At 39.5% G+C, this 72,089-nt stretch overlaps 2 protein-coding genes across 5 annotated transcripts in view; both read right to left on the reverse strand.

Moving 5' to 3' along the window:
- Positions 1-16,136: 16,136 nt before the first annotated feature.
- On the reverse strand, positions 16,137-43,665 carry Cyp2j4 (cytochrome P450, family 2, subfamily j, polypeptide 4). 2 transcript variants are annotated; one of them, NM_023025.2, is made up of 9 exons: positions 43,233-43,488; positions 34,362-34,524; positions 31,817-31,966; positions 31,255-31,415; positions 26,948-27,124; positions 24,709-24,847; positions 21,935-22,122; positions 19,767-19,905; positions 16,137-16,952 (listed from the first exon to the last, which is right to left on the reverse strand). In NM_023025.2, the coding sequence occupies exons 1-9, from the start codon at positions 43,440-43,442 to the stop codon at positions 16,774-16,776; spliced, it is 1,506 nt and encodes a 501-aa protein (NP_075414.2). In that variant the 5' UTR covers positions 43,443-43,488; the 3' UTR covers positions 16,137-16,773. The 2 variants fall into 2 exon arrangements, with proteins under 2 accessions (NP_075414.2, XP_038966661.1); XM_039110733.2 differs by lacking the exon at positions 19,767-19,905 and having other exon boundaries at positions 16,845-16,952; positions 43,233-43,665.
- Positions 43,666-56,200: 12,535 nt separating this feature from the next.
- The window catches only part of Cyp2j3 (cytochrome P450, family 2, subfamily j, polypeptide 3), a 24,923-nt gene continuing 9,034 nt past the window's right edge, over positions 56,201-72,089 (reverse strand). For 2 of the 3 annotated variants that reach the window (NM_175766.4, XM_039109901.2), the window contains 5 exons: positions 69,323-69,499; positions 67,143-67,284; positions 63,632-63,819; positions 61,921-62,059; positions 56,201-58,526 (listed from right to left, as the gene is read on the reverse strand). In NM_175766.4, coding sequence (NP_786942.1) covers positions 58,348-58,526; positions 61,921-62,059; positions 63,632-63,819; positions 67,143-67,284; positions 69,323-69,499 — 825 coding nt within the window. In that variant the 3' untranslated portion in view covers positions 56,201-58,347. The remainder of the gene's footprint in view (positions 58,527-61,920; positions 62,060-63,631; positions 63,820-67,142; positions 67,285-69,322; positions 69,500-72,089) is intronic. The other variant, XR_005504441.2, reaches the window with a different exon arrangement.

Below are 72,089 nucleotides of genomic sequence, written 5' to 3' on the forward strand. Positions count from 1 at the left end.
GACCGAACCCAGGGCCTTGCGCTTGCTAGGCAAGAGCTCTACCACTGAGCTAAATCCCCAACCCCTACATTTCTTATATTGAGACATCCATCAAAGTCAGGAGTTGGATTTAAAATATATTTATTTTTATTTATTTTGCATATTATTAATTATAATAACCAAATACAATCACATATTTAATTAGTTTATTAACACATCAATTATAATGGTATATAATCAATATTTATTAATAATACTTAAATATATATATATATAATTTTATCAATTTATTTTATTTTCATTGGTTACTTTTTATTTATATTTCTAATGTTATTCCCTTTCCTGGTTTCCCATCCATAAACCCCCTATCTCTACTTTCTTGGGTGTAGTTTCCCTTCTTGTGTTGGAGTTTTCCATTCTTTATCCTTTGTAGGGCTGGATTTGTATTCCTAATTCTTTTCCGGACGTTTTCTACAACATTTGCTGGCTTGTTTTCTGTTAGTCCATGTCTGCCCTGAGACAAGGCATAAACCCTTGGAGAGGTGCAATTCGGGGAGTTTGACTGTGGTTATCCCACACTGCTGGGCGGGTGCCTGGCTGTAGGAATGCACTGAAAGGCAGCTCTAGTCTTGGAAAGGGCAGTCTGAAATGTGGGAAAGTGGACCTAGTTTGGGGGTCCTGGGCCTTATGAAGAGGCTGAGGTGTGGGGTGCTCAGACTCTTGTACATTCAGGGGCTGCTGGGAGTTGCTGAAGCGATGAAAATGGAGTAAGGGGCCCAGGGGCTATGGACAGCACTAGGGTCAGGGGTTTAGGTTGTGAGGGATTGGAGGGTGGGGGAAGGGGTGCTATATCTTGTCCCAGCAGTAATTATCCTTAGCTTGGTTGGACAGACTAAATGATCCACAGAGTGTGCAGTGTATGATTTATCCTCTCAATACCACTCTTGCTACTCTCATGAAATCTGCTATCCAGGCTCTTCCTAGCCAAATCGAAGAAATGGGGTCATATAATTATGTCCTTTAGATACATGCTTGGCACACTGGACACCTTCAAGTTCCTGCTGACTATTTTACTATGTTATTAACAGAAAATTTCCCTGAATCCCATTGCAACTTAAAATCTACTGATAAATGACATCTTCCCTCGCCATAGTAACCCTGTCTGGTGATTTTATTTAGCTAATTGATCATGAGTTTTCATTTTTATGGAGTATATATATTATAAAATAAAAATTTCCCTGTATTATATTAACTATTAGTCCCTTATGCCTAGCACTGTATTTCTCTTACTAGATAACATACTCAATGATACACAGTTAATGGTTGCTTGTCTCAAGGAGTAATTAGGAAATGTTTGAAACTCTTGCTTTGGTAGGTTTATACACTTGAAGTTCTGCTTTCAATTTTGGAACATGTAACCTGATTTTATCAAGAAGTCATAACATTCTACTAGTCATCCTGTCTCAAGGCTGGATCCCTATGTGTCATTGCTTTAGTAATGGAGTGTAACAAGCCATAAACAAGGTGGATAACAGCAGAAGGAAACAGACTACATCCATTTTCCTAAGGTGTCTGTTTTAGGATGGTGTGGTTACTTCTCACCAACACATTTACAGTTAGTTTTTGCAAGACATGTCGTTTATTTCAGGGTCTATTAGGGATGGAATTGTTAAGTCCTCTGATGGGTGCTTTCATTCAAGAAATGTGTTTATGGGAATGTCGGAAAGTTAGAGACAAGCACCATTTATACATGATAAGCAATATAACACACACTTGATATTGCTCAATAAACTTAGATAAATTTACATTTTTATCAGATGTACATTCTTGATTAATGGTGCAGTTCAACACATTTTATTCTTTGTGGGTACGTCTTCTTTGCTTAAGAGCAGACCAGTTATGACCTCTGAAGTCAGGTCACCAAGATTCAGGCCAAAAATATTCCCATATTTCTTTGCAAACACAAAAATATACCAATAGTAATAGTTAAGTGTGTCTACATATGCAGGTATGGCAGGCATCTGTATAACTAACAGAATTCATGGTAAGAGGTTTACATGAGTGGGTTATGTGCTAGTGGGTATGTGTGGGTACCTTGGTCTATGAAAGTGTTTTGAAGTTGTTTTCTCTTCCACAGTGAAAGGAAAATTATACAAATTTAAGGTTTAAAAATATAAAACTGAAAGAGTAAGCCCCAAAAGCCACAGACTCAGGGCTAAGCCTGCTGCCAGGAATAACAGACCATAAAGATAAAGAAAAGGAATGCAAGAGAACTACTTTGCTTATCACCCGGTGTGAGTTAACTGTTCTTTGTTCTGCCCCTGTGATGTTTATTTAAGCCCCTACTTGTGCTTTCTAGCCATTGCGTCCTACAGAGAGCACCCCAGGAAACCAGCGGCCCAAGCCTAACCAGAGGTGTTTCAAATACAGATGCTTCATCAATTCTGACAAACTTTTAAAAATAATGAAGACCCAACCCTTCTCCTGATTTAGTAGCTCTGTTCCAGAAACCAGGGGGCCATAAAACCTTCTGGCGTCCCCTTATCTCCTGGAGCCATAAAACAATCCTGTAACTTGTGGTGCCTTCCCCTTTGACATCCCTCATCCCCTGGGCTCACAGCCTCTGCCTTTAAATACTCTTTCTCCCAGCCTCTCGGGGTTGACACCTCTGTCTCCTGAGTGGGATATGTGTAGGCCCGGAGATCTCTGTAATAGGTCTCCGTAATAAACCTCGCCTTTGCTTCTTACATCCAAAATGGTCTCTCTGTGTCTGGGGTCTGCGATTTCCCAAGACTTGAGTAAGGGTCTCTCTGCGTGGGATCTTTCAACAGCACAAACCTCAAATTCAAATCTTTAATTGAATTTACTCTATAAGTTCATTAATATATCAGGATGGATTGATGGTAAACCTACTGTGTCTGCTGAAGAAAGCATGAGGACATGTTTCAACACGGGAACAAAAATCTGATTTGAAGCTCCTAAAGTCTAATGAAAGGAGACCATGAGACATATTTGACCTGACAAAGGCTGATCAAGGTTTCAATGGTGTAGAGAGCCTATTGGATTTGTGCCTGGTCGCTCTGTGACTGTATGGCCACAGTTAAGATTCTTGAGATTGTTGGACGAAAACCCCTCCCATGAATTTATGGCACAAAAAGATAACAATCAACCCAAACAAGACCCTTCTGGGTCTCCTGCAGGGTTTGACCCCTGCTGAGCCCTGCTGATGCATGGGAAGCCTTTTGTTCCTTACTTGGAGCAGTCTGGCCTGGTACTTCTCACCTGAGTCAGAATTAGGCTGGCCTTCCTGGTTATTTCCCTAATTTATTCAGGTCTTGTAGTCCATCTTTTGTTACTGAAGTCTGGAGCCAGGGTTTCCCACTGTGCTTCGCATATACCTGCTAACCAGTGTACTTGGGGTATATAGTTTGGTAAATAAAGTTACAGGGGAGCCTTTTCTCTTCTGGCTTGACATGAATAACCTGTGTGTGTGTGTGTGTGTGTGTGTGTGTGTGTGTGTGTGTGTGTGTGTTGTGTGTGTGTGTGTGTGTTTCTTTAATCCCACAGGCTTTCGCCCGATTCTCAGTACGTGTCGGTGCAGGCGCCGACACAATAGACTTGATGTTGGTGCATATTGTACCAACTTCCTAATAGATTGAACGGTCTGCTTAATCAGGAGATAATACATTCTACTCATCAACATGTCCTAGACATGCTATGTATATGTATGACTAATGAAATGTGCATGTATGACTAACATTAAGGAAAGTCTGTGCATTTCTGTATGTAAGATACAACTTGGTTAAAGAGTTCTAGTAGGCCTGAACATGACAAACATAGCAGAAAGGTTTTTCCCTTTGACCTCTTTGCTCTGCTAAAGGTACTCATATAGAAAAGGGCTACTGATTATTTTTAGTTAAGTTTGAATCTAGTCACACTGTGGATGTGTGTATAAGCTGGAGGAGTTCTCAGTAGGATATTTGTGGTCAGTTATGTGTGCTATCATGTCATCTGCCAAAAGTGATAGTCTGATTTCTTCCTCTCCAATTTGTATCCCCTTGATCTTAAAATAATTTGAATGTTTAAAGACCTTGAAAAGATGGCGTACATTCAGATTTTATTATGGTAAGGAAGCAGAGAGATTGGGTCCCTATTTCTAGTGTTGTACCAAAGGGAAGGCAAAGTTTACATCCGAGGCAGGGAGGGCTTGAGAGGTAAGAGTGGTATGAAGCTGGTCCGCTCCACCAGGCTCCCTGGCATGGTGCCTAGAGTCCCCAGAGTGTGCCTGTACCACACACTGATTCATCTACCCCATTCTATACCGGACCCATCCTCTCAATCCTCTTGATTCTCTCACATCAACTACTGGTTCTCACTGCCACCTTAGTGCAGGCTGTCCTCATGCTCTCTGACACACATCTGCAGCACAACTGACAACGAACATGTTATGATTAGAGCTTAACCACTCCACACTCCCACGCCCCATCATTTCCATGATCCACTGTATAGAATGCTTTCATCAGTGTTAGTATGAGGAGGCGTTATTTTATATTTCAGGGCCAATTTCATCAATTGGCTGGGATATCATAAGCTATATTTTTATTTTTCCTATGTAAACGTCAGTTTTTCCTTAGTTCCAAACTTTTTTGTACATGGTTCTTGTTGTTGTGAACAGTCTTTCTCTGCCATGTTGTCTGACTAAAATCTACTACTCTAGTTGTTCTCAGACCGAGCATCTTTTTCTTTAGGATATCTCTGGCTCATTCCCAGACTCTGCTCCTCACTGTGGCCTATCTAACTCTAGACACAGAGCCAGGGTACTTTCTTCTGGTCATTCTCATGATTTATAATCTGGTAAGTACATGCTCATTTTGTTCAGGATCTTTTACAAGCAGAAAATTGGGAGGAGAGGCCCTTGGTCCTCTCAAGGGTCAATACCTCAGTGTAGGGGAAAGTCTGGGCATGGAGGGGGAGGGAGCAGGTGGGTGGGTGAGGGAGCACCCTCATAGAAGCAGGGGGTGGGATAGTGGGTTTCTGGAGGGGAAACCAGGAAATGGGATAACATTTAAAATGTAAATTTAAGATGCAATTTAAAAAAGAAGTAAAAATAAAAAGTCGGCTATAAACAAAACAAAAATGTAAAGAAAAATTAAGAGGTCAATATTTAGTGTTTGAGAGTCTGTGATATCCACAATCAGGGCATTAGAATTTTTATCTATAAGGATTATTGTTCTGTCTGTAGATGGTAACAACTTGTGTCATAGTGTCCAAAACAGAATGGTGTTCTTTTGGTTTCTGTTTTACAAAAAGGACATTTAAAACATATTGTTTTCCTATTCATGTGCACTTGTAAGTGTTCCAAAGTGAAAAAGTGAAGTTCCTAGGACAACTTGGAGTGACTCCTAGGAGTCACTTCTCTTCTGTGTCACCTGGTGTCTTGGGATTGAACGCAGGAGGCCAGGCTTGCGGCCAGCACCTTTACCATATGCCTTTTTGGTAACTCTTTAAAAACCACTACTGCCGGTCACAAAGCTTATGGTAGTTGAACATCAGAAACTGAGTTCACAGGGAGGTCACAAACTTTCAAACTACTGAATATCTGTAGATCCTAACTTCTTAAGGAAATTTATCAGAGTGGATGTTACATTACAAATTGTTAGGGAACATTGTTACTGCTGAAGCTACTTACATTCTTCCAGGCTCAGTTTCCTCATCTGACTGCTAAGAATAGGTAGGACTTATTTTAAGAATGTTTTTATAAGTACATGATCTGAAATAAACATAGCAAATATTTGAAGCTGCTGGATGCCTTCCCATAGTTCCCCTATTTTCCATCATAATAGAGTATCAACTGTTGTTCAGCTAAAAACAGATTCCTAGATTTCTTTTGAAGTCAATGAGAGCATTTGTGTTTTACCCAGTAAAATTCAAATAGACATGATGTTTTATCTGGCTACTTGATCTGGAAAGATGGCTATCTGTTTCCTCAGGAGCCACCTTACAAGTGTTAATTCTCAAAGCCAGTTCAACTCAAATTCAAAATTTAAAGGAGTTTGGAATAGTAGACAGGTTCTGGGTCTAGTTTAGCCTGACCTTTTGTGAGTGAAAAGAAAGTCTATCAGTGCCCTATAGTTTATAAATACCCACATGGGAATATGCATGCAACAAAAATTATAATAACCATGCTTTGTTTTTGAAGTAGTGTCTTCATTTGTAGCCAAATGACCCCACACTTGTGCTACTCTTGCCTTAGAATCTCAAGAATTATGATGAATTGTATTTTCCATGAATAGAAGATCATCATAGCAATGTTTAAGTGTGCAAATCAATAATTATTAAGTATGTTCATATTATACTGGATGTAATTGCCAAGGAATCTATGAGACACACTTAAGCTTACATCTTCATTCAATTTTTCCACCTTATTAAATTGGGTATTTCTTATTTACATTTCAAATGTTACTCCCTTTCCCAGTTTCCAGGCCAACATCCCCTTAACACTTACCCCTCCCCTTCTATATAGGTGTTCCCTCCCCATCCTCCCCCTACTACCGACCTCCCCCCAAGAATCTCGTTCACTGGGGGTCCAGCTGTGGCAGGACCAAAGGCTTCCCCTTCCACTGGTGCTCTTACTAGGCTATTCATTGCTACCTACGCAGTTGGAGCCCAGGGTCAGTCCATGTAGTCTTTGGGTAGTGGTGCTCTGGTTGCTTGGCATTGTTGTTCATATGGGGTCTCAAGCCCCTTCAGCTCGTTTAGTCCTTTCTCTGATTCCTTCAACGGGGGTCCCATTCTCAGTTCAGTGGTTTGCTGCTGACATTCTCCTACGTATTTGCTGTATTCTGGCTGTGTCTCTCAGGAGAGATCTACATCTGGTTCCTGTCAGCCTACACTTCTTGGCTTCATCCATCTTATCTAGTTTGGTGGCTGTATATGTATGGGCCACATGTGGAGCAGGCTCTGAATGGGTGTTCCTTCAGCCTCTGTTCTAAACTTTGCCTGCCTATCCCCTCCCAAGGGTATTCTTGTTCCCCTTATAAAGAAGGAGTGAAGCATCTGCAATTTTGTCATCCTTCTTGAGTTTCATCTGTTCTGTGCATCTAGGGTAATTCGAGCATTTGGGCTAATATCGACTTATCAATGAGTTCATATCATGTGTGTTTTTCTGTGATTGGGTTACCTCACTGAGGATGATATTTTCTGGTTCCACCCATTTGCCTATAAATTTCATAAAGTCATTATTTTTGATAGCTGAGTAGTATTCCATTGTGTAGATGGACCACATTTTCTGTATCCATTCCTCTGTTGAAGGGCATCTGGGTTCTTTCCAACTTCTGGCTGTTATAAATAAGGCTGCTATGAACATGTGCAGCATGTGTCTTTGTTGTATGTTGGGGCATCTTTTGGGTATATGCCCAAGAGAGGTATAGCTGGGTCATCAGGTAGTTCAATGTCCAATTTTCTGAGGAACCTTCAGACTGATTTCCAGAATGGTTGTACCAGTCTGCAATCCCGCCAACAATGGAGGAGTGTTCTCTTTCTCCACATCCTCGCCAGCATCTGCTCTCACTGGAGTTTTTGATTTTAGCCATTCTGAGAACCCCATTTTTATAGGGTTATGTGTCTCCTTGCAGTCTAACTTCGTGAGTTCTTTGTATGTTTTAGATAGAAGCCTTCTAACAGTTGTAGGATTGGTAAAGATCTTTTCCCAATCTGTTGGTTGCTGTTTTGTCCTAATGACAGTGTCCTTTGCCATATAGAAGCTTTATAGTTTCATGAAATCTCATTTATAGATTCTTGATCTTAGAGAATAAGTCATTGGTATTTTGTTCAGGAAATTTTCCCCAGTGCTCATGTGTTTGAGTTTCTTCCCCACTTTTTCTTCTATTACTTTGAGTGTATCTGGTTTGATGTGGAGGTCCTTAATCCACTTGGACTTAAGCTTTGTACAGGGTGATAAGCATGGATTGATCTTCAATCTTCTACATGCTGACCTCCAGTTGAGCCAGCACCATTTGCTGAAAATGCTATCTTTTTTCCATTTGATGGTTTTGGCTACTTTGTAAAAAATCAAGTGCCCATAGGTGTGTGGGTTCACTTCTGGATCTTCAGTTCTATTCCACTGGTCTATCTGTCTGTCTCTCTACCAAAACCATGCAGTTTTTATCAATATTGCTCTGTAATATTGCTTGAGTTCAGGGATAGTGACTCCTCCAGAAGTCCTTTTATTGTTGAGGATAGTTTTAGCTATCCTGGGTTTTTTGTTATTCCAGATGAATTTGCAAATTGTTCTGTCTAACTCTCTGAAGAATTGGATTGGTATTTTGATGGGGATTGCATTGAATCTGTAGATCGCTTTTGGTAAAATGGTCATTTTTACTATATTAATCCTGCCAATCCATGAGCATGGAAGATCTTTCCATCTTCTGAGATCTTCTTCAATTATTTTCTTTAGAGGCGTGAAGTTCTCATCATACAGATCTTTCACTTGCTTGGTTAAAGTCACACCGAGGTATTTTATATTATTTGGGACTATTATGAAGGGTGTCTTTTCCCTAATTTCACTCTCAGCTTGTTTCTCTTTTGTGTAGAGGAAGGCTACTGATCTATTTGAGTTAATTTTATACCCAGCCACTTTGCTGAAGGTGTTTATCAGGTTTAGTAGTTCTCTGGTGGAACTTTTGGGATCACTTAAATATATTATCATATCATCTGCAAATAGTGATATTCTGACTTTTTCCTTTCCAATCTATATCCCGTTGATCTCCTTTTGTTGTCTGATTGCTCTGACTAGGACTTCAAGAACTATATTGAATAAGTAGGGAGAGAGTGGGCAGCCTTGTCTATTCCCTGATTTTAGTGGGATTGCTTCAAGTTTCTCTCCATTTAGTTTAATGTTAGCTACTGGTTTGTGGTTTTTATCTTTCTGTTTCTTTATATAGTCGATTATGTTGATGGTTTTCCATATATTAAACCATCCATGAATACCTAGGATGAAGCCTATTTGATCATGATGAATGATTCTTTTGATGTGTTCTTGGATTTGGTTTGCAAGAATTTTATTGAGTATTTTTGCATTGATATTCGTAAGGGAAATTGGTCTGAAGTTCTCTTTCTTTGTTGGGGCTTTGCATGGTTTAGGTATAATTGTGGCTTCATAGAAGGAATTCGGTAGTGCTCCATCTCTTTCAATTTTGTGGAATAGTTTGGATAGTATTGGTATGAGGTCTTCTATGAAGGTCTGATAGAATTCTGGACTGAACACCTCTCGATATGTGCTCTTTTTGGTTGGGAGACCTTTAATGACTCCTTCTATTTCCTTAGGAGTTATGGGGTTGTTTAACTGGTTTATCTGTTCCTGATTTAACTTCGGTACCTGGTATCTGTCTAGGAAATTGTCCGTTTCCTCCAGATTTTCAAGTTTTCTTGAATATAGGCTTTTGTAGTAGGATCTGATGATTTTTTGAATTTCCTCTGATTCTGTTGTTATGCCTCCCTATTTATTTCTGATTTTTTTTTAATTTGCAACACTCTCTGTGTCCTCTGGTTAGTCTGGCTAAGGTTTTATCTATCTTGTTGATTTCCTCAAAGAACCAGCTTTTGGTTCTATTGATTCTTTGTATACTGTTTTTTTATTTCTACTTGGTTGATTTCAGCTCTGAGTTTGATTATTTCCTGCCTTCTACTCCTCCTGCGTGTATTTGCTTCTTTTTGTTCTAGAGCTTTTAGGTGTGCTGTCAAGCTACTGATATATGCTCTCTCCTGTTTCTTTCTGTAGGCACTCAGTGCTCTGAGTTTTCTTAGCATGGCTTTCATTGTGTCCCATACGTTTTGGGTATGTTGTACCTTCATTTTCATTAAATTCTAAGAAGTCTTTAATTTCTTTCTTTATTCTTCTTTGACCAGGTTATCATTGAGTAGAGCATTGTTCAACTTCCATGTATATGTGGGCATTCTTTATTTATTGTTATTGAATACCAGCTTTTTCCTGTGTTGGTCTGATAGGATACATAGGATTATTTCTATCTTTCTGTATCTGTTGAGGCCTGTTTTATGACCAATTATATGGTCAATTTTGGAGAAAGTACCATGAGGTGGTGAAAAGAAGGTATATCCTTTTGTTTTAGGATAGAATGTTCTATAAATATCTGTTAAGTCCATTTAGTTCATGACTTCTCTTAGTCTGTCTATGTCTCTGTTTAATTTCTGTTTCCATGATCTGTCCTTTGATGTGAGTGGGGTGTTGAAATCTCCTACTATTATTGTGTGAGTTGTAATGTGTTCTTTGAGCTTTAGTAAAGTTTCTTTTATGTATGTAGGTGCCCTTGTATTTGGAGCATAGTTATATAGGAATGAGAGTTCATCTTGGTGGATTTTTCCTTTGATGAATATGAAGTGTCCTTCCTTATCTTTTTTGATGAGTTTTGGTTGAAAATTGATTTTCTTCGATATTAGAGTGGCTACTCCAGCTTGCTTCTTCAGGCCAATTGCTTGGAAAGTTGTTTCCAGTCTTTTACTCTGAGGTAGTGTCTGTCTTTGTTTCTGAGGTGTGTTCCCTATAGGCAACCAAATGCTCGGCCTTCATTACATATCCAGTTTGTTAATCTGTGTCTTTTTATTGGAGGATTGAGTCCATTGATGTTGAGAAATGTTAAGCAATTGTGCTTCCTGTTATCTTCGTATTTGGAAGTGAGATTATGTTTGTGTGCTTGTCTTCTCGCTTTTTTTTTTTTTTACAAAGAGATTACTTTCTTGCTTTTTCTAGGGTGTAACTTGCCTGCTTGTGTTGGACTTTTCCATTTATTATCCTTTTTTAGGGCTGGTTGTAGAAAGATATTGTGTAAAGTTGGTTTTGTCATGGAATATCTTGGTTTCTCCATCTATGTTAATTGAGAGTTTTGCTGGATACAGTAACCTGGGCTGGCATTTTTGTTCTCTTAGGGTCTGTATGACATCTGTCCAGGATCTTCTGGCTTTCATACTCTCTGGTGTATTTAGTACTGTAGATAAATTGTTTGAGGAGGATAGAACAGTTTGTGCAGTTTTGCAACTGCTCACTTAACTTTGCACCAAGTCCTGAAAGCTCACCTGTACTAGAGTAGTTACCATAACTTCTTTATCTCATGATAGAATTGTCACTCTAGCTCATAGATGATATGATTTATCTATTCATGCTCCATTAGTGTTCTGGTTGATGCTATTTCTTGATTAGTTGTGCATGTGGCAAAATGAATGGGTTCAATATGTGTCTTAAATAAATCTTTTGATTATTCTGGAGAGTCTACTATAGAAGTCACGTCCGATTCTTGGTAGCTTTCAAATTTTCTAAAAGATAAATAATTCAGGCAGACATGCTTTTTGGAATTGTAACCCTAGATGCATATTGAAAAAGTTTGAATAAAAGTATTTTCCATAGGATCAGGCATTTGAACACTTTGTCCAAGTTCCTGCATTGTTTAGGAACATTATGGAGCCTTTAGGAAGTAGATTCGCTAAAAAAAAGTCACTTGGGTATTCTTGTCCCATTTCCAGTTTCTTCTGTGTACTTGAGTTGTGGCTTACTAGGGTCCTGCTCTGGCTATCTGCTGACTTGCCTCCTCCACTTTTATAGTCTTTTCTGAGAATCATAAACCAAGGCATCTGCATCTAAAAAAGCAAAATATTCTACACATGTAATTATAAGGGTGAAGGGGTCAACACAATGTGGCAGCTCAACTCGTCAATTACATCATCATGTTTTGGAAGTATGGAAGATGGCAAGAGTGATGGGGTTTATGATTCTTCCTTTGTAGTTTCAGATAGCTACTGAGGTAAGGCGATATTTAAAAGGAATATACCTATGAAGAAGCCTATGAAAGATTGTTGTTTGAAGTTTTGAAAGTAAAGTCTGGTTTGCAGTAGAATCCACAATGCATTGGAAATTCCTTATCCATAAGGCACCTCCAAGAAAAGCTGCACATATGGATCGTAGCTGCCCTAGAGAGACTTTATATTGCAAGTAGCAAAACTAAATGGGGAGAACCATCTAAGTCCATGATGCTAAATGTCCAGACTTCTTCTATTGATTTACATGATTAGGTATTTGACCTTTTGGATTTCAGTCTTGCTTTGTTTGAGTATTTCCTCACTTAACCTCCATTCTTCCTTTTTTTTTTTTTTTTTTTTTTGGAATTGGGATGTATATACTCTTCCAGCGTGTGCTGGAAATATATAATTCTGTGTTCTGGTTTTACACTAGGGTACATTTACTAGATTACTTTTGGTTTGAGAAGAAACTCTGGACTTTTGAATAGTATTGGAGACTGTTAAAGACTATGAGGACATTTAGAGTTCTACTAAATGCATTTTGCATCATAACATACCATGTGCCTATAGGGAACAATGGTTCAAATAAAAGGGATTAATTGAGAAATGTAGTATATATAGACTTTAATTTTCTTACCTTAAGTCCTAGGATGTGATGATATTTGGGAATTCAGGGATCTTTAGGATTCAGAGTCTTGCAAGAGCAAATATGTCAGTGGGGATGGATTTAAGGGTTTCTATTCCTACCTTACTTTCAGTTTCTCTTTGCCTTCTGTTTGCAGTTGAGACTTGGTGTCTCAGATTCCTTACTCTCTTTTCCAATGCTATGGATCCTGCATAGTTTTAGATTCTATCACTGAAAATAAACTCTTCAAAATATCAATCAGTTTTGGTTATAGTATTATATCACAGAAACAGAAATATAGGTAACAAACATATAAATATATATATATATATGTATCTGTACTTACACCTGAACCTATACCTACAATCTATATCTATACTTATAAATAAATATAGCAACAATATGTACATTTTGATCAATAATGATAAAAGTTGCACACGATCAAAAAGTTCATTAAATAACACATTAGCTATCCATTCATGAGGATTTGAGTTTGATCCCCAGAAATCATAAAAAATAATTCCAGATATGGTAGTATGTACTTATCCCATTGTTCTGAAGAGGGAGAAAGGGGTAGATTTCTGTGACTCAGTGGCCAGAAAATCTTGTCTACTTGGTGATTTCCAGACTAATGAAAGACGCTGCCTCAAAAAGTGGATGGATCTCCAGAAATGACCAGTTTATCTTAACAATATGAAAGATATTGTGATCACTACTCTTATTTTCATATTAGGGTAAAATATTTGGATTAAATGTGCTATAGTGACTTTATGCTTCTCACGTAAACTTTTACCACAATTTGAAAAAAGTTTCATAATATGAAATATATTCTTATCTTCCTCCTGAAAAACTTTTCTATAATCCAGAGGAATAAACATGATAGGATGGGCCACTATTTCTGAAGGTGGGAAAGTTCCTACGGAGACAAATAGTGTGCATAGCTCCGTAATGGGTCACATTTGTGCATCTCTTGATATAGAATGACAGCAGTTTGCCAAGCAGTAAATTCTTAACAGAATTTACAACATCTTAAGGGGTAATGTCAGAGAAGATTCTTCTGAAAGCTCAAGAGATCGGAACAGTACATTTTTGGGGTATGGAAGGCCTAAACCCTACTGTTGCAGTGAATAATAATTTAAAATTTTTTTTCTTTTATCCTGTGTTAGTGCCAGCATTGTATGTAGGGCCTCACAGCATCTGCAGGATATGTTCACCTCAGTCAGCAAAGCATCTCACCTGCTAAGCTCCATCCCATCTCACACTGCAGACGACTACTCTCTGAGCCCGGCGGCAATCTCTCTACCCATCTAGCTCCCAAGGTGGGTCCTGCCATGCCAGTTTCGTACAGAAACCGCTATCTCTTATTTGTGGCTCTCTTATTGTAGACTTAATAGTCGCCACATGAAAGAACGCACCACACAGTAACCTCGGATCCAATTGATAAGACATAATTCACCCATCTAGACAGCACAAAATCCTGTACACAGCAACCCCTTAAAAATAGTCATAAGAACCTGTATCCATGCACAGGGAAGAATCTTACCATTTCCCAGCTCATTCTCTTGCTCCAGCTCCTCTCTCTCCTCTTCTCCCTCCCTTCTAAAACCTCTGTTCTTGTCTCCCTTCCTTCTCGTCCAATGACAGGCCTCATGTTATTTTGTCGGCCTTCACCTGCATAATGACCTCAACCTATTCCCAACTTAGAGTTAAGATTAAGGGCAATGTCAAAGAAGAAATGTAATTCAGGGAGGCATCATGAAGAATGTGTCTGTGTGACTCTGGGCACACAGAAGTCACATCAATATGATGCCAGCTATCGGACTGAGATATTTTGGTAGTATCCAGGGCGAAATAGGATGGCAGTGCTGAAAATGATGGTGGGTGCAAGTGAATTTTCATGGCACACTGTCACTTTTTGCTAGAACCTATCACAAGGACAGCAGATTTCTCTATTTAACCCTAGAGTTGAAGATACTTCAAGGCATAGACTATAAAGTCGTTCTCCACGACTCACTCCAATCCTGACAGGATATGTGAAGGTCATGACCTTTCTCCAAATCACCTTATCTCACAGCTGTTGCATTCTGCACGCCACTATTTTGTCTTCTGTCTGTATCGAAACAACAATATTCAGAAGCATCATTTTGCCTTGTCCAGGTGCACCATCACTCGTTCACCCTAACCTTCTGGGTTTACACATGTAAGAAGCAGAACCCAGTGCAGTCTGTTAGATATTGTATCTATTCCAGCATAGAGAAAGTCCAAGGTTCTGCAGGTAAGGTTTTCTTCACAAAAACTCATAGAATAATGTCTTGGTACTAGAAAAGACATTATGCATTATTATAGAAGAGGTTTTCATAATTTATTTAAGTAACTAGTTTATTAATTTATTATTCATTATTCTAGTAGATTACCTCTGACTACCGTTTTCCCTCCCTCCTATTGTCACTGTCTCTTCCTCATCTCCATTTATTCTCAGATCTACTACCTCTTCTCAGTTTGACTTCTGAAAAGAGCTGGTCTCCAGAGCTATCAACTGGACATGGCATACAAAGTTACAGTAAGATTAAGCACAAGTCCTCCAATCAATAATAAAAACAAAACCTAAGGCTTCAGATTGGCTGTTCTAACTAAATAGAAGTTTACTGAGATGTATAGACTGATTCTGGGGAGGCGATTTTATGATTGGCCAGTGTTTTCCAGTTATTTCATCTCTCTACTGACTGGGTAAATTATGCTAATAATAACATATACAGTGTACCAAACAAAACTGACAAAAAAGAATGACAGAAAATCAATGAAAAGATATCGAATGATATTCTGCTACACTCATAGATCAGTGTCTCAGAGACACCCCTGACTCCTACTCTTAGGTGTTCCAAAAAAAAAAAAAAAACCCAGCTAAGCTTCACAATTATATCATATAAAGCTAGAGGATTTGTGATTGTCTCAGAACAGAATCTTGAAACCAGAGTAAAAGTTAGAAGGAATCTTTTAAAATGATATTCACGTTGACCACAATGGGTAATGCTATGCTTCTTCCCGTGATCTGCTTACCTAGTCCTAGGTTCTAGGTCACAGCACAACATGGAAAAGGAACCTGATTTTGGTTCACAGGGTTCAAATGTGTGGGGGAAATGACCCTGCCCCTCTCCTTCTGTAGCACCCAGGAGAGCAGTCCTGCACTTCCCTTTGGAAGGACAGAAGAGCTGTGACCTGATAGTGTGGACACGTGAACCAGCCCCCAAAGTCATGAGGGCAGGAGAATTGGCTCTGCCCCTTGCTGGCTGTGGCATTGGATGGGCCAGGTAGGACAGGGTAGGAGGGATTGCACAGAAGGTCTGGGTGCTGGAGAGCTCGTGGGCTGATCAGCTCAGATAGCTGTCAGCCCAGATCCTGGGCTTTGAATTGGCTCATCTCACATCTATCCCGTCCATGTAGTACCTAAACGGTCCACTCTACTCATCCAAAACTACAGAATCTCCAAGACATAGGATAACAAAAGAATCTCCTTGAAGAGTCCCCAAAATGTAGCAATGACAATGTAGCAGTTCCAAAGAATAAATTGTTGGACAAACTGTGACACACTCCAACATGCAAAATGATATGTTTTTTTCTCTATTTGACCAGAGGTTGCAAGATTGGAGGATATGAGGTGTGTGTGTGTGTGTGTGTGTGTGTTAAGTTGGATTGGGCTACATGATATAAAATTGTCAAAAAATTCAAATTTAAAATTAAAAACTAGGTAATTGATTTTATATCATTTGTTTTGCATGCCTCTGAGTTGGGAAAGATCCCTGCTCTGCTGGTTTCCAGATCAATTTGGATGTAGATCTACTGAAGCTAGTGACAGATCTGTCATCTGGGAGTCTCAATAGCCCATTTCTGTGGATGCAATCACAGCTCAGTTCTGATTCTTATTCTCTTCTTGCACTGCTGTAGGCCAACACATCAATGTTCCAGATACAAGTGTATGAAAGGTGGAAGGAGGCAAACTGATGATACACCAATCAAGATACGATTCATGATGAACTTAGAAAGTTTACTTTTAAAATAATAATTATAGTTTTAATTTTGATGTTTAATTCATTTTAAATTCACTAATCCACCTTGTTTATAGGAAGAATCACCATTGTCCTCCTAACTTTTAGATGCAAAGGCACGCCACTGAGCTCATAAGTGATGTGCCCACCACCAAATCAAGAGGCCATCATTCTAGGAGTTTGCTTCAATTTTCTAAGTCAAATTTCTTCAATATTGCTCGAATCACATTCATTCCGTAACACCTTCTCCTCTCACTTGAGCAAGCCCAGATGCTTCAGGGCATACACCACATCTTCCTTTTTCTCTTTGCTTCTCCAGCATCATTCTCTAGGGACAGCACAGATGCGGTGCGTGACTGGAGAAAGTGTGAGGCCATTTCTGAACTTCAGGCTCAGCTTCTCATTGGTTGGGGGCTTGAAGGTAAATTTTTGCATAAGAGAAGTGAAGAAAATGAACAGTTCAGACCTGGCCAGTTGTTCTCCAAGGCAAGCTCTCTTTCCTGTGGAGAAAAAACCAGATGGGTCACACTCTCAGCTGACTTTGGTCATCCAGAGCCTGGTGTACCCACCATCATACCCCAACTTCTGAGCTGATCCTATGCATTTTGATGATTATGTCTCACATAATGCTTCCCAGGGACACTGCAGCACTCCTCACATCTCTAAATCAACAATAAGCCCCTGTTTGTGTGGATTTATTTGTGTACATGGGGGCTCATTGTGTGTACACATGTGTGTACATGTGTGTAGAAGTCTGAATCTAGATATGGGTCTTGATCCCCTAATGTCACCTACTGTATGTATGCATGTATGTATGTATGTATGTATGTATGTATGTATGTATGTATGTATGTATGTGTATTTTTGAGATTGGGTCTCTGCAAAGCAGTTCGGCTGTTTGGCCACTGGTTCTTCTCTTTCTGGCCATGTATCAGGAGGAGTACAGGCATATGCTGGCACGTTCAGCTTTTAGTGGAGATCCTGGGGATCAAATGAGGACATTATGCTAATAGGACTTGTAAGTGACCAGTTGAACTACCATGTCATCTACCTTAAGTGACTTGTTATTAGCTTCCCTTTTTATCTAAGCAATACATTCAGAGTGAATAAAAGTAATAATATAAAATCCAAAGCAAATTGGCTGTTCTAACTAAATTGAAGTTAACTGAGATTTATAGACTGATTCTGGGGAAGAGATTTTAAGACCAGCCATTGTTTTCCAGGTATTTCATCTCTTCACTGACTGGGTAAATTATGCTAATAATAATAACATGTACAGTGCACCAAACAAAGCTGACCAAAAAAAGAATGAAAGAAAAATCAATGAAAAGATACCTAATTATATTCTGCTATACTCATAGATCACTGTCTCATCCAGCTGTCATAGAGAGGCTTCCTCTGGCACCATATGGGATTAGGTGCAGAGACCCATAGACCAACACTATGCAGAGAGTGATAGTCTAAATTAGACATCTCAGTTGAATCCCTCAGAAATCCCAGAATCCCATGCAAGAGGAGGACAAAAGTGTGCAGAAGTCAGACGGATGGATTACACAAGGGAAACATGTCTTACTGATTCAACTAAGTAGGAACTCACATAAGCTCACAGAGATTAAAATGGAAAACACAAGGCCTGTCTGTACCAGGTTCTCTGCATATATTTTATAGGTGTTACCTTGTTGTTTTTGTGGGACTCATAACAGTGGGAATGTCATTATCTCTGACACTTTTGCCTGCTCTTAGGACTTTTATTAGATTGCTTTGTCACATTATATCTTGTTCCTCCTTTTTGGCTATCTTCTTTTGGTGGACAACTGTGAATAGGCAAATGATTGGACTGTGGGGTGAAAGGGGAATAACTAGGAGGTGTAGAGTGAGGAGAATCTGTGGTCAGAATGTATTGTATAAAAATCTAATTTCAATAAAAAGAAAAAGAAAAGAAAATAATAGAGTAAATGAAATACGTAGCTAAGATTTTGTACTATAATTCAAAACTTCTGGACAGAGTCCCCATGTCCTATCAGGTTTCCTGTTAAAGGGGATTGTGAACAGGGAGCAAAGGGAACGACATGCCCAGGTGAAAAGACAAAGAGATCAGAATCAGTCCAGCCAGACACCCCCAGTACAGCCCAGCACTGAGAAACACTGGCTCTGGATCCAAATTGGCAAGAGGGAAAATTCAGACTTCTCCTTTGAAGAACCTGGGGTCATGGGAAGTGGCACTGCCCCAGATAATCAAGCAAACTTGTTGACCTTGTGAAGTCCACTGTGGCTTCTGTGCAGCATTTAGTCACCTTCTGGAGGCAGTGTTAGGAAACACGAGCTTCGGTGTGAGAATATCTGCTGGATATCGAGTCCCAGGGGCAGCACATTTGCTGAGGTCTGTGTCCTCATCTCTGCAGGGCTCTCTCATTTCATCTTGAAAGGCTATGGTGGCTCAAATGCTCCAATGGGCTTCTCTGTTCATTATGTAGTCTACTACCTTCATGCCTCCAGGTGTATATCTGACATGTAATATATACTCACTACACATGTATGGAACTAAGGAACTGTAAAATTATTTGAAAATATATGTTCCAAGCATTGAAGCTACTAACTGTAATACAATAGAGCACTTTGCTACTGCTTCAACACTTGTATGACTACAAGTTTTTGGGCTGACTAGAAAACACAACTCAGAGAGAGAGAGAGAGAGAGAGAGAGAGAGAGAGAGAGAGAGAGAGAGAGAGAGAGAGGGAGAGAGAGAGAGACATTCCTATATCTTCTTCCCTGATTGCCAAGTTGCACAACACAAAAATATCTAGCTAGAGTTTATAAATCATGCTTAAAATTATAAAAGACAAAAGACTTACCTGTTCAAGGAGTTCCTGGATAGGTCAGAACCCAATCCAGTTAGCAAATGCTCTTCACAATTATTGCTTCACGTTCCCATTGTGGTGAGTAGTCAGGTACTCCCTCACTTCTCCTCACCATCCCATTACAAATCTACTCCATTTCCCTGTGTAGGAGCACCCCTTAAAAATGACTTGGGGCACTGAAAACCCTTATGAAGGTGGTACATATCTACTTTGTTGAATCAGAGCCAGAGTATGAGTTTCTATCCTTAGTGTTTTGGAAAACAGAATGAGGAAAGCTAGAATCCCCAACCGAGGCAAGGGTGGATAAGGATTAGGCTGGGGCTGAAGAAGTGGCAAGCCCACCGAATGCAGGATTGCAACCAAAATCAATATACAGCCATGTTGGGCCATATGAAGACAAGAGGAGGGAGGGGCTGAGATGGAGCACTGAAGTCACTCCTGTTCGTCAGAACTCACCCATTGAGAATGGCAGAAAAGATTCTCTCTTCTTAAACTGTCCATTCTCCAAAAAGTGCTCTGGGTTGAACACATCTGGGGTGGCCCACTCTTTTGGGTCCCTGTGCAGTGCAGTTAGGTTGGTTAGAACCATGGTACCCTAGAAATAACAGCAAAGAGTCAAAGCTTGGTATAGGGAACAGACCTGTAAGGAGGTAGGTGGTTCTCTAGCTCTCATGCACTTAGATTGAATTTCTTATCTTTAATTAAATGTAAGTGGGAATTGAGACAAGTGTTTGACATTTAGATCCTTCTACCTGTCTCATTACCTTTTTCTCTGTCTAGAAATCTTTACAATGACTGCAAGTAGCTGCCATGGATTCTCTAACCTATTGGTTTGCTCTTTAACACTGAACAAATGTCTCTAGATGAAGTTTATATGGCTCTAGGTAAACACATTTTATCATCCAAAATAGTATTTTGTGGCAGGCAGGAATAAAAACGATCTCAGCTACTTCCTACAGTAATGACCATGGCAGGTCTATGAAGGGAAACAGTGTGTCTTTGCTTTTCCAGGTGACTCTGCTTCTCCATTCTTAGTCTTCAATCTGGGGGCTTCTGAATCCAGTTTCTCAGCAAGTCTTGGAAAACATCTACATATCCAGCCAAACAAGGCAGGTTCATCAGGCTCCCTAGTATTGTGCCAGGACTTCCAAGAGTGAGTTTCCCTTACACTAACTCAAGTTCCCTTTAGTGACTTGATTAATTGTTTTGAACTCTTTTGATTTTTTTCATACCAATTATTGGTCCCAGTGCCAGCATAGTACAGGGTTGATTTCTCAGACCCAAGAACATGACTTATCCATACTACACTGTCCACCTCCCACCATTTTTGTTACCCACTCCATATTATATCTCCATCTACTTTTGTTAGCATCTGTGAAGACAATCCCAGGGGTAATCAACTAATGGTAGTAGACCTTCCCTGACTCCGGATGTCACCAACCCACAAGCTGATGGACTGGATGAAATGAAAAGGGTGAAAATGAGAGAAAACAAAACAAAACAATACAAAACAAAGCAAGCAAACAAACAACAAAAAATACCTCCCATTGACTTTTTCCTCTGCTTCCTGGCCACCATTATGTGATCTGATTGGCTCTTTCACTGACCCCCTTCCATGCTGAAGTGAAATCTTGGGAATTTTGTCACAATCAAGAAACATTTGACTTCATCATCGATGGCAAAATAAATATAATGGAAGGAATTTTAACTTTGGGGGGCACCGTGGATATAAGTGTCAGGACACCCTGTACATAGCTAGTAAGAGAACTGGTAGAAGTGATGCCTATTCAGTCCATAAAGATAGGTAATTTAACAGGGACTCCTGGAGAAACATCAAAGGAGATCGTTGTCACGTACAAATAATTCAAGTCCTCTGGAGGAAGTATGGGTTAACCAGAATGACCAGAACAGGGTTGGTTCTGGATTCCAACTCTTATTGTATTATGATAGAGAGATTTTATGCCAACCTAATTTTCTTAAGCTTCAACTTTTCATTCTCAAAATGAGATACTATTTACTTTGAAAAGTTGATAAGCCATTTTAAAGGGGAGAAGATTCTACAGCATAAAAATATTCTGTAGTAACTAATGCATTATAGAATAGCTTCTCTTCTGAGATATAAATCAGTTGTATGTATATTAACACTGGAACTAAGCCTGTGGGTCACTGTTTTAGAAAAAAAGAGTCTCATGATAATGGTAGTGCATGTGCCTCAAATTTAATTCATATTTCAAAATTTGTATTTCAAGGACTGTAGAGAAGCAATTTCTAACTGCAGCCTGACAACCCTTTAGTCTTGATAGGTGATCTCTGTGGTAAAGTAAGGTAGCAGAGAACTGCTGGCTTCTGTGAGCCCACATTAGCATAGGAAGATGCTGAAATGCCTTTAGCAAATAAAGCCAGGCTTTGTCTAGACATATTTAACCAAAAGGTTTTCTTGCTCCACTATATATGCAAATATCTCTTGAGATGCATGGAGGATAATGAGTACTTTAGCAGACATAATATGCCTCTGCTGATTTAAGTGATCTTGAGGCAAGAATACATGCCACGTTCAGTTATTGAATCCATAGGAGGATGTAAAAAATGGACTGAGGTATCTAAAGCTGGCAGTGCATAGTTACCTTTGGCAGGTGGAATCCATTCAAAGTGGTATCCATTGCTACTTCCCTGGGAACATTCAGGGGGATGATGTTGCCCATCCTCTGCACCTCATGGATGACGGCATTGGTATAGGGCATGGATTCTCGATCGGCCAGGCTTGCTGCCCTCTTCTGGCCAATGACTCTGTCAATCTCTGCCTGTACTTTTTCTAAAAGTAAACCGGAGAGTCTGTTAATTTTTTAATTTAATGATTTCTTCTATTAATATGCAAGTTGTCTCTGAGATCCTATCAGTCTTTATTTAATTTTAGTGTCCTGGCTGTAAAGAAATATTTCCTTAACCCTTCAAAGAATTGCTTTAATTAAAAACAAACAAACAAACAAACAAACAACAACAACAACAAAACCCTCTATAACTCTCTTTGAGCCTACAACGTGATTATAGCTTTCCATACATCCTGAACTGAGTAGCTGTCATCAGCATTGCTAATCTCAGAGTGTTCATAGTGTGGCATGAATACCTTCATTACACTAAGTGGATCATAAACAACTCAAATTTATGTTTCATAGTCTTAAAGTACTTAGTCGTCAGAGAAATGCAAATTAAAACAAACTGAGATTCCACCTCACATCAGTCACAATGGCTAAGATCAGGTGAGAGTAGATGCTGGCAAGGATCTGGAGAAAGAGGAACACTCCTCCATTGGTGGTGAGATTGCAAGCTGGTACAAACACTGTGCAAATCAGTCTTGCGGTTTCTCAGAAAACTGGACATAGTACTACCTGAGCACCCAGTGATACTAATCCTGGGCATTTACCCAAAAGATGCTCCAATGTATATCAAGGACACGTGCTCCACTATGTTCCTATCAATGTTATTTATAATAGCCAGAAGCTGGAAACAACTCAGATGTCCTTCAATAGAGGAATGGATACAGAAAATGTGGTACATCTACACAATGGAGTACTATTCAGCTATTAAAATAATGACTTTATGGAATTCTTCAGCAAATTGATGGAACTAGAAAATATCATCCTGCATGAGGTAACCAAATCACAAAAGAACACACACAGTATGCACTCACTGATAAAGTGTATATTAGCCCAAAAGCTCAGAATATCCAAGATACAACTCACAGGCCATATGAAGCTCAAGAAGAAGGAAAACCAAAGTATGGATACTTCAGTCCTTCTTAGGAAGGGGAACAAAATACTCACCAGAGTTAGAGGATGGGAGAGACTTGGGGGAAGAGAGGAGGGGGAGCAGGGAACAAGAGGGGCAGGATCAGGTATGGGAGGAGACAGGGATGATATGCAGATCATCAGGAATTTGAACAGAGATGTGTACCAGTGGGGGATGGAAAGCTGATGGTAGCCACCAGCAAGTCCCAGATGCCAGGAAAGCAAAAGGCTCCCAGGACCCAATGGGGATAAGACTAGGTGAAATCTAACCAACAAATGGGAGGGAGAACCTGTATAGACTATATCCAGAAGTTAGGCAAGGCTGGGGGATGGGGCCACACACTCATGTCCAAATTTTAACCCAGAATTGCTCCTGTCTAAAGGAAATACAGAGACAATGTGTAGAGGAGAGACTGCCCCACCTGGGGATCCATCCCATACATAGACACCAAACCCAGATACTATTGCAAATGCCAAGAAGTGCTTCCTGACAGGGACCTGATATAGTTGTCTCATGAGAGGCTCTGCCAGAGCCTGACCAATACAGATGTGGATGCATGCAGCCAACCATTGGGCTAAGCTTGGGGACCCCATGGAGGAGTTAGAAAAAGGACTGAAGGAGCTGAAGGGGTTTGTAGCCCCTTAGGAAGAACAACAATATCAACCAACCAGACCCCCCAGAGCTCCCAGGGACTAAACCACCAACCAAAGAATTCACATGGTGTGACCCATGGCTCCAGCCACATATATAGCAGAGGATGGGCCTTGTTGGGCATCAATGGGAGGAGAAGCCCCTAGTACTTTGAAAGTTCAATGCCCCACTTTATGGGAATGTCCCGGGCATGTAGTGGGGGGGGGTGTGAGGACCACCCTCACAGAAATAGGTGGAGTGTGGATGGGATAGGGGGTTTCTGGAAGGGAAACCTGGTATGGGGGTAACATTTGAAATGCAAATAAATAAAATATCCAATTCAAAAAATGATAGGATGGACCACTTGCCCTGACAGATGCCAGTCGGTGGAGAAAGAAACACTGTGTGCTAAGCAGAACCATGAAGGAGTATCCAGTTGTCTCTGGACGTAAAAGAATGACAGTTATTTTCAAGTCATCAAATTCATAGAGGAATTTGAAATGACATGGGTAGGTAATACTTGAGACAATTCTGGTAGAATGGGGAAAAATTGTGACAGAATACTGGTGGTTGAGTAAAGTTGTGTTTAGAGGCACAAATAAGGACCATATCAAGAGAGGATATAGAGTGTAGGAAAGGCACCATAGAGGCTTGGTGGATCTGAAGCTGAAAAGACAGAAAGGTTTTACCACAGTTTAAAGAGTACCAAAATAAAGTGTTTAGACAAAATGCAAAGCAAATTATGAGAGACCTACTATAAAGAGAAGAAGGAGATGAGTGAGTGCACACTATACATGTCTGCACCCTTAGGACCCATCTCAGTCCTGACAGAACATGCAGAAGGCAAGCCCATTCCCTAGTGCACATTTTCTCACAGCTATGCCACCTCCTTCCACTCCACCATGATATCTCTGGCCCTGTCTAAGCCAAGGCTTCCAAATGCAGATCTTGGCTTTGTCAGGTGCCGTCAGTACATACACACCTTGCACTTCTGCGTAGAGGGCCATGTAGAGCAGAGCCCAGCGCAGTGTAGTGGATGTTGTCTCTGTTCCCGCAAAGAAGAGGTCCAGGGTGCTGCAGATGAGGTTTTCTTCATTGAAACTTGTAGTCTTCTCTGGGTACTAGAAAAGACAGCATCTAGTCAGAATAAAAATGTGATTATTTAAATCCACAGATTCTGATGCTGGGTAGTAATTTTGAATAATGTTATTTGAAGTGATGTTACCTTTGACTTCCTCAGGACACAATGATCTCATGAGAATTATCATGCTCTAAATACAAGGAGATTGACGCATAGGGTCTTCTTCACCCTTGCTAATGAGTTCAGAAGGATTCATTTGAAAATATTACCTTGACCTCATTAGAAAGCACTCTTTTGCTCCAACTGCTGTAGTCTGACCAAAAGCTTCTGGTACTTGGGTGGATGAATATCAAGGCAACTATTTTCTTTGTGACTATCCTTTTATAAATACAAACAGGACTGGATAAACCCCACCCACACAAATTTGGTTTCTAGTACCGGCTAAGTCACTAAGTCACTGTATGATTTAAGATGTTCACTTCACATTTATCTGTTTCAGTTTATAAAATGAGGATAACACACACCACTTACTATGTCATATCAACTGTATGAGATGTAGTAAACACATATCAAAAACTATACAAGAGTTTTTGTTGATTTCAGAAAGACTGAGATGAATTCTCCGTATTTATTGATTGTTTAATCACTTCATTAATATTTCACACCTAAAACCTTGCTGATTATACAAAATTTCATTTTGTATATAATTCCTTCTTTTCTATCTTCCTCTAGAAGCATCATTGTTTACAGTGCTTATAATTTTGATGGACTCACACTTGTGCTACATAGAGGGAATAATTTGCCTCATCTTTTGGGAACAAAATGTTGCTTCTATTGAAACTGTATCAGGGAGATGAATTATGATAGAACAAGGAAAGAAATTTGATATTATTCCCTGTGTAGAAAAGGAATTTATAATGTAATGAATCAAATCTCATAGCACAGATTCACTGATGTGTATTTTGCTAGAAGCCTATTTTGGTCAGAACATTAAAATTATTGTTATAGTTTGAATCTAAAATAATCCCTACAGACTCAAGTTTTGAATACTTTGTTCCCAGCTGCTGAGACTGGTTGGGATAGTCTGGAACACTAGCAGGTGGTATCCATCTGGAGGAAATCAGTCAGCAGAAATGGGATTCCTGTGGTTGTGTCAAAGTCCTGGGTCCTGGTAAGTTTCTGATTCTTAGTCTACCATGACATAAACAGACTCCACCACATCCTTTTCCCATAATTTTCCTTCATGTTGAACCCCTTGAAAATATCAGCCAAAAGCAAACCTTCAAACTCTTCAATTGTTTCTGCAAGTTATTGCCACAAGATGCAGAAGAACAAATAAACCCGACTGGCTGCATTCTCTTTGCTTGTGTATGACTGGATGGTGTTTATAACCATACAATCATGAGAAGGAAGATGCCCCACATATACTTTAAAACTAAACTCCAGAATTTAGCTTAATTTTGCCTGTGTGCTGCAATATGGTTGAGATGGGTTAGTAGTTGACTTTATATTGATTTATCCAAAAACAAAGCTCTGAAGTTTAATTACTAATTTCTCTTTGTATATATTTCTCTCATGTATGAGGAAAAGGCAAAGAAGAGCATGACAGGAAATTATCTGCATTTACAGTCAGGACACTGTATTTCTAACACCCCTGGTTTAATATTACTGCTACTTTCACTTATATGGTTTACATGAAGCATTGATCTACAGTGATTTTCATATCTTCATTTTTTAGAACCTTCACATGCTATTTGACGAGCTAAAATACACTTTGTAGATTTGATTAACTGGAGAGAGAACAATTACTCTAAACTAACCTTAAAGAAGGGATTGGAAGGTCAAAAGCAAACAGATCAAAGAAAAAGAGATACTACAGTTTGGGAATTGAGGACAGAAGTAGGAACCAAAACACAAGATATATGTGTTCTGTAGAACCTTGGAGAAGCAGCATCATAGAGTTTTCATTGCTTTTCAATGAACCTTGTGTGGTCCATAGGATTTAAAGTTCTATGAACTGAAGGAGAATACATTTGTGCCAAGTCAAACCTTAAGTGTGTGTTAGGTTGATGCAGGATTGACTGAAACTATTAAATGTATACATTGTCTCCAAGAAAAGACACAGAAGCATCTTCCCCACCTTTGACATTTCCTTGAGGAAAGCATCAATGAAGTCTCTTGGCTCCTCAGGGTTCCAGTCTTTCCGGTGATCATCGATCATAGAAGAGACAAACAATTTCAGTTTTTCCCAGTTTCTGAAAACTGTTTGATGTGATCCAGGAATATACTTCATTATCCATGGAAAAATATTATAGAGCTGATTTGGAAAAATAAGATAGTCAGGGAGACAACTTGGTGCCATTTTGCAGTGTTTCAATACACAGTCTTGTCTGTCTCCTTGTTTCTTCCTGTGGAATTGTGGGGCCAGATTTTGTTTTCCCTGTCCTCTACCTCAAAAATATTTTAACTCTGCCATGCAAAATATATTGAGCCTCTGAACACTTCTTAACCCCAACTGCCTGTTTCATGTGATAAAACGCCACCTATCTCTCTGGACATTGGGACAACACTTTTATTTATTATATTATCAATGCAATTATAATTTATTTTGCATATAGTTCCTAGAACAAACATTTATCATAGTAATCGCATGCTTGACTCTGTGACTTTCTATATTCAAAAACTGTCCTTAGACTCAGAATTGGACAAAGTCTTTGGCATTTTTACATCCTACAGAACTGAAAACCCCCAAATCTTTATCATTTCTCTAGATAGTCCAACCACAGCAGTCTTGAGAGCACACTGACGGTTCTGGCCGATACTATTCATTGTACCTTAAAAGTTTTCCTAAATTTTTTTAAACCATGATGCTCACTTCATAAAGGCATTTGTCAAGTCTCCTTGGAGATAGTTTACCTGATTATCTTTAAAGTGATAAGCATCATCTCTCCCCTCTAGTTCTTTGAAATGACTTATTTCCCATATGGGAAATTACCAATAGCAAGTATTGTACAGGTAATTATACATTCTGTTACCAATACTGCGCTTAAATCCCATATCATAAGACTCCAATCTTTACACAAGTAAATGGTGAATGAGTTTCAATAAAATTTGTAATAAACAGATATAAAACAATATAAATCAACAAGATTTAAAATAAGACATACATGGGAGTGATTTCTACCTCTCTGGCCTCTAGTAATAATAAGGTGTAACTGGCATAAGAGCAATACTAATGATGTTAATATTATTACAAAGTAGTATTGATAATACACAATGTGCTAAGAAGTCTTCCTGTATCTGAGCAGCGAATGACATGAGACATACAAAGAATTTCCACAGAGGTCTGGTGGACTACTCTCTAAATTTGCTTGCACAACTCTGTACCAATTTAAAGACACAATATTGCCTTGTTTTCTATGTAGAAGAACATTGTGAAAAGTAATGGACTTTTGCAGCTATCTATTAAAATGACTAATGTAATTATCTTTCCAAGAACATTTATTAACAATTTATGACACCACACTTTGTTCCCTTTTAAGATTTTTTTTACCCTAATACACACCTAGAAGTTGACTGGTCACTCTCTCTGATCTCCACTGACTTCTTAGCCTCTGCTCACCAGGAGGAGAAAAACATGGAGCTACCGGACTTGGAACTACCATGAATAAGAGGTATAACTAGAGAGCATAGACACTAAGGGCAACTGAGCTTGTTTCTGCTCCATCTCATACGTATAAGCCATGCTCGCCAATTCCTTAATTTTCAGTGAGGGCATCCCTGCACGTGAGAAAACAGTCCTTGTGCGAATACCACAAATAAGAATTAATCCACTCTTGTGTGCACCATTGAGAATTCAATGTATAGATACAAGTTCTTAAAAAGAAAATGAACTTTTAAAGGTCCAGTATCTGCACTTCCAAATCATTCTCTCTGGAACCGTGCGTGGTAAAGCTGTATGTATAAACCCTGTATGGTGAAGCTAAAACACCTGCACCTGTTACCTCCACACACTTCAGAAGAGGTGCCTCAGTGGTAGAGAAAGCGTCTAGCCTTGCAGAGTCTTAATGTACCAGGGTGTAGGGACCCAAAGATCCCCCACTCACTCAGAGGAGAAAGGGAAGGGGAGGGGGAGGATTATGGGAGGTGGGAAGTGAGCAGGACATAAATAAACTTAGTAAAAATATTGTTAAAGTAATAACTGAATGCATCAAAAATGCACACTGGAACACATCACTAACAAACTAAACTATGCAGAAAACTATCAGGAATGGAGCACAGTGTTGAGTTCCATTCAAATATCCATTAAGTAAAATAATGAGCATGACCACAGTGTCTAAGAGAACAGAGTCACTGATACATTGAAACCTAAATCAATGTTTGTGTCATCTCTAAGAACACATCTTAGTGGTAAAGATACCCACAAATAAAGATATAAGAAAGGAAACCAGTCTATAAAGAAAACAGAAATAGAGCAAGCTGATAGAGTTATTCTGATAAAACAAATTTCAAATCAAAACTAGTCTAAAGAGATAAAAAATAACATTATATAAAGGTAACACCAATTAATAAATCATAACTGTTGTAAATAAACATGCACACACACCTCACAGGAGGAAATACAGAGACAAAGAGTGAAGCAGGGACTGAAGAAAAGGTCATCCAGAGATTGCCACACATGGGGATCTGTTCCATATGCAGCCACCAAACCCAGTTACTATTGCTGGTGCCAAGAAGTGCTTGCTGACAAGAGCCAGATATGGGTGTCTCCTGAGAGGCTCTGTCAGAGTCCTACTGATACAGATGAGGATGCTTGCAGCTAACCATTGAACTGAATGGAGGAGTTAAAGACTGAAGGAGCTGAAGGGTTTTGCAACCCCATAGGAAGAACAATATCTACCAATCAAACCCCACCAGAGCTCCCAGGGACAAAACTACCAACCAATGAGTACAGATGGAGGGATCCATGACTCCAGCTGCACATGTGGCAGAGCAAGGCATTGTCCAGCATCAATAGGAGGAAAAGCCCTTGGTCCTGGGAAGGCTCATTTCCCCAGTGTCGGGGAATGCAAGGAGTAGGTGGGTGGGAGTGAGAGCATCCTCATAGAAGGAGGAGGAGGGGGAGGGGGTATAGGAGGGGAAGGGGTAACATTTTAAATGCATAAATACATACATATTTAAATACATAAAATATTCAAATAAAATAAAACTTTAAAAAGCACGCGCATGAGCATGCTCGCACACACATACACACAATTTTTTTCACTCTTTGTACACACATGATGGAAGAACCTAGTTCTTCAAGTTGTTGTATGACTTGTGTGCACCCCTACACATAACAATTGTATATGTATGTATTCATACTAAATAAAAGACCAGGAATGTGTTTCAAAAATCACACATATACTCACACATCCTCAAATGTGTACATACCAAGATGGGGAACTAGGAGAAGAAAAACTAAGCTGAAAAAAATCAATCACTTGGGGCAAATTTCACTTTAGAACTGTTCTCCATGTTTACAGTCACACATGAGTGACCAGTAAACTATGAAGAGTATTTGAGAAACTATAAAGTTTAGAGATAGATAATAAGGCATACTTGGAGTGACATTTGAACCCCAAAATTTCTAGTATAAGAAGACTGATAAGATTATGGGTCAATGGGTATAGGAAGAGTTCATACTTCTGAAATTTTTTCTTATATGTCCAGATGCAAATATAAGACAAATGAGTACGTCACACGGAAACTGATATGGAGCTGTTATTCATAAACCCCAAGCGTAGTAACAACTCATTTACCTGACCATAGAGAAAACAACAATATATTCAGGAAGTGCATTGGTAGTCTCCTGATAACAAAGATCAGTGCAGTACTGGAGAGATGGCTCAATGGTTAAGAGCACTGACTGCTCTTCTAGAGGTTCTGAGTTCGATTCTCAGCATCCACGTGGTGGCTCACAACCATCGGTAATTGGATCCAGTGCCCTTTTCTGGTGTGTCTGAAGACAGCTACAGTGTACTTATATACATTAAACAAATAAAACTTTAAAAAAATAAAACAAAGATCAGTGCAAGAAGAGAAATCTTAAAACAAGGTGGGATGAGCTAGAAAGTAATTTCAGATGATGACCTTGAGAAAGGAAGATAGAGGCATCAATCAGTAAAGAGAGCTCCAGTGAAAACTGACATTCTCTAAGTGCCCAGAATTTATATATATATATATATATATATATATATATATATATATATATATATATATATATGTACATAGACCAATATATGCATTAAAATTATTCAAATAAGTGTTAGAAATGTTTTGTATATATCAAGTTTCTTAAAGTAACAAAACCTGAAAGTCAAAAATTGGTTTTGAAATATATTTGAGACATTGTACCTTGGCTTTCCAAGACCTACCTTTCACAGATACTCAAAGAAAAGTGCTTACCTGGCTTATCATTGTTGTCTCCAAATACATGACCTCATCCAGCAACCTCAGCATCTCCTGAAATCTACTGTCATGGTACTCAAAGCGCTCCCCAAAGGTGACAGAGCAAATGATATTGGAAACTGCATTGTTGATACTGAAGTGAGGGTTGAAAGGTTTTCCTGGATACGGGGAGAGGGAGAGATGAGTCCTTCAAAGTTATTCATTTATTTCTATTTCCTATAATAAATTAACTTCATATGACTGAGAAATACACATTCCAGAAGTACACACACATGAAGGTCTGGCCAGAGCATACTAAATGGGGTGTGACATGTACCAAGTACTCTGCTAATGCCTGGGAAGTCAGACTAATTATCAGACCTTACGTACAACACTAGGTCTATTGACCCATCTGTGTGCTTAGCTGTCGAACACCTGGCCTGGGATCACGGCTAGATGTTCATTGTTCAATCCTCAGTACCCAGACCTAGTGAAGGGCAAGGATGATCACTTAGACATTTTGTGGGACTTTTTCAATGAATGAAAGATGCTCAGTATCCTGTACCTGAGAAAGACTCACCTTTCTCCTCTCTTATGGCTTCCACGAGGTAGTGGGCCTCCTCCTGCATGCGCTGCTCTAAGCTCTTCTTTCCCAAGCCAAAATTCCTGAGTGTCATCAGGGCAAACCTTCTTTGCTCCTTCCATGTCTGACCACTGGAGAAGATCAATCCTCAAATGAAGAGATTCAGCATTATGACATTATATAATTATGGTCTAAAAGCACCTCGTGAATTATTTGTTGAACACACTTGCAGTGAAAAGGAGGAGGGCCAATGAGGGCCATGATAGCTGTCTAGACAGAATGTTAGAAAGCAAGAATTATGATGGCGAACATGTCCTGGAACTCTACAACATCACACACTGATGTTTCTACTGTGTAATCTATTTCTCTTGGAAACTCTGCATGTTTATTACTACCTAGCAGCAGGTCCATTCTAATTGCTGCAAAAGAAAATGAGGAATACATTGAAAATTTTCAAGGGAAAAAAACAGCTGTTTTCCAACCTGGTGTTCAAATTCATCTCTCCTAGTTCCAGGGTAGACGGAACGTCTACAAAGTTCTGTTACCCTTGAATAACAGGAGTGAAATAAAGGATAAGACACGTAAAGTAAAGAGATAAGAAAAGCACTACAAGGAGTCCTGGTTTTTTAAAAAGAAAAAGAGGCTTAATAGACAATGACTCAAAATGACGCAAAAAGGTAGGAAGCACGTGTAGTCCGCCTAGAAAAAACCAGAAGGCAAGCATTCTAGTATTCTCAGCATCATTACCTATTTCCTGGAACATACAATGCCATGCTCAAGTCTATTTGTAACTTTCAGAAAAATTATGAACATTTTAAACATAAGCCTTGGTCTCTTTTTCCCTACACATTAAGAAGTGGTCCCTTTCAGCATGCACAAATGCTCCTTCAGCAACTCAGAGACTTGCTTCCCAAAAACCTTTCCCAGTGGCCCCTGGCATTCAGCAGCATCAGATTTTCTTCCTCATTTTTTGCTGCAAATTTCCCACAAATTTTACTGTTTTTTCTTTTACCAACTCTTGAAATATTGGAGTTGTTCAAGAATAGGCCCACATCGCTCTTTGCTGCATGTTCTTATTTTAGAAAATCTCATCATCCCTACCATTTAAATGTTCTGTTGACAATCATATAAGGTGTACATTCCAGAACCTTGCACATGACTACTTGACTCTGGCAGTTACAAGCATTTAGACTCATCACAACTGTGACAGAAAGTTATGTATCTCTGAGACTCCCAACAGAAGCCAGCACTACCAACTACCTTAGCATCTCTCACTGTTCCTCTTTGCATTCGCCATCCCCACAGGAGCCACTCTCTGGCAGTTCCCCTGAGATCCTTGGTCTCTTGCCATCTGCCATCTATCTACATCATCAGGTCATGTAGTTTCTCTCTTGAATGATTTTGGTTCATGTGTCTGTGATGCCATTGTCAGGGAATAATCAACTTTCACTTCCCAACTTATTTTTCAAATCCTATCTTTTCTAACCACTGTGATAATTTCATGACACCTTCCCTTTTCTAACTGAAAACCTAAATGAGCCTTAGAGTGTGCAGTGTGTGATCTTCTCTACTCAACACCACTCTTGTAACTCTTCCTGGTCATATTTATGAGTTTGTGTCCACTTAATTATGTCATTTAGATACTATGTTAGCCACACTGGACATCTTCCCAGTTTGTCAAGGCCCGAGTCCTTGTTGTTTCAGGGATATTCTGTCTTTGTTAACTGTTTTCCCATGTTACTAAATGAGTTTCTTTACTTATAGAAGTTTTACTGGAATCCCAGTAGATCTTAGAAACTACTAATGAATAACAGCTCCCCTTAACATTGTAGACATACATGTTTTAATTAGCTAATCTCACCAGGGTTTTTCATTTTATGGAGCGCATGTTACATAAAGGTGCATATTTTCATCTATTATATTATGACCAGCAATGTACTCTCATAGCAGAGAGCATAGTCAATGATACACTGTTAATGGTTGATTGTCTCAGGGAATAATTATGAAATGTTTACAACTTTGGTAGGTTAATACCCTTGAAGTTCTGCTTCCAGTTTTGGAACACGTAACTTGATTTAATAATAATACTGCGTACTTATACTATTTTAATCTAACACTCTCTGGAAGGCTACAGGTCCCTGTATGGTAAGACTTTAATAATAAAGTGTAAGAAACTTTCAACAAGATGAACAGCAGCAGGAAGAAGGTGACTCACATTCATTTTTCTAGGCCAGAGGGTTGGCGTGGAGTAGGGGAAATAAGAGAGCAATGCGTCTGTCTGTGACAGGATGTGTGGTTACTTCTTACCAACACTTTTAGAGTTAGTTTTTGCAAGACATAGGTTTTCTGTCAATGTATACAGGGATGACACTGTTAAGTTTTTCAATGGATGCTTTCATTAAAGAAATGCAACCTCACACTTCCTATAAAGATGGCAATTCCAATGGAGTTGGTTTATGGGATTGTTGGAAAAGAACCTATAATGCACTATAAGCATTGTAACACACACTTCACGTTTCTCAATAAACTTATATAAACTTACCATTTTTATTGGTGATGCGTTCTTGCATAACACTGAGAGGGCGATTCAAAATGTTTTGTTCTATGTGAGTAAAGGTTTCTTTGATTAAGGGCAGTCCAGTTATGACCACGGATGTTATGTCACCAAGATTCAGGCTAAAAATATTCCCATATTTCTTCACAAACTGAAAAATACATCAACAGGTATAGTTAAGTATGTGTCTGTGTATCCAGGCTATCAGGCATATGTGAAACTAATTAGATTCATGTTGAGAAATTTCCATGAGTGATGTGTATGTGAGTGGGTGCACCTTGGTTTCTGGAAGTTTTTTAAAGATGTTTTCCCCTCCACTGCTTTAAACTCAGCTGTAAATGAGCAATAGAATTTACTCTACATAAATTAATTAATATAACTTATGAATTGCTTATACCTACTTTGTGACCTTAGAAGAAAGCATGAGGACATCATTTTTAAAAAGAAGGAAAAACTTCTAAATTGAAGCATTAAGAAATCTAATGAAAGGAGACCATGTTCCATATTTGACTTTACAGTGGTTGAGGAGATTGAGGAAGGTCTCCATAGACTTGATGTGGGTGTAGCTTAAATGGACTTCCTGATAGACTAAACTGGTTGTTTAATCAGAAGGAGATACCTCCTACTCATCAACGTGTGCTAGACACATGGTATGGATATGTATGTAGGATGAATGGGATGTACATGACTAAGGGAACTAACACTAATGCAATCCTGTGTATTTGTGAATATAAGAAGTGCCTTGCTTAAAGAGCTCTAGTAGGCCCAAGCATGAGAAATATTGAAGAAAGGTTTTGACCTTTTACCCCTTTTCTTCCTTGTTGCTAAAACTTTGTGTAATGCTAGGACCCAAAGTCCATTCTTTACTTGGCCACTGACTCATTCCTGAAACAAAACACCAAAACAGTCAAAATAATTTGAATAAAATGTCCAATCAGGATTTACCAACTCACCCAAGTACAGTTCACCCAAGTACAGATCCCACTCCCTTTACCCTCTTCCTGCAGAAACACGTGCCCTTCTTACTTCTTGCCTAATTGCTGTTGCTGCTGCAACTTTGAGATGACTACCTCCCAAACACAACAACAAACACTCCCTTACCCCTCTGTGCTAACAAACCCCCTTTGTGTTGAGAACTTGGTGTTGTCTGGGTCCATTAGTTCCAAACTACAAGAGAGATAACCTCACTTATATTGGTGTGATGGAAATGCTTCTTTTTATGTGCCACCCCCCCCCACAACAACCTTTAACTAGTTTCAGGATTATCAATTTTCTCCTAAATCTTTCATATATATATATATATATATATATATATATATATATATACATATATATATATCCAACATGAACCAAATAAGCATTAATTTATCCCTAGACTAATTCATGAGGTTATAAGTGTAAGAGGTAAAGGTCTCTAATGTGAAAAATCTTGTCATCCAGTGAGGCAGAGAATAAAGGACATCAGAACAGAGAAAGACTGAGGTAAATGTGTACAAGTGAGCTATAGCAACCATAGAATCCCTAGTTAATTATAATATCTACTATTGTTTGTGTATAGGAGAATGTGCCTTCTCCAAACCTTTCTGGGTATGAACAGTAGAATATAGGGTAAAGGTTGGGGGAGGAGATATCTCTGAAGATTTGGAGTAATGCAAACATGAGGGTTCTACAGTTCAGTAAATGGACACTTGTGACATATGCTCTATTCCAATCTCAGACCGCCATTATGGATGAGTAAGATAACATCCCCACGCCCACCCTCCTCAAAAGTGTCTATGGGGAAGAATGAGACTGACATTGTGAGAAGAAATTTGTTGACTTTCTGGCTCCTAGCCACCCACTGAATCTCTGAGAAGTGAATGAGCTCTGTGTTCAAAGGCTCAAGAATAAAAATACATGGTGAAATCCAGGACAAGAGCCCACCAGTCCCAGACAGACACAACCACTGAGTAGATGCTCAGTATGCTTTGTGTTTTACTTTGTTTTTATAACTGTGCTACCATAGACAGAAATTTCTTCATTTTTCTAAAGAGAAAAATGAATTGTAAGTGAAGCAATGCAGGCAAGAAAAGGCCTTTTGCTAGGTGGAGGGACTCCACTAGTTGATGCATAATGTTTATAGAAAAAAATGGTTTTTGGGTGTCCATAAAACTTGGAGTTTAGCATCAGTGAAAGAGTGGGTACCAGGCACAATAGTGTGGGTGAGAGAGTTTGGAGGAGAGAGAAATATAGCTGCAGACAATGAGAGCCTCAATGAGAATGCACAACATACAAGTTTGTAAAAACTAGAATAGTGCGTGATCATTTTCAAGATCCTCCCACTTGTGTGTTTATAAGTCAGCCCTGTGTTAACCCACCTCTGCTTTAGGTCATCCTGGATGTTGTCAGTAGTACCAAACAGAAGTCAGTTCTTCCAGGTATCTGTGGTCCCCTGCCCTTCCTTTCCTTATCTTCATTTACTTACTTACATTCTATCACGTCAATCACTAAGCCTTGGATCTTTGTAAATCATGTCAAAGTAAATGTAATGATTATAGATAAAGACTTAGACTCAGTACTTCTTTTGTTCTGTATTCGGAGTTCTTGCTAAGTTCATTAAGTCTTAGCACCATTTGCCTTGTCTGGTTCACAAGGCAGAGCCAACAAATGTGTATCTTTCTTTTGGAAGATATCAGACATAGGTATGAACAAATGGAAAGGAATTAACTTCATTGTGATCAATGTGTGGGAGATTTTATGCTGGATAAGAATTTATTGACTAATTTTCAATATCAACAAAGAAGTTATCTAGCTTAAGTGTCTCTTAAATAGCAATATGTACCACATACATTCTGTCCTTATACCGATGCAGCCAGCATCTGAGACTAGGTACTGAAGTATCCTTTTCCCACCTCTACCAACTCTCTGCTGATGTATGTGTCTAGTTCAACAGAAGTGGATCAGTAAGTTTTATCTTGTAGTGTACCAAGTGAAGATGGGAAAATACTGACCTGTGCAATTCTCAAATGTGTCACCTTTGTCTGTCAGTTCCTGTATGGGTATGCAATTACCCAGAAAACCTTTGGGCATGTGTCATAAGACAGCCACAACCAGTCTCACTGCACATTGAGTTTATCATTTGAAGATTAACTGAAAGAGCTTGAAGGGGCTTGAGACCCCATATGAACAACAATGCCAACCAACCAGAGCTTCCAGGGACTAAGCCACTACCTAAAGAGTATACATGGACTGACCCAGGGCTCCAACCTCATAGGTAGCAATGAATAGCCTAGTAAGAGCACCAGTGGAAGGGGAAGCCCTTGGTCCTGCCAAGACTGAACTGGGGGGAGGGCGGTAATGGGGGGAGAGGGAGGGGAAACACCCATATAGAAGGAGAAGGGGAGAGGTTAGGGGGATATTGGCTTGGAAACGGGGAAAGGGAATATCAATTGAAATGTAAATAAGAAATACCCAATTTAATAAAGATGGAGAAAAAAAACAAGTTGTCTTTTTATAAAGGTGCCTCTAAAGGGTAAAATAAGAGGTAAAACTGAAAATAATAGGAGCACAAACAATGAATTGAAATAAGAGACATAAATTTAACAAAAGAAATAAGAGACATCAAGTTTAATCCTAGAAGTAAATCTCCACATGGATTATTGAAGAACCAAGCAGAGTTGAATAAAGAGAAAATTGACGCTAAGGATTCGTGAGAAAAATGATTCATGAATACAGATGACCCGGCTCCATTGAACTTCTTACTGAGCAACAGAAAAGGAGCACCCAGGAAGGAAAGAAAAACAGCCACAGTTCCTCTTTCCATCAGTGAGAGAGGAGAAGATCTGTTAGTCTGAATTCTTACAACTGTGTGAAATAATCTGTGTGGGTCCGTGTGTGTGTGTGTGTGTGTGTGTGTGTGTGTGTGTGTGTGTGTGTGTGTGTGTGTTCGTGCTCACACGCACCAGAGGTCAACCTCAGGTTTCATTTACAAGAGCTGTCCACCTTGTTATTTTCAGTATTTCATGAGCACTAAGTAGACAAGGCTGGCTAGGTGGTGAACTTTAGATGTCTTCTCCTTTCTATGCTGGAGTTTATAAAGAGAGGCCACTATACCACACTCTTATAGATTCTGGGGACTGAACGCATTCTCACTGCTCATGGTGAGCACTTTGCCAGAGGAACTCTTGCCCTTTCCTGTGATCCTTATGGTTATTGTATTGTTTAAGTCGCTTGTTTGCATCTTTTAAACATTTTAATGAGTATGTGATACTCATTTTTCTTTTGTTATGTAGAAACTGCCTACTAATAGCAAGAACTTTAATAAACAGTGGAAATATAATTTTATTTTCATTATGAGCAAATCCGAAAATGCAGATGAACAACTATATGAAATTATTTCTGAATGCGTAAGTGTATAAGTGTGTGGCAGAGAAGAAGTATGGGTGTTCATGGTCTGATTATTTTTTGACTTGTTTCTAAAATTGTGTTTTTAAGTGTTTCTTTCAATATGCACGTGTCCTACATTGTTTCCTCTTGCTGTGATAAAAAACTGACTAAAATGAATTTGTGAAGAAAAGGTTTAATCTTACAAGTGATACTCCATCATCAAGTGAAGGGATGACATCATCCCACTGGCTTGGTCCCTCCTATAGCAATTAGCAGACAAGAGCAAGCGCCCACCCACCACTCTGATGGACAAAACTCCTGGACTGAGGGTTTCTTTCTGCCATGAAATGCATAGGTTTTGTCAAGTTGACAAAAACTAAGCAATGCAGGATTTATTTCTTTTATGTTGAAAATCATTTTATTCCATAAATAAGCATAAAATAAATCTATGGAAATAAGGAACAGATATTAGTAACGGTGGTTATTAGACTTTATAGACCACAGTGTCCCTTGAAATTTCAGACTCTATAAGTGATCTTCACTGTAATGCTGTGCATGTGTATTCACTTGTGCGTAATTGGGTACACTCCTTTGAGGCCATTAATTCCTCTTCAGAGTAACAGTCTCGGGGGTCATCTTCTGAGATACGCTGACAGTGTAGAAAAATATGCAGTGCACAGCCTGAGATGGCATCTGCTATAGTCACGTTAAAAACTGAAAGGGAGAGGAAGACATCTTAGGGGAAATAGTGTCTCAGCCAAATTTGAAATGGTGAGGATGTGAACAAAACATATATAGTATAATGATCAAAATGTTCATATTGTGGGCCGGGGAGTAGAGAAACATAGACTGGAGAATGAGTGTGTGGGGGAGTATAGGAGAAAGGCCTTATTAGAGCACACCAGCCAAAAGTCAGGGCCAGGTGATAGGGAATTCCAGTCCTTTAATTTCAAGAAGTTTACAGTCCTGTTGAGCATGTAAGTGAAAGCAGGTCAATGAATTATTAGATGAAGTAAAGGTAGAAATTTCCTGGGAAGACCAGGAGCAGGGGCAGACTCCTGGATGAAAGGTCTGCTAAGACACATTCATTGTGAATCAATGCTACTAGGGATTCTGTAGGCCAAGAACTTTTACCACCGAAGTCACAAGTAGGCTCCCTTCATTTCCATCAAGAAGTTTGAATGGGTTTGGGAAGGAGAGATGACACAATGGTACTCAGACATTGAACTGAGAGACATCCGACCTCTTTGTATCTCAATTCTGCTTCTTACTATATGTTTGACTTAGGAGAAAATATGAAAACACACCCATACATGGATGAAAAAAATGACTGGATTGGGAAGACTTCCCCACCCTTATTATATCACGAGCCATTGTTGTAACACCAGACACATCACTTAAGTTCTGTAGTCATATTCAGTTCTGTAGCAAAACAAACATTTAAACTGAGCCAAGAGCAGATGTTTCTGTGTACTTGCATGTCATGGCAGCATCTGACAGTCGTGGAACCAAGTCAACATTTATTTTCTTTCAACAAAACCCAGAAGAAGTATAGCCAACAAGACTAAGTCCTCTTACTATTCTGCTTCTGCGTCTTGGAGTGGAACACCATAAAGGTGAGACATTAACCCTACAAGAGCTGCCATTGTAGCATTCCTGGATACAACATTGATAGTCTACCTATGTGGCTCTCCTTGCAGTAGCTTGAATTGTGATTTTCACAGCTGAAATTCGATAAGGAAAATCCCCAAAGGAGTCTTGGTTAAAACTCTGATTTCCATCCTGCTCTTACATTAATGGTAATATCACTTGCTCACAAAATAAATATGGGTAAATCTCTGACTACTACCCCCATTCAGTGTGATAAGACTGCTTTATGAGGATGGTATCATGTGGTCTGTGGCTCTCTTCTTTTACCCAAGGCTACATTGATTGGACTCTGATGTACTCCTGCAAGAGTAGGAAACACAAATTAGGTTGCTCAAATTCACAATACAGAGGCCTGTACCCTAAATTTACAAGTGAACCCCTCCTTACAGAGTGAGTATTCTGATCCTCAGCAGACCTCCTCTGTGAGCAAAGTGCGCATCCCGTGTCCAGCACAATATGACACACTACACAAAGTGTTCACAATCCAGTCTGAAAAAACTTGCCTTACCAACAACCAAAACAATCTCACCTTTACATAAATGGCACAGATATTTACGTTACAGGAGAGTGAAATATTTCAAAGAGGCCTTATAAAAAATAGATGATAGACAATTTTAAGAGAGAAATGAAAGGCACAGAGATGATCACCTAAGCAGTGTGAATAGAGACTGAAGCAGCAGACACAGGGCCTATGTGGGCCTCTACCAGGTCCTCTGCACAGATGCTATAGCTTTCAGGTTAGCATTTTTATAGGACTCCTAAGTGTGAGAACAAGTGGGTCTGCTCTCAGGAATTCTTTTCTCCTGTTGGGTTGCTATGGCCATCTTTGCTATAATAGGTATGGCTTCATCTTATTTTATTCGTCATATCTCTTAGAAGCTATTCTTTTCCAAACGAGAAACAGAAAAAGTGGATCTGGAGGAGAGGGAAGTGGGGAGAAGATGGAAGGAATGGAGTGAAACCTAAGATTCGGATCTATTATGAGACAGAGATCTAGTTCTAACTTAAAAAAAATTAAAGACACAGAGAGAAAGCCAAGGGAAATATGAGCACACTAAGCTGCAGGGTTCTAAGTGTGGGTCTGTACAGGAGAGCTCAGCAGAGAAGTAATGTGAGAATAACCATGGGCAGTGCAGGGGTGAGGGCGGGGCACCCTGCAAGCCCAGAGCTATGGTTAGCAGCAAGAGCCAGCACCAGAGATATTACAGCCATGCCTGTGTCCAGCTGCCTGCCAAAAATAGGAAAGAGAGTGTGTAGATGAGAAAATTCTTGAAGAATTATAGAAACTTCCTAGTCTAGCAAACCACAAGCGTGCCATGAAGAATTCAATAGTGCAAAGCTCCAAGTGAAGCAAAAACCACCAATATCATCATGAAAGCTACAATCCCTGAGAAATCTCTTGAAAGCAGAAATAGCTTAGTACTTCTGGGGAAACCAGAAAGGCCAGAATGAAGTGGGAGGCAGGGGTTAGAAACATTAATTTCAACAGAGAGTCAACCTAAGGTCTTACAATTGGGGAAAGGCAGGATGGGAATAGGTATGGACGTTCGGAGGTGGGGGCAAGCCAAGAAGTTTCCTTCGGCCACAGCCTCTGCTGAAGGAATGGAGAAAAGAAATGGTTGAGGTCAGAAAGGAAACTGTAAACATGAAAGGAAAGGTCAGAAGAAAGGTAGAGCAATGGGAGCATGAGTAAGGGCCAAAGGCTCTTCTGCCTTCGAGTCCAGCTGCTTGGGACACGGAAGAGCAGGTTAGTGTCTGACGTGGTTCTCGGTGTTGAGTGGAGACTACACCTGAGACAGGTGTAGCATAGAGGGGAGACAGGGGCGCTCTATGCTTGTAGTCACTTTGTTTCCTGTGGAAAATGGCGCTATCAAATCTCATCAGCTTCCAGTGCCTATCACAGAGCACAGAGCAGTAGCTGGAAGGATGATAAAACAGGTGTGAGAAAGACTGAACAGGAATAAAAAGGCAACTACTGGAAAAGTGCCCAAGAAACACACAGGGAAAGAAAAAGAGAAAAAAATAGGTTAAAGAAAATAAGAAAAAAAACATGGCCGTATGCTCTTAAACAACAAGAAATAATCAGAGGTAGTCAGACGTCACTAGCACTGGAATGTGACAGGGATAGTCAAACAGGGCTGGAGTGTTCACTAAGCAGAGAAAATAACTATAGATAAAGAAAAATATTAAGTGGGAAAACGGTCATACACCAAAAAGCACTTTCAGTCTCTGGTGTATGCTACGTACTCATAACAGTCTTTCCAATACAAGGGGAAGAGCCTCCAGAACTGAGTGGGAAAACAGACTTCCAGTCGAGCTGGAGACCTTACTCCAGTGTACCTTACTCTGGAGTTGATAAAGTTAATAGGTGAACAGTCAGCAAGGACTAAAAGGACAAACAAGAATCAATAAAAGACTTGATATTTGTAGAAAACTCCAATCAAGAGAAAAACACACTTTGTTTTCTCTGCAGGGACTTTAACAAGCTACGCTGAGGTACCACCCTCCACCCACTTCTGACACTGAAAGGGCTTATTTATCTAGATTTTCTATCATTCTCTTACTACACCATGGCTTAAAGACTTACAATCAGATACAGGGAGTTCTCTGGCTATAACAGAATTACAATGGAAGTACTTCATACAAGGATAAGACAAGCTTCAAGTATTTGAAAATTGAAAAGCATATTTCTTAAGGGAGGACGCAAGTTTGGAGTTCTGGAGAGCAGGTTGCTATCACCAGTCATTGAACCTGATCTCTGTTCTAGACTCAGTAAACCCCCTGTTTCTGTAGCTCCAGATTAAGTCAGGACAAACAAAGTCACACACCCTTGCCCCTTCCTACCGGCTGGATTGAGAGGTGGGGCTGCCCAAAGTCCAACTGGAATATGTTGCCCACGAATGGGAGACCCCAAGGCCCCGGGGGATAGTTCTTGGGGCGCCGGGTTTTGAAGTAGTCAGCCAGGAGTAGGAAGGTGAGTGCAGCCACCAGCAGAGTCCTGAGATGGAGCGCTGCCCAGATCGTGGCTACCAGAGAGCCCGCGGTGGCGAGCATGGCTAGGACTGGAGCTGGTTCTTTTGTGGAATGAAGGTCCGAGCTGTGCAAGTTCCAAGTGCTAACAACAAGGGCACCCTACTAGACCGGTCCCCTCATTAGTCCCTCCCTATCCCTTCCTGTCCACTCCCCTCTGCCTCTCATTGTTTCCTCCGGGTAGCTAGGATCTCTCAGGATCTCCTTTGCCTTGCCAAAGCTTCTGAGAATAGTTTCGGATGGGCTGGAACCGGATAGCCCGAGCACCCCTAATCACGTGCGCTGAACTCTTCGCTCCGCCCCTCAGAGGTTTTTACCCCTTCCTTCCCAAACTTCCCTCCCAGGTCCTGCTGTGCTTTGCTCTGCCTGCGGGAGCCCAGGTTGCTTCTATAGTGGCTAGGTCCCTGGCACTGGGTTCCCAGGAGAACACGCAGGAAATATGCTAAGATAGAACCAGGAAATCTCAAGGGGCCCCACCCCTAGAAAAATAATTACAGGCAATTAAGCTTACTGAGGGAGCCTCCTGTTTTTCAATACTAAGTGGCCATCCCTGAAACCATATAAGCAACAAAACACTCAGTAGGTTGTATTTACACACACACACACACACACACACACACACACACACACACACACACTTAATTAAAGAGGTCATCAATTTGAAAGGGGGCAAGTGGGGAGACAAGGGTAGGATTGGAGGGAGGAAAGGGAGTGGTGGCATACACCTTAAACCAAGCACTCAGTAGGCAGAGGAAGGGAGATTTCTGTTAGTTCAAGGCCAACCTGGTCTTCGTAACGAGTTCCAGGACAGCTAGAACTACATAGGGAGACACTGTCTTATAAACCACTGCCACCACCACTAACACCACCACTACTACCACCACCACCAACAACAACACTAATAGTAATATTAAAAGGCAGTCTAAGATAGGGTTTTTTTTTTCAGTCAGGAAGTTTTTTCCTCTTGGGACACAATTGTGGTTCTAGGGTTTGTGATTTGCATGAACCCCAAAAAGTACCATGGGCATCTGGGAGCCTGTTCTGTAAGCAAACTTCCCCAGTGACTCCATCATTCCTGGGAAACAGAGCTAATCACAGTGACTCCTAACACATCTGGGCTGCCCAGTATGTCAGACAGCATTCTCGCCTCCATACAACAAATCACTTTGCTTTAACTGTGCTTGGTGAATTAAGTGCACCCACAGATGTTGTTGGGGGAACACTACGATCCTGATCACTGCTATTAATATTTTTATTATTGTGGTTCTGGGGAGTCAACTCAGAGACCTATAACAAGGCTATTTATGGTAAAAGTAACTTTTTTTTGCCACGTGTACTTGTCCTCTTGCAGGCTTACTGCTGAATAAACTCACCCTTTCTAGATCTCTCTAAATTCTGGCTGGCTAGTTCAACTCAGCTGTTCTAGCCCAAGATGCTCTCCAGTTGACTGACTAAAAATGGCTTCTGACTGAATTATTCTGCTTGTCCTCGTACTACCTATGGCAATATGTTCTAACATTGCTTCTCTTATACCTCCTCTGCCCAGGTTCTCTCTCTCTCTCTCTCTCTCTCTCTCTCTCTCTCTCTCTCTCTCTCTCTCTCTGTGTGTGTGTGTGTGTGTGTGTGTGTGTGTGTGTGTGTATCTGTGTGTGTACTGCCTTCTTAGGCTCTAAGGTTGCCTCCCTTCTCTGCCTATTCTCATGAGAGTTGAGTGTATCATTTTTCTGACTCATTGTGTCACATCTTTCTCTGACTCATTACTTTGTCTGACCCTCTATTAGAGGTTACTTTCAAACTTGACTGCTTCCTCTTACAAACTAACTTTACCTTCATTGTTTGTATTCTATCCAGAAGCATTAAAGGTGCTTCATTCCAGCCAGTTCACACATACCTAAAAGATACTGGGATGGGATCCCTTGCCAGAGCATCCATGTATCTAGATTAAAGTCCTCTTTAATCTATTCATCTATCTATCTATCTATCTATCTATCTATCTATCTATCTATCTATCTATCTATCTATGTGCTCAATGTAAAAATAACTTTTTCTCCCCTGATGTAATTGTTGTCTCTGAGGCTTCCTGCCTCCGTCTGCTAACCTAGGTATAGCCTTGGAGACATCTAGTCTCTACACAGTCTAACCTAAGCCTAGAATCTTTTCTACTTGCTGAACTCTTGCTGGTTGGTCATCTCAGATGTTTGGGCTCAAAACTCCTCTCCAGGATGACAGATTCAATCTGACTTCTCTCGGTGTCTCCTGAATTGCTCTCCTTGGCCTTATACTAACTCTAGCAATCTGTTCTAGTCTTCTATTTAATTCTCATTCTCTTGCTTCTTCTGTCTTCACCAGTGTCTAGTGTGTCCTTTTTTTAAATCTGTCTGTGTAAAACTTACCCACTAAAACTGCCTCTGCATTGCTCTCTCTTAAGCTTCCTTTTCTTCTCTCTTCTCACGAGAGGTAGGCATATCCTATACTGTCAAATCTTTACATGATTCATACTTTTGTCTGCCACTCAATTAGGCATCATTTTCAAACATGGGTATTTCCTTCTACAAACTAACTTTGCCTTCGTTGTTTGAGATTAAAGGTATGTACTAAGGGCATGTCTGTATTCCAGCCAGGGATTAAAGGTGCATGCTAAGGGTTGAGCCACACTGGAACTGGAAATGTTTTTTTACTCCATAAATAACAAAATCTCTGTTCACAGTGTGTTCAAATATCCTGGAAAAGCTCATAGTTAAGATATGGAGTGCTTCTGGAGATCAGTGGACTTCTTGTGGGGTACTTTTTCTCCTGCTATGTGAGACCCAGGCCCTAAACAACTGGCTAGACAGAAAATGTCTTAACCAGTTGAGCCATCTTGCCACCTGCAAATTATTTTTTAGAGGGATATAATAACAGATTCAAACACTCAAAGGACCACAGTCTAAATAAAGCCTGAGAAAACTGTATCCACACATTATTGTAAATTGCTAATTTTTTGAAAAGAAATTTAGAAAAGCAGGATAGAGGGCCCTGCTGGATAGGGACGTAAGATGAAGTCCACCAACCATTCGTCAGAAACAGATCAATGAACATGAAATGACAAAACAAAGGGATAGCATGTTCAAGACAGCATTTTTTTCTTCAGAAACTAAGGCACATTCTATTACTTAAAAAAGAACTAAGTTGTATCTAAACAAATCTGTTTCTTTAAGGGCATACATTTAAAAATAATCAGATAAATAAGCTGAGGATACAGCTCAATGTTTATGAAAACCAAGCACCAGCCACAGCCAAAAAGAAATCATAAAGGTGAGGAATAAAATTAATGCAACCACATAATTAAAGAGAAACACAGAGAGTAAAACAAAGAGAGGGACCTTTGAAAAGATCTGACAAACCTTTCAAAAGAAAGGGAAAGCTAAAGAAGACCCAACTGTATAATTGGTGGTAAAAAGAGACAGTTTAAAACATACTTCTGAGAAAATTTGTAGGGTTTATTTTTAAAACTCATACTTCAATAAAATTTAGAAGAAATGAATGCTTCTAAAATTATATATACTATTGAATAAGAATATTAAAATATGAACAGATCAATAGGAAATACTGAGATTTGGATAATGAAAGATTATGAAATATTTCCCAATAAAGGAAAGACCAGAATTGGATGGAGTCCCTCACATACAATGTTCCTCAAGTTATTCCACATAAGAGAATAAGAGCCAAGGCTTCCAAACTCAATGTTTCTGGAAAATACTATCCTTATGTCAAAATTAGACAAGGACAAAACAATAAACAGAAATATAGAGAGAAATCTGACCAATATTCTTGAACATAGATATATAAAGAACACAATGCTTACAAAACAAATTCAACAGCACATTTAAAAAAATCATGTACCATGATCAAGTTGGTTTCATTCCAGGCATACAGTAATGACGCAAAATTTGCAGATAAGTTAAGTTCAATATAGTACACAAATAGGATCAAGGGTCACACCTCAACTAAAAAAAAAAAAAAGCAAGCTATGTGCAGCAAACACAGAGTCAATATCATGCAGAATGGAGAAAAGTAGAAAATGTTCTTTGTAAAATCAGTAACAAGGTAAAGATGTCCACTTTCAGTATGTACAGTGATTTTCCCTAAAGTACTATAGCCCGATAAATAAATGAAAGTGAACACATAGAGTAAGAAGTAGGCTAATTATCCTTATTGACCACATGGTCCTATACTTGAAGACATTACAAGAACATACCAAAAACGTATTGCCTAACTGAAAACTAAGCAAAGCAGCCTAGACCAAGCTTCAATAACCAGTAGCTTTTTGATACAATTATGGACCAACTTAGAAAGAAATCATAAAAACAATTCTAGTCAAAATAACCTCACAATGAAATTCTTATGAATAACCTAACTGAGGTAGTAATAGACATCCGGAAGACTACAAAGCAAAGAAGAAGAAATTAAGGAAAACTCCAGAAAATTCAGAGCCCCCATTGTCATAGTTTCATAGATTAATACTGTGAAAATTGCCATGTTCCCAAACTAATTTACAGATTCAATGCAATCGTCATTCAAATACCAATGATACTCACAAAGTAATATATAATCACTACTTTCAAATTCTGCTATAGAACCCCAGTAACAAGATCACAATGATACTGACACAAAATATACACAGAGAACAATGGAATGAAATAGAGGACCCAGAAGTAAAGTGTCACAGCTACATGCATCAGATTTTCAACTAAGACAGCAAAAACATGCTTGAAAACAATAGCATATTTTTAAGTGGTCCTGGAAAAACTGGATATCTTAATGTAGAAATTTAAAACTAGGTACCTATCTTTCATTCTGTACTAAAAGCAGAAAAAGATATATAACAGACATTAATGTAAACCATATGGTTTAAAAAAAAAAACAAAACCTCTATAGGAAAGCAATGGTGAAACCCTTCAAGAAACAGGAATCAGCAAGGACATTCTGAGATCTTACAGGTTTAGATGTAATTAATGCATGAGATTTCAAGGAATTAAGAGCTTCTGATTACAAAACAGGAGAAAATCATTGGCAGCTATTCATTCCAATGCAAACAACCAGCCAAACAGACAAGACTCAAGCACACATGTAAACCAACTAATAAAAGGACCAATGAACTGAACAGCTATGCCTTAAAAATTATAAATGGTTACTAAATATGTGAACAAGTTTAATATACTTAGACCCTGGGGAAATGAAAATCAAAACTCTATTATGATCTCATTTTAGTCAATCAGGCTGTTTGCCATCTCTGAAACAGAAAGCAACTTATGTTGACAAGGAGGGATTTTTAAAGCATAAGGGTCAGAGATAGGGCTTTGGCAGCCCTAAGAAGCCAGTTTAGTTAACTCTCTTCCAGAGGTCAATTAAACAGATAAGTAACAGCAAAAGCCAAAAAATGAGATTTATTTAATAAGAGTGAAATCCAATGACCCATTCGTATCCTTTTTGGGAATGCTATGATGAGGTTTAGTTTGGAGCAGAAGCAAAGACATATACATATCTAAGTAGGCTTGACAAAGGTGTAGGTGTTCCTGTCACGTGGTCACCATTGTCTCAACTCCAGTCTTTTCAGCAAGGTTTTGTGACAAGTTGTAAAACTGTAAAATCTCTTTCTGAATGACAAATTCCTGTTTTGACTGGCATAAGGATTCAAAGTTCTTGTTCCTTGAGAATGAGATTGCAAGGAAAACTCCAATTCCTTTCTGGACCACTGTTATAATAGTTTAATAATCTATGGGAAGAAAGTGGTAAGGATGGAGGAATTGCATGTGCCTCTTTACAATATTTTAGCTTCTGCCAACATCTTTATAGACCGTTTTGGCACTTTTGGAGGAAATGTAAATTAGTCCATCAGCTATGGATGCCAGTGTAGAAGATACTTGAAAAATGAGAAACAGAACTTTTATACAATACATACAACATTCCTGATTGTTCTGCCAAAGAAATTAAAGTCAGAATGAAATTAAAATGGCTATAAAATGCAATGAAATAAATGCTTATTGCACCACTATTTATCATGGCTGCTGTGGTGACTTTTGTACCAGAAATGGACCATAGATACTAGGGAAACAACAGTAGAGCAAAGTTCAATTTATGTGCGTATTTGACTCCACCAAAGTCCAACTTGGCTAACCATAAAGTTTTCTGGTCTTATTTCTATGGCACGAATAAATGGTTATCTACACATGTACGAGGGACACCAAAACAGCTGGATGAATGAATGCATAGTTGCAGTCTGCCATGGATAATGGCAGCTGCCTGCTCAGCTAGATCGACCAGGACAAATTAGATTGCAAATGCATGGCATTCATTTCCTGAAACCGTTCCCATCTCTGTCCCAGGGCTGACCACTTGCTCCCTCCATCTCCAATCTCTGTCTCTGTCTGATCTCTCTGTCTCTCTATCTCTCTGTCTCTCTGTCTTTCTCTCTCTCTCTCTGTGTGTGTGTGTGTGTGTGTGTGTGTGTGTGTGTGTGTGTTTATTCTGCCCTCTTTGACACAAGGGGTCTAGTTAAGACCTAGAACTCTGGGGCTGGAGAGACTGTTCATTAATTAAGCACACTGGCTGTTCTTGCAGAAGACCCAGATTCAGATCTAGAACCCATGTTGCAGCTCATAGCTGTCTATAACTACAGTCTCAGAGGATCCGACACCCTCTTCTAGCCTCTGAGGACCCTGTATGTAAGAAAAAAATGAAGTAGAGAAGCAGACTAGATCTCAGAAAACTGAGACCATATTATTGAAATAGTGAGGGGTGAGTATGTGGGGGCAGTGTGTGTGTGTGTGTTTGTGTGTGTGTGTGTGTGCGCACGCGCATGTGTGTGATACCACTGCAACTAGGAAATCTACTTGCTTTTGTGAAAAGATTATGCTTCATTGTATCCAGGTAGGTCTTTGTGGTCTGACTGGTCCATTGGGTGTAGTGTATTTGGTGGAACTCCATAGCTATTGCATGGGTACCTTTTGCAGGCAACAGCTACTGAAGGAGAGGAGGCTTACATGGAGTCTTTGGGTATATGGAGACGTTCAGATGGGGGAAAGACAGGATAAAAATGTATGAGAATAATGAGGAAAGGAGTGATCAAGGGAAGAGGCAGAGTGGAAGGGAACTAAAACTTCACTGTAGAAGGCTTGTGGTTCAATTATGTCTAGTTCTGTTGTCTTTGGGCCCCATCTCCAACAAGTTAGGATTTGTTGGTGTGGAACCAGAGTCTTTCTAGGAGGAGGACACGAATCCCATTCTTGGCGGTAGTGAGATCTAAGCAGTGAACTTAGGCAGCCAAAGTAATGAGCTAGTCCTAAAGGATGTTAAGTGAGGAAATAGTTTCATACATGTGAAAAACAAAGATGTAAAAACAAGGTTTTGAGAAATACATCTGATGTCAGGTTGCCAATGTTATGACAAAGTTTTGGTGGTCAAGATGTCAGTCAGAATGACCAGACTATTCTGACCATAAGTTAGGACAAAACAAAGATAACTGTTCTCGGAAAGACTCCCTACCCCTCTCTATGGTAAATCCGGAGAACAACCACAAGATGTCATCCTGACCCTGCCCAACCACCCAGCCTCCTTTCCCACCCCCTGCTTCTGAGGAACTTTACAACTTAGCCCTTTCCCAGTGATTTTCCAAGGCCAGGTGCAGGCCTAGATGAGGAAAGTGACTGACTTAGCCAAGCACAGCCCCTTGAACAGGCCAGCCAATACTTGACCAGATCCTTTGTCCTGTGTTCCAACAATGAGAATAGGCCAGCTAACCCTGTTGCTAAAGTCTGCCCTCTGTAAAGAATAAGAGTTGTGTGCTTTTTGAGTTCGGGGTTGCCTCTCCCTGCGTGGATGAGCAACTCCACTTACATGGATTTTTAAAACTCTCGCTATTGCATCGTTCCCTTTGTCAATTTGTGATCTGTGGATTGCGCCCCTGAGGTAAGGCCACTACGGGGTCTTACAACATAAGCTGACCTGAAATTTCTCTAAACATTTTTTAGAGCTGATAAGATAGAGAGGTTAGTTGATGTAGGAGAGGCTTCCGGTCTGGTTGTTCCAACTCTTGAGTCCCGAATGCAATATCTAGAATGGCAATAAGAGGCAAGGGTAGGATGGACTCAGATTCCCACTTCAGAGATCACACAAAGTTCCTTTAGGAGTTCAGGATGCAGACTTTTATTTGAACTGGAAAAAGTGGCATTGTATAAAGGGCACCAGTTACAGTGCTTCAGAGGAGGGTCCATCCAAAGAGACACAGTAAATCTTAAAGAAGGTAAAGATCCAGAACTACAGCCAGGAGGTAATAACTATACAACGTTGTCAAGAACATTAGCAGAAAATGTTAACAAGTTTTGAGTGATAAGGTTCAATACAGTTGTACACCTGGCTAACCATGGACCAGAGTTTTGTCGAAGCTTATAGTAACTATAGTTAGAAGTTTGTTACAGCAGACATCTGCAAAAGGAGCAAGTGGGTGGAAGCTTTATAAAAGAAGTCAATTTAATTCGGTGTCTAGTTGGTAATTTAAAAGAGAAATAAAGTCTTATTGCGTCATTTTATAGGACTGTCTAGCAAACCTCTTAAAGACGCAGGTAGTCTGAATAAATATGAGAAACTGTACATACGATGGCACAGTGTTTAGAAGTCTTCTTTAATCCTGGAACATCCGTGGTCAGGGTATAGTCCACGGAATTAATTTTTTCTTTCTTTTTCCAAGGTAGTGTTTTTTATTTATGTATATATTTATCTATTCACTTTAAATCCTGATCCCCCTCCCTCCTCTCCTTCCAGTTCCACCCATACTGATCCCTCCTCCATTATATCCTCCCTTCTCCTCAGAAAGGGGGAAGCTCCCCTTGGGTAACTCCCCACCTCTCTGTTTGAGACATTACGATGTGGATGTAGACTCTAACATCCTTCGCTGAGAAAGACAACACACCCTCCTGTCCTGTGAGACACGAGGAGTAATTAATCTTGTCTATAAATATGGAGGAAGTTTTATCTCGTTTGGCTTATGCATCCAGAACTAGTCACACTTACTCAGCCAGAAAGAGAAGGCGCAGACTTCTGGTGGGTGTTTGGGGTGTTATTTCCCCATGACTCGTACTCTGTAACGAGGCTAGTCTGCCACTACTCTGCTAGTCTGGTACTCCATCCAAAGAATACCTGGGTTTGCTGCTATGCATGTGCATTATTAATTTAGCCCATTTTACTCAATCACCTCATGTTTTGTAGCCAGTTCTTTTGATATATCTGGTTTTGAATATTATTTTACATTAAACAAACTTTAATTAAACTTTAAACTTGTTTTAAGTTACTTGCTTCAGGCTTAAATTTTACAACATATGACAAAGACTATATTATGGGAGATATAAATTGATATCTCTCTCTCTCTCTCTGAGCTTGTCTCTGTAAATGAATTACAATTGTACCAGCATGACTGCAAATGCAGTTCTGAGTACATTAAAGACTTTGATCATGTATAGTGTGATTGAGCATTAACTTGCATGTCTTCATTATCATTTATCTTTCATTATCTTCATTATTTAAAAGTTTATAATAAATAACTTTTCTAAGATTAGGATTTCACAATTTTATTTGATAAGTTTGAGTCTCTGAAATTATACTTTCGAATTAAAGTTCTTTTGGTATCGATATACATTTCAAACCATAGATACAGTCCATAGAGAGGCTGGGAATCTTATTTTAAAATTCATTTATAGTGTGCTTTTACAAACTATCACAGTTTTATATGACTTACTTTCTCCAAATTGTTAAATTAAATTATTAAATTAATAAAATTACAAAGACGTGATTAGACATAGATCTTTAATTCAGATCTTTACTTCAATTTTTTAAAAACATTACTAGACCATTATAACCTTAGGAATTTAGATATGGTATGGTGCAGCAAATTAAGATTACCTGTATATGTGCTTTTTAAAAAAATAATTAATACTTCTTTTTGTTGTCAGTTTTAAGAACCAAGAAAGTGGGACCAGTTTTCTGAGAGCTAGACACCCATAATTATATTTATGAGCCATTTTAATGTTTATACATACATTTATATTGATTTAACAAAATTAAATATCATAGGACATAAGAGTAACAAATAAACTCATTCGTTTAAACAAATTTTTTTTCTAACGGGGGATTTGTTGGGCAATATTTAGGTCCTTTACTCGGTATATTTAACATTTTTTAAATGGCTGCATATGTGGACTATCTCCCCAGTTTTAGATTTTTACCTCATGCATCCAGAAAACATTGAGGTCCCATAGAACTAGGGCTGATCCACACACAGCCAACTGAGAGGAAGGAATGGATATTCTGGTAAAGGCCCAGCAGTGATATTGTCTGTCTTCTCTTTGAAGGAATATTAACATTTAACAAGTTTGGTTGTAGTTATTTTAAGCATTAACAGTGGGAGTTCTGAAGATGGCCACTGCTCAGCTTAGAAGATATTGTGAAACATCACTTTAATAAAAACATTGAATCCGTATGACACACATAGTGTGAAACAAGTTAGTATTACATGCATACATGTTTACATATTGTTAAACCATTAGGTAGGCGTACTGGCTGGTTTTTTTTGTGTCAACTTGACACAAGCTGGTGTTATCACAGAGAAAGGATCTTCCCTTGAGGAAATGCCTCCATGAGACCCAGCAGTAAGGCATTTTTTTCAATTAGTGATCAATGGCGGAGGGCCCAGTCCATTGTGGGTGGTACTATCACTGGGCTGGTAATCCTGAGTTCTACAAGAAAGGAAGCTGAGCAAGCCAGGAGAAGCAAGCCAGTAAGTAGCATCTCTCCACGGCCTCTGCATCAGCTCCTGCTTCCTGACCTGCTTGAGTCTCAGTTCTGACTTCCTTTGGTGATGAACAGCAATGTGGAAGTGTAAGCTGAATAAACCCTTTCATCCCCAACTTGCTTCTTGGTCATGGTGTTTGTGCAAGAATAGAAACCCTGACTAAGACAGTAGGGCTTGCAAGTTTCCCAGTAAACTTTTAGAGAACGTAAGACCATGTAGTATGTAGATGAATTTTTTAAAATTAAAATCATTATTAAATTTGTGTTCCCATTATCTGACAGAATTTTGCTAAGGGAGTTCTGTTGAAACTATGTTACCATTGATAGACTTTAGACAGAGGGTCTTTTTTAGCCTTTCTATGCAGGGGCAACCTGTTGGCCACTTTTATTAGACACCTTTTTGCCACGAGATAAACAATAGTAGTCCCTATTGAAAATAGTTTACCCTTTAGCATTTTAAGTACATAGTATCAAGGCCTAATGACTAATGATGGAAACAGGTAAGCTAACTAACTGTGGGTTACTTTTCCTTGCCTACCTCAAATCCAATCCCTAGTCTTATCCCCAGTTCTGCATCAGACCACTAGCTATGGTCTCCTTTCCCTGCCCCCCATCTCCACTGGATCACATAGATCCTCCCCTGTATCTCTTCTTATACTATCCATTGCTTTATCCCAGACTTCCTCCAGTTTCAGCAGGTATTCCAGGGAAAACGGGCCACTCCAGCTAAGGAAGCAGAATGTTTGCAGATCTTTCTGTCTCCTGCTGTTCTTCCAAATCCAGTCCCCTCAGACTCCTCTCCAGGTCTGCAGCAGACCCTCTGCTGTGGCGTCTCCTCACTCTCTACCCAATTTCCCAGGGAACTAAGCAGAACATGGTAAAACACCCCCTTTCCTATCTCCTGTTGACCCTTTCAGCCCTTCTCGAGTCCCCCCTGAGTCTATGTTGTCAGTTCCCAATATCCAGAAACACACTTGACCTGGAAGCCCCAAACTGAAGTAGGCAGTGGCTCTGTAAAGCCTGTTTACAGATATGTCTCCTAGCTACCCATGGCCGGTGAAGGTATGGATGCTAGAGGGAAACCCACTTTCCAACTTTCCTAAACCAACATATTTGCAAACTTCATTATAAATATTTATCCTCAGGCCCACAGATAAATGTAGCTCTTACCTCTTATCAAAGAAACCTCTTCTGGCAGCAAACAGACACCAGTACAGAAATCTACAGCTGGTTAAAATCCAGAGAAAAGCTGTGAGATGCTCATCTCTAACAACTCTTACAATCGAGTGCCTCAAATGGTTTATCTACTATGTGCCAGGCAAAAATGAAGAAGGGAGAGGGTGGAGCTTTAAAACAAAGCAGGGATGGTTTTTAGAGATTTCATTCACAATTATTTTCAATATAATTCTTGAAGGGGAAGGAGACTGATACTTCATGCCACTTCCAGTGAAGTTACAAAAAATGGAGAGAAGGGTCGTGGGTGGAAATTTCCACTAGGAGTCACAGTGAATTGCTTTCTAAAGTTCCAGGTTCGTTGTGGTTACAGGATACTAGGACTCAATGCACTCATGGGAATAGAATGAGGTCCTGGTATTTCTATCTTTATTATACTTATTGTGTCAAGATTAGGCAAGGCCATGCTGTAAATGACTCCGTATTATATAAGCAGTAGTTTATCATGCTGTGTCTTGCTCTGAGATACTCCATTTTGCAAGCATATTTGACTCCACTTTGAGGATGTAAGACGACAGTGCAGCTGGACGGGTGCCTGCAGTGACAGCAGCAGTGAGCCACCCATGCAGTGCAAAGTAATGACTTATTCCAAGAACAAAACATGTGGCAAACTATGAATTTATTGGAGTGATTTTAGACTGAAGGAGCACATGGGTGTAAGCAATCTTCAATAAAACTTGGATAGTCTTTTATTTGGTCAAAGTTCCAGAGAGAAACTCAAAGACAGGTTTTAGGTAAGTCTCTTTTAATAACACTGTGAATAACACAGACAGGCTCCAAGGTTTAGATCTTGACAGCAACAGTAGCCTATGAGAATAAGGAAGTGTCTTGTTCTTGTAAGTTGCTATTGAGCAGAGGTCTCTAAGTTAATATATAGCTTATGCTAGAAGCTACAAATGACTGACAGGTGAAGAAAAGCTGTGGAGTTTCTATTCAAGCTGCCTTGCGTCTAGGCAATCAGAGGCTGTACTTGCTTTCCTGCCATGCTATGTAACCTGAAGAGGCTGTGTGCTCCAGGGGTCACAACTGGGGCTTCTGAGCACTTTTGTTAATAAAGGGAAGGACCCAGTTTGCAGGGAGCCTGGCTATCCAATGCAGCAGCATCTGGCCCTGTGCAAGAAACAGTTTTGAATGTCTGAGCTTACAGGCAAAAGAAAACTATTGGACACACCAAACCAAGAAAAGAGGCCTATCAACTCCCTACCTGGATCCCATAAAAAGGTGGAGACCAAGCTCTGCAGTCACTATGGTCCTCACCAAGAATGTGTGTCAAAGACCATCAGCCAGGGTATTCCTGGTCTATTTGAATGCTATCAGTCCATCTACTTGTTTGCCTGTCTGAATCGGCCATCCATCCATCTAACCCACTTCTTTGTCTAGTTGTAGTAGTGCCCTGTTTTCTCTGCAGCTGGACTCCGTTCTGAAACTTCACTCACAAGCCTTGATTCATATTGTTCCCACTCACACTACCATTGCTTCTCAGGCTTTCCACTCTCTGTTTGGTTTGCTATGGTATTAGTACAGGGGCTCTGACCTTCCTATCAGATCCCCAGCTTTGGCTTCCCAGTCAGTCCTTTTCGAAACTTCTTAAATGTCCTGGCCTCTTGGCCCCTTTTATTACTCTAACACTGACACATACAGAGACACATTTACTGTGTAGTATCAAACGTGTGGTGTAGGAGTTAGCATTACCCATTTTCTGTAGATACCCTGACCTTGGAATGGAACCTCAGGCTACCCCACACAAGTGCTTGCTTGCTATCATGGTTTATGGTGCTGTTTCTCAAGGTTTTGCTCGAATCAGCTTTTCACTGAATCACAAAGTCACCAGTATTGGTGATTTTGTCTCTAACCCATTTAAATCTCTGAGGCCTAGCTTCTTGGGAACCAAAAAATTTTGGGGTGATGTCCTTCATTAGGCAACTTTGTTGTTTTAATAGTAAGGAGGTCAAATTTTCTTGTCAGTAGCTTACTTTATCATTGTTATTTGCCCTTACTGATCACACCCAGAAAAAAATTTCTTTCATTTAATACTCCCCATTGAAAAATGTTGTGCCAGGGCCAAGTATGTTCAGGCTAGTAACTGGAATGATGTAATCTTAGAGGCAAGTGACATTCATATCCAACATAGCCAAGTCCTATGAAAGAATGTTTCTGGACAAACTTCTAGTGGAGGATTCTAGGTAAAAAAAAGTTAAATGGGTATAGGAAATCTTTCCTGAATCAGAATGCTTCCAGAATTTGTTTTTCTGTGGTTACTCCTTACCATATCCTGGGTCCAAGGTCAAGATCCTACTGCTATAAGTAATTCATAGAAACTGCTTCTATAGCACTTGCTTAGCCTGCCTGTTGGGAGTCATCCTGCCAGACTGACTTTCAAATGGACCACTTAGAGGCAGAGCAAGGCAAGGCAGCTATAGATCTGACAAATAGGAGAGCCTTTAGGTGGACATCTATACTGCCTTCACCGCAGAATCAGAGTAACTCTTATTTACTCCTTTTAGCAATATAGCTGAACTATGTCTGCAGTCCAGAAGCAAATGCACATCAATGAAAGGAGAAAAATAGGAGGCAAAGTAAAGGTATAAATTTTATGATCGTTTTTATGATTTACATAGTCACTTAATCCATTCTCCATGATCCCGTAATCATTTTCTTTTCTGGAAGAATCATTTTTCTCTGCAAGATGTCAGTCGTGAAGCTGTACCATTGAGCTCACAAGTGGCTTTCTACTTAATGAACCCATAACTTGATTCAATTTCCTTAGTCTCATTGCACACACTCCCTCAGTCATCTTTAATTCTATCCCCTCAATGTGAGCAGACACCAGTGTCCTCCATGCAGATGCCATTTCTTCATACTTTCCTCTTCGACATCACAGCCTAGGAATTGCGCAAAGGCGGTGACTGACTGGGGAAATGGTGACGGACATTCTGAATTGCAGACTAAGCTTCTCGTTGACCGGGGGCTTGAAGGTAAATTTTTGGATAAGAGAAGTGATAAAAATGAACAGCTCGGACCTGGCCAGTTGTTCTCCAAGACATGCTCGCTTTCCTGTAAGACAAAAAACAAGCAAAACGAAACAAACAAACAAAAATGAATTTACTCAGCCGCCAGTGGTACGTCCAGGAATTGGTGTCCCTAGCTACCATTTGAAGAATTTGAGTAGATGCTGGAATTCAAGTCCCACAAATTGTTTACTTATGTCTAGCATCTGCTTTGCCTCCTCCAAACATATGAAGTAAAAGTCCAGGATCACAAATTGAATGCTCTCAGGGACCAGGCCATCCTGGGAGAGCATGGCATAGGACAATAGGAGAAAGGGCCTGTGCTGACTGGGAGTGTGTGAACAGCTCAAGTGCTTTTCAAACTCACTTAACAAAGATAAACAATAAAGCAGATAATGGTGCAGCAAACAATCTGAAGATACATTTTAACCATTAAAAGTAGATGCTACAGGCAAAACTTTTCAGTACCTGTGTGTTAAATAGCCCGGACATTATAGTTTTCACCTGTGTGTTCAAGCAATGTATTTAATTCATCTTTGTTCTCTTCGTCTTCATCTTAAGTATGCCTAGGCATATGATGGGTAACTTGTTAATAGAATCAAAATCAACTCTGCTGTAAGTTCCCAAGATTCTTCTAGAAGAATTCCTCCTTCAGGATAAAACTTGACCTGAAATGTCAGGAACCCGAGCTCAGCAGCGGGCTCCCACTCATTTTCAAAGCGCTAAATCTTTCTCACTTGACAAACATGCAGTCTGCGTCCTGCCACAGCTCCATGGCTGGCAGTATTCACAATTAGCTCATGAGGATGAACATGCTTTAAAAAGGATGAAAACAAGGGATACTGAATTTGAAATCTTTAGAGTAAATCAAAGAATAGATCCAAGAGCAAGAGTCAAAATAAACCTTTCCTCCTTCCACATGCTTTATGTCAGTTGTGTTGCAATGGCAGCCAGCTAACCACCACTGCCTGCTTAAAACTGTGCTTGGGCCATTTCACCTCACATAACACACTTGAATTCCACCAGTATTAAAATGAGAGAAATGACCAGGCTTTTGTCAAAGTTCTTCCTAAGCATAGCTCCTCTAAGTCAGTGATTTGATGTACTGAGGTGCAAAGACTCTTGCTAGCATGGAGTTGCCATGTGTTTGGTCAATAAACAGGCAGGATTTGAAGTTTCAAGAATTGTGCCATGTGTCCTAATATTACACAGGTAAATAACCCTATGCCTACTTTCTTTTGCCAAGCAAAAAGTAGCTGACAATGGAATCTCCTTCATATACGGATGCTGCACATAGGAAGTTGAGAGAAGGCAGGTGGAACAGTAGCTGCATTCCAAAGGTCAGAGTGGGGCAGACAATATTGACAGCTTTTAGCAAACTGCTAATCCTGGAAACGTTTTCATTATGCCACACCAGTGTGAACATTTTTAGGCAACTGAACTTTTTTTTTCTACTCCATCAGAAAGAGATGTTGAAAGCAGGGTAGATCTCATCGCCCTCTTCCATAAGTTCCATATTATGTGTACTGACTCTTCAGTGCTATTCCAATCAAAGACTGCAATAATTCCCCTGCCCTTAAGTTCTGGTTAGCCTTGTGGCTTGAATAGGTCACCGGAATGCAGCGGAAGTCATGATGTAACAATTTGTAGCCTGAACCTTACCAGGCCTGTGTGTCTCTGTCCTCCCCTTTGGGATATTTTGAACAGACAGCTGGTTTGCCAATGGGAAATATGGAAATAACACTATTTTGTTCAGGTGAGGTCACAGCAGATTTTCATGTAACCAGCTCAGCTTTTACACATACAAGATCACTTATCTCACCTGTATACATGAGAATGATATCTGTAAGCTAGTAGATTGGGATCACTTGTTATGCAGCAAGACATTGGTACACATGAATTCAGTGAACTTTACAGTAAAAGGAATTGTAACAGAGGAGGTGAATTACAATTTAGTTGTAATGGAGATCAGGTCTAAAAATAGCCCAAGTGTGCTAATACATATTCTTGGAATATATTGAATTTGTCTACAGGAATAAAGAAGATACCAATCCATTTTCTCTCTAATTATAGACGAACAGATTCTTATGCATGAGACAGTGTGCTTGCTAATGAAGTCTATAAAGAAGAGGGTATAAAGTAATTCCTAATAGCAAGGCATCTGTGAATCACTTTGTGTTGCTCTTTTTATTGTAAAGCTCATAAAGATGGGAAAGTCTTTTTATATCGGAGGAGAAGTGAAATACCTGGGGGAAGAATACTTCATTCAAACTCTGAAGAAAACAAATCTATTTCACTGTCTCTTGCCTGAGAGATTTCTTCTGCCTTTCAGTCCTGCATGTCTTACAATCTCTATGACCGGAGTTACAGTGTTGCATGGTGACTTGTCTAGAAAATATGCTGTTGTAATAGTGGCATAAATGTAGACGTAACCAACCACTACACAAGTGGACTTACAACCCACTCCATGATATGGAAGCCACACCTAACACTTCTTGGATAGCCATGAACAATAGATTAAATTGGGCACAGGCCTATAAGAAAAAGAAAATTCTACTGTTCTGCTGAAAGAACAGAGCACTAAAATGACTCCATATGATATTCTCTTATCCCTTTAGGTTCGTTCCTGGCTCAGCCATCATAAGAGAAGCTTCCTCTTGTAGTGGAAGGGAACTAGCACAAACACTCATAACTGGACAAAGTGCAAAGGCTAAAAGATTTTTTTAAAGACTCAATTCTAAATGGAATATCTTCAAACCCCTACCTTCAAGACTCAGAGTACTATGTAGAAGAGGAGGTCAAAAGGTGACAGGAGCTAGAGACGGGATGAATGACTCCAAAGAAAAAATGTCTTCCAGACAACAGAACTGATGTAGTTCCATGCCACAACAAATGGCTGCTGGTCTTTACCTTGATATGTGTTTTGCTTGTATAATATGGTTTCCTAGTTTTATGGGTTTTGGTGTGAGAGTGTGTGTGTGTGTGTGTGTGTGTGTGTGTGTGTGTGTGTGTGTGTGTGTTTCTTTTGTTCCTTTTTCAAATCTTTGTGTATGTTTCTCTGTGTGTGTTTCTTTTGTTTCTTTTCAGTTCCTTGTGTGTCTTTCTGTGTGTGCTTGTGTGTGTTTGTGTGTGTGTGTGTGTGTGTGTGTGTGTGTGTTTGCCTGTTTTTTTTAATTTTCTAAAGAAAGGAAGAGAAAGAAGGGGCATAGAGTATGTGAGAAGGTAAGGAGGGCAATGGACAGTGGAGGAATTGGGAGAGAGGACACTGTGATCAGGATATATTATATAAAAATTTTAGTTGAAAAAAAGAAAGATAGATCCACAATAGACATGCTCATCTGGAGACATCCCAACTAGAGCACAGAATTAGAACTAGAGCAAAGAGAGGAAGGAAAATATATGGAGGAAGTTTGAATTCTCTCCTGCACATCACAACTCACCCATTGAGAAAGGCAGAAAGGATTCTCTCTTCTTAAACTGTCCATTCTCCAAAAAGTGCTCTGGGTTGAAGGTGTCCGGGGTGGCCCACTCTTTAGGGTCCCTGTGCAGTGCAGTTAAGTTGGTTAGAATCATAGTACCCTAGAAATGATGGCAGAAAGTGACGACTTAATGAAAACTCCCACAAAGGTGATTCTCAAGCTCCAAAATGCAAGATACTTGATCCCTGAACTTCCCCATTCTCCCCAACTGATTTGTTATTGTCTGATACACTTCAGTCATTTACAAATGTAGGTGGACTATGTCTCATTAAAGGATAGATCTACTTTACTAAAAGTGGCTAGTATAAGCCTGATATGAAGACTTAAAAGCTCCCATGGGATTATGAATCTGCTACCTAATTAAGACCATAGCAGCTGTGTGATAGATCTCCTTCATCTCTGATTCTCCATTATTTCCGATACATTATCAAAGAGATCACACCGTTAGTTAAAGACCCAGGAATGTATGAAAAAGCATCCCTATCAAGGCACATATGACACAATATCCAGAGTCACCAAAGTGAGCCATTTCCTGTTGTTGCTTTATCCTTCCACTCTTACTGGTTTTCCACCATAGTAGTCTTCGTTTATGACCTCAACCAGACCATTCATGTTTTAAGGCTTCTTGTTTTGAAAGGAATATCCCTCCCCATTTCGGCACATGGTTAATTCTTAACTCCCCTTCAGTCCCCATCTCCAATATATCTTCTTCCAGAAGCAGCACTGGTGCTTTTTAGCTGTCGTTCTTCACCCCAACTTGCCAGCATCACAGAGAAACAACATTCTCTCCTGTGAGTAGTCCTCAGAGATTATAAGCAGGGTCTCTCATTATTCAGGTATCCCTAGGCCAGACTCAAACTTTGCAGGTGTTTAATAAATATTCCTTTGATTCTAGATTCTATTCTGAGTGGAAGATTATATATATATATATATATATATATATATATATATATATATACACACACACACATATATATGTGTGTGAGTGTGTGTGTGTACGCGCATGCGCGCGTGCATGTATGTATAATTCCATCCTTATACCCATATGGAGCCTATGATTGGGTTGAATGAATTTTGTAGAAACTGAAGCTGTAACTTGGCTAGGTAATGTGCCTCTATTGTGGTAGAAAGTAAAATCAGCATTGAAATAGGCCTATCTGCTTCCAGGCTATGGTTCTCTGCCTCCTTTGAACATAGCCATTTATATTTCTTAGTACCCAGAGTTGATGTGGGTCTGTGGAAAAGGTTGGTTTGGTTATTTGAAGATAAATCAATGAACAGAAGAAATACAAAGAGCGTTGGGAAAAATTCAGACCAAACTTCAAGCTATGAATTGCTCAATAGTAAAGGGAATAGTAACCACAAGGGTAGCTTTCTGCTTCCACAGCAAACGTCCTTTGCCACCACTAGAACAGAAAGATGCTGTGTCATCCCTTAGCAAGCAAAGCCATGTTTGGCCTAAATACATCTGATCTAAGAATCTTCCTTTCTAGATTCCTCAGAATAGATTTGAATATCCGCCGAGACACATAGAAAGTTTTAGCAAAAAAGTAAACTTCCTTTCTCATTGAAATTATTTCTTAGGTCAGCAATTCATGTCACTTTTTAACTTTAGGCACCCAGGATGATGGTAGAGATATACTGGAGGATCTGAGACTGGGAAAGTGGTTACCTTTGGCAAGTTAAATCCAGCCAAATAGGTGTCAACTGCCACTTCCCTGGGAACATTAAAGGGGATGATGTTGCCTATTCTCTGCACCTCGTGAATGACGGCGTTGGTGTAGGGCATGGAGTCTCGGTCTGCCAGGTTTGGCTGTCTTCCTTGGCCAATCACTCTGTCAATCTCAGCCTGCATTTTTTCTAGGACAAAACAAAACAGGAAATTCTATTAATTTTAAAAGTTCAATGCTTTTTTTTCTAACAATATAGTAGCTGTCTCTGAGACCTCATCTGCTTTTATTTCATCTTAGCATCCAAGATATAAAGAAATAAAAGTTTCCTCAAACCTTCAGATAGCTTTTTTAAAAATAAAACTGTCAATTCAATAACTTCCTTCGAGCTGACAATGTAATCATAAAATATATAAAATATATAAAATCTGAACTAAGTATCTTAGGTATGCACACAGCACTATCTTGTCAGGTTCCTACAAACAAGCACCGTTCACTGAGTGGGTTACAAAACAGCATGAATGTATTCTTTGTAGTTCTAGAGCTTGGAACTCCACAGATCAAGACACTGTAAGTTTCCTTGCCTGGTAGACAACAACTTCCTGTCTCATACGTGTTGTATCCTCATGCTACCAAGGAAAAAGGAATCTCTCTGGTACTTCTTTTGGAAAGGCACCAATCTCCTGAATAATCACATTGAGATTAGAGTAGAATATGAGTTTGGCAAGGAGGACACAAACGTTCAGACTGCAGCACATCTTTGAAGTCTAATATCTAAGGAGATATATGTCTGTGGTCTGTGGACAGCAGTGTTTTGCTAGACACATCCTGGTGAAGATTCTTACATTCTTTGAGATTCAGTTTTCTTTTGGGATTAGTCTGCTTCACCTTGAGGCTGTTTTGAGAGTAACACAAACGTTTACAGTAATAAGTGATTGATTCTGCAAGCTGTCTATCAATATGACTCCTCTTTCTCAAGAGTAATAGAGGTGGAACTAATTTTGTTTGATTGTCTGGTTCTACAATTCATTTTAAATGAACTTGGAACTTTGTGCCCTTTACTATTACTTTACTTGTGAAAATTAATTTCATACAAATTTTATATAATGTAAAATTTATTGCTATTACCATGATGGCTTTTGAGGCAGGATTTCATCTATATGGCCAGGGTCATCTTGAACTGTTTCAAATCTGTCAAGTATTGAGATTAATGGTATGGACCACCAACCACAGCCACTTTTCTCACCACTTTTACCTCAGTAATTCACCAGCATTTAATATGTTCATGTTGTTGTACATGTTATTGCTCAAACTTTATTTTGTGAAAAGGTCTCTGTCCATGTTACAAATAATGTTTTCCCTCTCTGTGTATTCTAATTCTATGTGGTATACAATTTGACTATTATTTCCATTAGATAGTAGAGTATTTGTAATTTGGGAACCATATTTTTTAAGTTAGAATAATTCCCTGAATTAATGGGGCATCAGACTTCATTTTCTGGAGAAGATGGTGCGTGACTCAGTGGTTAAGATCACTTCTTGCTTCTTCAGAGGACCTGTGCTTGGTTCCCAGCACACATATGATGGCTCACAGCCATCTGTAACTAGAGTTCCAGGGATTCTGATTTTTTTTCTGACTTCTTTAGGTACAAGACGAGCATGTATTATACATACTCAGGTGAAGCACTCATATACATTACATAAATCAAAAAATTAAAATGAACTTCTTATGTCTGATTAATTTTCTTTTGATCCATATATATTTCATACTTTATTTATTCCTGGCCCATGAGTTCTCTGTTTTTTACCATCTCTTGACTATTGTGCATGTTGTAAAATGAACATGGTTGTAATTGTATTATTTAAATATGTTGGCATCTTATTTTCAGGAGTCAAATGTTTTATCTAAGTGAGTTGATTTTAAATGTAAAAAAAATGTGGTCTTAGGCTAGCTAGACGGCTGACAGTGTTGAATTACCTAGTGACCTGAGTTAAACCTTAGGGTCTACATGGTGAAAGAGACAATTGATTCCTGCAGGCTGTGCTATGACTCCTATACTTGTGCCATGGAATTCTCACACATCCCTTAAAATACAACAAGAAAGTTGTATAACATTCAGAAAAAAATTCATTTTAAATGGTGATTCAAAATATATAATAGGTAAAGATATATACATACTAAGTACACATTTTATATTCATAAAAAAAGGTTACTCTGGGGAGATAGCTCAGTTGGTAAAAATTCTTCCTTTGCAAGCACGAGAACCTAAGTCTGGTCCCTAGAAGCTATATACAAAAGTCAGTTGTGATGGCAAAAACTTGTAGTTCTAATATGCTGGAGATGCAGAGAGAAGCGGACCCCTGGGACTCAATGGTTATTTGTTGAATTCCAGGTTAATGAAAGAACTTATCTTTTTTTTTTTAAGTGAACTATGCTTCTGAAGAACTTGGCTTGTGGCCTGAACATGCATATGCACATAAACTCATACATACATGCACAGAGAGTCACTCACCCAAAGATGAAATAAAGATTATGGGCAAATTTGACTTCATCATATGGGCAGAACTCTTGCTCTGTTTGGTTTTCAAAATGTACTAAATTGACTTTATAAATGAATAAACTGTGAGCTACAATTTAAAATAGGAAATGATTCATGGAATAAAAAAGCGATCCTAACAAGCACCTGTTAAAATCTTCTATATGTAGAGGAAGAGAAATTGTGAGACAGATAATTCTTTGTCATGGACAACAGGCAGCGAAGTGATGTTAAAGTTATATATAAAGCTCAGTGATGGAGGAGCATTATTCCTCTCTGGAGGAAGAAAGTGACAATTCCCCAGTCAGTAAATTCCTGGAGAAATGGGAAACACCTTAGACAGGTGGAGCCTTGCAAAATTCTTCTAGAGTTGGCAGAAATTGGAACAGTACATTGTTGGTAGATGGAAGACCCAATGTCATGACTTAGATGCAGGAATAAGGAGAGCAGCAAGATAGGACAGGCAACACAGGAATGCGGACAGGCAACACAGGAATGCGTACAGGCAACACAGGAATGCGGACAGGCAACACAGGGATGCGGACAGGCAACACAGGAATGCGGACAGGCAACACAGGGATGCTACCACGCAGGGTGGGGAGGGTGGAGAATGGGCAAAGAGAAGCGCATCACATGACTCCAGAAACCAGACTAAGGCATTTCCAGGGCAAATAGGAATGTGTTGTTAAAAACAAAGGAGGGAATCTATGGATACTCTGAGGTAAAGTGACTCTTTGCTGGAACTTACCACATTGTCACTTCTCTTCTTTGCTTTGTTCTAAGTTCAATTCTTTATGAGATGGACCCACCACAATCCTGATCAAACATGTGGAGAATGTGCCCCTTTCCAAGTGCACATTACCTCCCAGGTACTCTACCTTTTCCTACCCCTCCATGCCATCTTCTAGTCCCATTTGAACCACAGATTGTAGAAGCATCACTCCACTTTGTCTACGTGCAGTCAGCACACACTCACCTTGGACTTCTGGGTACAGGGCCATGCAGAGCAGAGCCCAGCGCAGTGTAGTGGATGTTGTCTCTGTACCAGCAAAGAAAAGATCCAAAGTACTGCAGATGAGGTTTTCTTCATTGAAACTTGTAGTAGTCTTGTCTGGGTACTGGAAAGGCAATGTGTGTTTGTTTATTCAGAGGTTTTGAGTCAAGACCTTGGGATAGAGTTTTGAAAAGTGATATTCCTTTTGGTCTTCTCATGAAGAATTTTCCTTTCCCAAGTTCTGCAAGCTGTCCAAAGCAGTATGGCACTTGGGTTGATGAAAATCATTATAACTATCTTCTTCTGGTTAAACATTTGGAAAACCTTTGTCCAGTGATAAGAAGATGGGATAAAAATCATATTTGTCTTCTAGTATCAGCCATATCACTAAGTAAATATATTGTCTAGGGTATTCACTCAACACTGCTTTGTGTCATGTTGATAAAATGAGAGTATAAAACACACATTAACATGCCATTATCAATATTGTGAGATACCACAGGTACATAGTCAAGGCTCAACAAATGATTTTGTTGATGCCAGAAAGAATCCAATCAGCTCTCTTTGTTCACTGCTTTTCTGATTTCACTGGTAATCTTTTCTAGTTAAGACTTTTCTGTTTATATCAATTATTTTTATGACATAACATCATCTTCATCAGCTTACTCTAGAAGTATAAATTTGTTACAATTGCTCTTAATATTGATAGTTTAATACTTGTATGGGACAAGTAATTAGTTATCTCTTCCTCTGAAGACAAAAGTACAACACTGCTTTTATTAATATTATCAAAGACAAGTAAAAAAAAACCAAGAGGATGAAAAATTTACTATTTGGCCTCTGGTCAGAGGAGGGACCCAATTTATCCTAGCTTACACCACTGATCCAGTAATGTGCACCATTAGGATACCTGGTGAGATCAAGGCTGTATATTTTGTGATATGGTTTGGATCTGCAATGAAATTGCACAATTACTACTGGCTCATGTTTTGAATTCTTGATTCCTAGTAGTCTGAAGTATTTTTTGGAGGTTCTGTAATATTGGGGGTAGGCAATATCTGGATGCATCCAATCACTAAGGGCATGGCTCTTAAAGTTATATCGAGGCCTTAGATCTTGCCTTGGTCTCTGCTTCTTAATGTGTCATTATGTGACTAGACTTCACCATAGGCATTTTGCTACCTTGAGCTTAACTTCTCTGTCATTTCTTCTTTGTAGTGATGGATCCGACTTACTGACACTGTGAGCCAAAATAAATCTATTTTGTGCTCTTTTTGTCAAGTATTGTCATAATGGTGCAAAAGTAACAACCCTAACAAACTGGCTGCTGTCTAGGGTCTTGTGTATCACTGGATGTTTTTATGGGAGTTAGAGGGCTTCATCTAAATCTTAAAGTTAAACTTCAGCATTCAGGTATATTTTGTTTTATCTTGCAGAGATGGGTGGGTAAGATGCAGTCAGTAACTGACCCTAGACCAACTTGTAACAAAACTGGCCTCTGAAGCTTAATTGCTACTTTTGTTTATTATGCAGCTCATTCACATATGGATAAAAGCTAAGAGAAACGCATAAAGATAGTGTCTAGCATTGTCATGGTCTCCCACCAAATGGCTTAGACCTTTATTTTTAATGTCCCCAATAATCCTAAATAAATGCAATTGTATACCTCTTAAGTACTATATCCTTTCCATTTAATTTTCCTGTAGTGTGCCAAGTAATTATCCTCAGATGTCCATCTATTTATTCCTGTGCATATTAAATAATACTCCATAATAAAGCTTGTATGTGTGAGTAATTTTCAAAAACAGAGATTATCCTGAAATATTCTTATAAGAGGTAGCTCCAGGTTCATAATCAAAGAGATGAGATATAAATGTGGAAGTAGTGATCAGGGAGAAATAGATGCTGTTGTCCTGGCATTGAAGATTAAAGAAGAAGACATAGCAAAAAGGATCTGTGTCCTGTAGAATCAGAATTGAGTTCTCACTATTTCCACACAAAGCTTGCCTGAAGAACAGGCATGCAAGGATGATACAGTGCTGTGAGGGAACACATCTGTGCCATGTCAAACCAATAAGGAAACACATTGTAGGATCAATCAGAAATCATTAAACTGATGCTTCTTCCACACACAGAAGACAATACTGCAGCATCTTCCCCACCTTTGCCATTTCCTTGAGGAAAGCATCAATGAAGTCCCTTGGCTCATCTGGATCCCAGTCTCTCCGGTGATTCTTAATAATATCAGAAATAAACAACTTCAGTTTTCTCCAGTTGCTGAAAAGTGTTTGGTGTGATCCAGGAAGATACTGAAGTATCCTTGGAAAGATATTGTAGAGCTGATTGGGAAAAATAAGACAGTCATGAAGACACATGGTGACACATTCCAAAACAGTCTTGTATTTCCCTTTTGTCTTACAGTGGGACAGTGGAGCCATCTTGACTCTCTCTCCATCGCCCCACCCTCCACAGACATTTCAGTTTTACCAGCAAAGGACTTTACCACCCTAAATGGAACTGAAGAAAAGGCTCCAATCATAAAACTAGGTGATGTGATTAAAAGAGAACATAAAAAGCAATTAACTGTATATATTCTTGTTAAAATCAGAATAAATGAAAAAGCATGAGGATAGTAAGGTAGACACCACTGCAGAATGGGTTTCTAAAGATCTGCATTATTTTAGAGATGTCAAAAATAATTATCCCAGATGCTGAATGTTTAAGGCTATCAATTTTATTTAGATTATTTTACTTTATGTGTATGTATGTTTTGCATGATTCTGGTGCCTGCAGAAGCCAGAAGAGAACATTGAAGCCCCTTGAACTGAAGTTATAAATTGTTGAAAATCACTGTTCAGATGCTGTAAAACTAAGGTATGGTCCTACGTAAGACCAACTAATACTCCTAAGAGCTTAGGCCATCTCTGTAGCCCCTACAATAATCAAATTTTAAGGCAAGGACTAAAGTAACAGGAAATTATAAAAGTCTTTTCGATTTATAGTTGGGGATGTTAAATGAGAATATTTAATAAGTTAAAACAATAAAATTCAGATAACGATAAACCATAAAATAATGCCAAATTAGTTCCCAAAATTTAATAATTCAAAAATACTATTTAATTTTAATTATGTATATGGGGTACAATTAATTCATAAATTTGGGTGCCTATGGAAGCCAGAAACATCTGGTCTCCTGGAGTCACAGACTTTGTGGTTATCCAACCTGAGCTCTAGGAACCAAATTTGGGACTTCTTCAAAATCAGTCTCTGCTTTTAAATGCCAATTGATCTCTCTTGTTCCTCACATCTTAATACTTTCAATGAAGGGAAATAAGTGTTTCAGTAGAAGGGGAACAATTATCATATGTAGTACAGCATTTATAGCTAATTGATGTTGGTTTAAAAGGAAACTTCCAAAATAGAAGCACCTGAGATTTGAAAATGAAACCCGGAGAGTGGTTTTCTAGATGACGTCTGAGGGAAAGCAGAGCAGCCCATGCTTAACACATGGGATATCTTGAATGAGGAAAAGAAGAAAAGAGGGTTAGACAAAAAGAACAGTCCTAATTAAGAAGAGAGAGCATTAAAGTTTATGTGTATCCAAGTGTATTGTAAAAGCTTACAAAGTTGGAGTTCTGGGTAACATGATGTGCTAGAAGTTGCTTGTGAGAGCCTAGTAGCAAAGACTGACAAGGAAAGCAGATTCTATCCCAAGGGGAAATAGAGGAACAGCTTGGGAATCCATGGAGGGAAGGAAAAGATCCTAGACAAAGAAGAAGAATACGCAGGACACTCTTGAACCAGAGGGTTGCCTTGGGGGGAAGCTCAGAAGCCTCTTCTAAAGGTCTGGCATCAGAAGGTTGGCAGTCAACCTTCTACAGGACAAGCCGATAAGTGAGGCTGCTAGTCAAACTGATTCCTTTCATTAGTGGGTCAATGGAAGAGAAAGTCCCATTTTGTCCTGATTTTCACTTGAAGTGGAGTACCTAGGTGACAATTTGTCAGAGAACACATTGCTAGAAACTGAGCCACCCAGAGGCCCGAAATCATGGAGCACTCATGGATCAGAGAATCTCAGATTTTTCTCTCACTGTAGCCTTTGGGTGAGGGTAGATCTAGAGAGATGGTTATGGACAGAAGAGGGAGCTAATACTAGTAGGCCCAAGGGTGGCTGATAGCAAGATCCTGGATTAGGTTGGGAAGTGGCTAGGGAGACTCCCTACCCTCAGTGGGCAGGAACAGAGCTCCTCAGCAGCATCTGACCCTGAGTGCAGTAGCTCTGAGTCTGAGGTCAGCAGGTTACATGCACGCTTCAGCTAATCTGTCTTTCACTACTGTTGAGCAAGAGATCTCTGGAGTTTTAGGGGTATATAGGATACCCACAGTGCATTCGACCAGCAGGGAATCGGAAGCCCTGGAAGTATAAAGGCAGTTTGTCTGGATCTCACAGCGTACATTCATCTCCATGCTGTGATTTCTTCTCCAGCTCCCAAAGTACTTGGGAGATACCCTTTTGTTAAAGAAACACCCAGGTGGTAAGATCTGAGGAATCTCGGGATGGCGAAAGGTTATGCCTACTCCATGGAATGCAAAGCTAAGTGTGGTCAGCAAAGGCTCCTGATATGTAAATAAGACACATGGTGGCTGTGTTCTGACAATTCTGATAGACACAAGGCATTTACCCATATAAACTCAGCAACAACACAAACCAAAGGGCAAGCAAAAACCCATACATTATATGTGTGTGTGTGTGTGTGTGTGTGTGTGTGTGTGTGTGTGTGTGTGCCTATGCTCACATGACATGGTACATCTTTGGAGATTCAGAGGATAACTTGAGGGACATGGCTCTATCCTTCCATCATGTCAATTCCCAGAATCAAACTCATGTTGTCAGTCTTTGTAGTAAGCGCCTTGATATGCTGAGAAATT

This window comes from Rattus norvegicus, chromosome 5 (genome assembly GCF_036323735.1).
Source record: "Rattus norvegicus strain BN/NHsdMcwi chromosome 5, GRCr8, whole genome shotgun sequence".
Taxonomy (NCBI): domain Eukaryota; kingdom Metazoa; phylum Chordata; class Mammalia; order Rodentia; family Muridae; genus Rattus; species Rattus norvegicus.

Coding starts and splice junctions, on each gene's coding strand:
- Cyp2j4 (NM_023025.2), bottom strand. CDS start 43,442: ATGCTCGCCACCGCGGGCTCTCTGGTAGCCACGATCTGGGCAGCGCTC. Junction 31,967..34,361: donor ACGCATCACCAATAAAAATG/GTAAGTTTATAT, acceptor TCTTCATTTGAG/GATTGATCTTCTCCAGTGGT. Junction 27,125..31,254: donor AGACAACAATGATAAGCCAG/GTAAGCACTTTT, acceptor TTTCCAAATCAG/CTCTATAATATTTTTCCATG.